The following is a 72,089-nucleotide window of genomic DNA, read 5'->3' on the forward strand; positions in this document are numbered from 1 at the left end:
AATTAGACAATGAGAAGATTACATGAACAACACTAATTTCAGTACCACTAGAAACATCATTCATAATTTTTCCAAAATATTTTACACATTCATAGTTTAGAAGTGGAAACATGTGTTACAAGTACAACATTTCAAGTTTGTCTTACCCAACTCAAAACCCACACTATGTTTGTGCAGCCGCTAAATGATACAAAAGAGTAATGTGATAATGCCAACGACAAGTTGCTAGCTATACCTCAAACACTACACATAAGGCACAAAAGACACAAGACCCAATGTGAAGTAGAGCTCACTAAGTCAACTAGAAGAGGGTGTACCGCTATCACTGGTCGATGATGCTTGTTGTAGAACCACCTGCATATATTAAAGATGCAGTGCCCTCGGCCATCTGCTCCACCAGACTTCCTTAAAAGACTGTTGTTAGTAGGAACTTCAAGCGTAACGCTCCTCATAGCCAAGCTTCTGCTACTAGAACCCTCATCTGCATATTGAATAGAGGAAGGGGGAACTATAGAAGGTAGAGTGGTAGAAGAAGTGAAAATAACAGGATTCATAGGACTCAAAGCAAGTAAGGGAGCAAAAGTAGGTAAAGAAGCAGGAAAAGAAGGAATGGGAACAGAGGAAGAAAGAGGAACTTCATCTAAAACTGGACCTAGTTCTCCACTTTCAAAACCACCAACTGGCTTAGGCCTTTGATTGGAGATATTGAGAAGAAGAAGATGGACAACCATAGCTGCTTAACTTTGATGAATGACATTGTTCATTCTACTTTGAAGGTATTCTTCCTTCACTTACTAACAAGTTTTTTTAAAAAAATTCTTATTTCTATGAATTGTCACTGCAGGCTAACCTCATTGGTACAGAATTGATGGGAAGAATTTCCCTTCTGGAAAAGAAAGCCCGTGAATTTGAAAGTCTATCCACGAGGCTGAGGAAATAGCCAGGGGAGCACAGCTAGAAGCAACCAATTGGAAAGAGCAGTTTGAGAATGCTCAGGGAACTATAGAAGAATTGCTAGAAAGTAGAAATCTCCTGGAGCAACAAAAGCGAGGTTTGACTTCTGAGCTAGTAGTTGCCAAGGCTTCTTCAAGCCAATTTGAGAAAGATAAGGAGCGCCTTGAGTGTTCATTTTCAGAACAACTATCAAATTGTAGTGAAGAGATCAGAGAACTTAATGTACTCTTGGCCAAGAAAGAAGAGTATGCAGGGGAGTTAGTGCAAAGCTTGACTCAAGCTCAAGCTGATTTAAAAATCTCTTCTGATAAGGTACGTACCTTAGAGAGTTCTCATGCCTCCCTTGAAGCATCCCTTGAATCCTTTTTAGCTGAAAATCAAGTGTTAAAGAATGATCTTGCTATGTGGGAAAGAGAGTATGAACTTCTTGAGGAGAATTTTAACATAGAGGTGAGTTGGGCTTTTCTAAACTCTCGTCATGATGCTTTAATGGAGGCCAGTCAAGAAAACTTTGATTTAAACTCAGAGTTGGCCAAAGTTTTAGAGACCATTGAGAGAACCCAACAACCACTTGACTTTTCTTCTCCGTCAATTGAAGCTCCCGTGGCTGAAGAACCTTTAAATGAAGAAGCCGTTGCTATGGCAGTTGAAGTTGAAAATGTTGCAATTCCTGCTTCAGAGGGTGACACTTCTATGACTCAGTCTGTGGAAGTTGAAGCTTCCGTGACTCTTGCTTCCCTCGTTGATTCTAACATTTCAAGCTCAATTGAAACCGTTCCTGTTGCTGCTTCTTTAGAAGTTTTCACCGTGCCTGTGGCTGAAAGTGAAATTAATATTGCAACTTCTGATGTGCTAACCCCTTCAATTGGATGATGGTTTTATCCCTTAGCTTTTAAGGGAATTTTTTGGTGAAAGTCCCCAGTTATCATAATGGGGCACTTGTATAAACTTTTATTGACTAAGTTTCTACTTAGTCTTTTTAATTATATTAAGAAGTTTTGTTAGTACTTCAATGTATTCTATTCTTGCCTTTTCCTTACTTATTTAGGACTTATAGAATAGTTTAGCATTTTTATCCTTTGAAAATGCTTTATGATTCTTCTCATGACTTATTAACATGAGGTTTATAAAAGAGGGCCCTTTTATTTTATCGACACTTAATGAAGAAGATGTCTCAACTTCACAATGGTGTTATAATACGATGAAAGAAATAGGAATACACATGTTTTGTATGAAACAACTGTGACAAGTTTTATTCATGAACTTTAACAAGTTTTTTTGACTATTACATGTATTAAAATCCATCTATGACTTTCTCATAATTGTTTTTCTTGTAACAGATTTTTACAGCAGTGAAATAAACAAGGTTTTTCTTCATAACCTGTTTTAGTACATAGCCTTTATGAGTTTAAGAGATGACTCTGTTGTTCTCATGGGAAAAACATTATGATGAATGTCTTGTGTTTGTTGAACACGATGATGAATGCTGAAGACTTCGTAACTTTTTCTCAACACTTGTCTCTTTGTGGCCGACTTTTGTTCGATATTCGTATCTGTTTATCTACACATATCTGTGTAGATAAACATTATGATGAATGTCTTGTGTTTGTTGAACACGATGATGAATGCTGAAGACTTCGTAACTTTTTCTCAACACATATCTCTTTGTGGCCGACTTTTGTTCGATATTCGTATCTGTTTATCTACACATATCTGTGTAGATAAACATTATGATGAATGTCTTGTGTTTGTTGAACACGATGATGAATGCTGAAGACTTCGTAACTTTTTCTCAACACTTGTCTCTTTGTGGCCAACTTTTGTTCGATATTCGTATTTGTTTATCTACACATATCTGTGTATAATATGTAGTCCCCCAAGTGTTTGAGCGGTGAAGTATAAAGCCTCAAGCATTTGTTTATTTCTTTCTATTTGGTCCTTTTCCTGAAATAGAAAAAGATACGGGACTCGGAGGTGTGATTATAGATGAAGACTGCCTAACTCGTGTGTATTTCCATTAGATTAATTGTAACCCTGGGCTAGGAATTTTAGAACACTCCATTTTGCCTTGCAGGTCGTGACTCATCATTTGGCACGAGTTAGTGTTTTTGCCTAGAATCTAAAATCGTTAGTAAAACTTTAATAATTCAAAAGAAAATTTTTTAACATGGCGATACCTGACCGTGGGTACTTTTTCAGAAGTAATACCTCTTTAAATGGACGGCATTCCAATGTGAGGGTAAAACTTTGCCGTCCATTGTCTCCAACTCGTATGCTCCTTTTCCCGCAATGTCACAAACTTTATATGGTCCTTCCCACGTTGGACTTAGCTTTCCTGAATTAGCAGCCTTTGTAGATTGGAACACCTTTTTAAGCACGAAGTCCCCAATTTTGAAAAATCTGAGGCGTGCTCTCCTATTGTAATATCGTTCAATTACTTGCTTTTGTGCTGCCATTCTTATCAATGCAGCTTCTCTTCTTCCTTCAAGTAAATCAAGGTTGACCCGCATCTCTTCATCATTAGATTCCTCCATTGCCCAAACGTACCGTGTGCTTGGTTCACCTATTTCAACTGGAATTAAGGCTTCCGCACCATAAACCATTGAAAATGGTGTTTCTCCAGTGCTTGTTTTTGTCGTTGTACGATAAGCCCATAATACTCCAGGTAATACCTCAGGCCAATTACCTTTTGAATCTTGTAACCTCTTCTTCAAGTTGTTGATAATGACTTTGTTAGTGGATTCCGCTTGTCCATTACCCACTGGATGGTATGGCGTAGACGTTATCCTTTTAATCTGCCAACTTTGAAGAAATTCTGTGATTTGAGCTCCTATGAATTGTGGTCCATTGTCACACACGATCTCCTTTGGTTGCTCCAAAGCGGCATATTATATTTCGCCATATGAAGTCTTTAACTTCCTTCTCTCGTACCTGTTTAAATGCTCCTGCTTCTACCCATTTAGTGAAATAATCTGTGAGTACAAGTAGAAACTTTACCTGACCTTTTGCTTGTGGAAGTGGACCTACGATATCCATTCCCCATTTCATAAAGGGCCACGGGGCTATAACAGGGTATAGTAACTCAGCTGGTCTATGCATATTGTTGCCATATCTTTGACATTTATCACATTTGGACACGAAACTGTTTGCCTCTTCTTCCATCTTAGGCCAATAATATCCTGCTCGAATCAATGTTCTTACCAGCGACCTTCCCCCTGCGTGATTTCCACAATGTCCTTCGTGCACTTCCCTCATCACATATTCTGTTTGAGAGGGTCCGAGACACCGTGCTAGTAGTCCACCGAACATCTTTCGATAAAGATTTCCTTGATAAAAACAATATCGAGTGGCTTTTTTGCGAAGCGCGTGAGCCTTCCCTTTGTCAATAGGCACGGTTCCGTGCTGTGAAAAAGCAATAATTTCGTTTCTCCAATCCCATGTTAGATGATTAAAATTTACCTCATTCTTATCAGGTTCGAGAACGGAATGAAATAAATGTATGACTGAAGCATTTGCGTCGTTTGCTACGTCAGCTGCAGATGCGAGATTAGCTAAAGCATCTGCCTCCACATTCTCATCTCTTGGGATCTGCATTACCTTCCAAGTTTGGAATTGCTTAATTAGTTTCCGTACCTTTTCGAGATATTCTTTCATTCGAGTTTCCCTGGCTATATAAGTCCCCAGCATTTGATTGACCACGAGTTGAGAATCACTCTTGATTATAATTTGTGTTATGCCGAGTTCTCTTGCCAATTCCAAACCTGCAATTACAGCTTCGTACTCTGCTTCATTGTTAGTTATAGAATGACATTTTATAGCTTGCTTAATAATTTCACCCGTAGGTGGTATGAGAACTATCCCCAGACCTGCTCCTTTTATATTGGATGATCCATTAGTGAATAAAACCCAAGTCCCTGGGTTTGCACCATTAAAAACTTGTAATTCTTTTTCTGCTTCTAAATGCATCCCCTGACTAAAATCAGCCACGAAATCAGCTAGTACTTGAGATTTTATAGCGGTCCTGGGTTGATAAATGATTTCGTATTCACTTAGTTCTATAGCCCATTTTGCTAATCTTCCTGACAGTTCGTGTTTATGCAAAATATTTCGAAGCGGAAAAGCAGTAACTACAATAATGGGATGACATTGAAAATAAGGTCTTAATTTTCTAGATGCCATGATCAAAGCTAATGCTAACTTTTCTAGCTGTGGGTATCGTGTCTCAGCATCTAATAAGGACTTACATAATAAATAGGAGATTGTTTACCTTGGTCCTCACGGACTAAAACAGCACTTACCGCAACTTCAGATACAACCAGATAGATGAGAAGCTTTTCTCCCACCTTTGGTTTTGCCAATAACGGTGGTTTTGACAAATAAACTTTCAAATTTCTAAGGGCTTGTTGACAATCTTCATTCCATTCAAAATGATCTTGCTTTTTGAGTGCAGAGAAAAACTTAAAACACTTTTCTGAGGATTTGAAAATAAATCTCCCCAAAGCTGCAATTCTTCCCGTTAATCTTTGAACTTCCTTTTTATTAGTAAGGATATTAAGGATTTCTTCTATTGCTTTGATCTGATAAGGATTTACCTCAATACTACGGTTAGAAACAAGAAAACCCAAAAACTTACCTGACGCAACTCCAAATGCACATTTTTCTGGGTTGAGTTTCATATTAAATTTTCGCAAAATTTCAAATGTAACAGATAGATGAGAAATATGATCATGAGACTGCTGGGTTTTGACGAGCATATCGTCTATATATACCTCCATTGTCTTTCCTAAATATTCTTGGAACATTTTGGTGACCAACCTTTGATAGGTTGCCCCAACATTTTTGAGACCAAAGGGCATTACTTTATAACAGTAAGTCCCCCTGTCTGTGATGAAAGAAGTTTTTTCTTCATCACTAGGGTCCATTTTAATTTGGTTGTACCCTGAATATGCATCTAAAAAACTTAAAAGTTCATGTCCTGCAGTTGCATCAATTAATTGATCTATATGTGGTAAAGGAAAAGAATCTTTTGGACAAGCTTTAAGGGCCATGACTAGCACCCGACCACACTTGCCGAGCACCAACGTACATTTCATCTAACCTTCATTATTATCTTTTAAGGCTGACGAGATCAATATAAATGGTAGACCTAGATCATGGACAACCAGCAATAAAATATGACGGCATGAACATACATAGCAGGGGATGACCAGACAATCAAGAAACTACGTATAAGATATGAGCTACCTCGCTACTATGAAAGACTATACAACAAAAACTAGCCGACAAGGCATACCAAACTATACATGAGACGACACCTGTCTATGAGCCTCTAACAGAACATAAGTGTTGCAACATAGCCGGAACAGGGCCCCGACATACCCATAATGTCTATAACAAAAATTGCATACCAAGACCAAGGCAAGTCCGGAGAAGGGATCTCGCCAATCACCGCTGAACTGGACAGTCTACTGTGGTGGGGGAGCTGCACCTGCCTGTCTATCAGGACCTGCAGCACGACATGCAGCGTCCACAAATAAAAGGACGTCAGTACGAATAAAGTACTGAGTATGTAAGGCAAGGAACCATAAATGCGATCAGTAATGTAAGCAAGGATAGAGAATATACAACATGTAACATCTTAGTACCTCTGAGGGCTACTTACATGAAATGCATGATACATATGTATAAATACATAAACCTTTAAAGCATTCGCCTCTGTGGGCATCATCATCATCATATCGTACCCGACCATAATAGGCTCGGTAGAATCGTACCCGGCCACGTGGAGCTCGGTAAAACCCAACTGATCAGTGGTTGCACAATAGGTGCCGTACCCGGCCAACTATAGTGTGGCTCGGTAGAGTAAAATAGATACATATATATAATGCATGCTCGACTCATGGAATCACATTCTAAACCTTTCGGAGTGACGTAAGGTCGGTATCCTCTGTACACGTTATTAGGACTAACTCTTCACTATGAACCTTATAAGAATCAGGAAGTACCAACAACATTGATAACATAAGAATAAGAGAAGCAACATTAACATCAATCGTTCCATAAGAGGGAAAACAATGTAAGTACTGCTAGCTTCTAAGAGTAGAGTATCTTGGAAGATCGTTCATTACATTATGTACAATCGGAGTCGTGCAAAAGAAGGAAAGGGATAGCCTCACATACCTTGTATATACTTCCCCAATCTCAAGCTATGCAATTGTCAAAACTCCTTAGTCTACAATAAGAGAAACGATACTATCGTTATCATTTAAGCGTCATAACTATTATGTATCGACCACAACCTATTTTACGATGAAACGGACAGCACCTCCCCTATATATATGACCTCACACCATTCAAAACAATCACCAAACAGCCCAAACAACATCAATAATAAACATATTGAGCCTCCCAAAATAGTCCACACACAGCCTAATCACTCCATACATACGACGACCACCGTAGTCGTGTCAAACAACCTGGAAATGTTACGAATAACTATCAGCCCATAACCATACATATATATGGTGTTTATCCACACCCTTTCTCCTCCAAAACTCCACAAGATAGTAGTAAAATATGCAGCCCAACAACAACACAAAACAGTCCACAAAACAATAACATTACTTCCAAGCCTTTCGATATATATTTCACAAGTTCTAGCTTCAATGGCTTAGCTGCAACTTGGATAATCTTAAATACATATAGAGTAAGAGGTTCCTTACCTTTATACAGAAATAACAACTCCAATTTGACCTTAAATTTCCATGAAATATCCCTCCAATGCTGCCACAACAACAAAAAAGCGAAACTAGCGATCAATTAGTGTTTTTCGGCACTAGAATCACTTTAGAAGGCTTGAAATCACCTAGGATTGATATTAAGAACATGAGGGAGTATTTACAGAACATAAACCCTTTAAAACAACCTCCCACACGAGCTGGAACGACACAAAAATGAGCAACAACAAGAAGAACAAGAGACTTACTAGCGCCACGGAATTCCCGACACTTGATTTGTGTTGTTTGCCCTTTTTTGGGTCTTGAATCTTGAGAGAACCTTGAGAGGATGTTCCTAGGGTTCTAAGGTCTGAAAATAGTGAAAAGAAATGACTTAAAACGGGTTGGAGTCATCCTATATAGGTCCAAATATCTTAAACCGACTTAGTGGGCCCCATAGAGAGGTGCTTGGCGCAGTCTCGCGAAAACGCGAATATCTCTCTACTCCGAGATCGTATCGATGAACGGTTTAATGCGTTGGAAACTAGACTCATAGATATTTAATTTGGTTGGTATATCACCCCGTAATTCCTTGTAAATTATGAGAAAAGATTAGAAACATTTGACCTAATGTTTAAGTAAAATTATGAACCTAAGTTGCGACAACTTTTGTCGACTTTTGTTTCATAACTCGTTTGACTTCAAGACTTATGATACGGATATTATATGATTAAAATACCTTAATAAATGACCTCTTGAGTGTATTAAGCACCGCTAGATTACCTGAAAATACGAGTTACAACATCCTTGATTCGTTTAACTTCTAATACTGGTTAATCACCCTTATACACTCTTGTATCACTTAAGACCAATAGGATTGACTTCTTATCATCTCAAAGATAATTCCTTCTTGGATTTATGTTAACTAATATATGGCATGAACTAACACATGTGGATATGGGTTGTAACACCCTCCCCCCCCCCCTTAGGAACATTCGTCCTCGAATGTAAGGGTTTATGGGGAGTTTAAATCATCATGGATTCCAATGGAAATTTCCGATCAATTTTCCCCTATAAAATGGTCACTAGCAAAACTTGCAAGTAATTAAGCCCAACATATGGCTTCACAAGGCTACACAAAGCATTATGCGTATTTACATTATCTACATATCACCATTTTGTATTAAGGAGGAGTATTCTCAAATTATTGCTTACCTCATAGAGCCGTTTCTTCTTCCAATGTATCCTGTCTTCCACCAGCATCCTTGTTATCTTCATTCTGGAATAAGTAAGGGTATTTAGACTTCATCTCCTCTTCTGCTTCCCATGTCATTTCTTCCATATTTTTGTTCCTCCACAATACTTTGACGGAAGCTACATCTTTTGTTCTCAGCTTGCGGACTTGCCGATCTAATATCGCCACTGGCACTTCTTCATATGATAGGTCCTCTGTAACTTGTACATCTTTGATAGGGATGACTCGAGAAGGGTCTCCAATACATTTTCTCAACATAGATACATGGAATACCGGGTGGACAAATTCCAATTCGGATGGCAATTCTAACTCATAAGCAACCTGTCCAATCCGTCGAAGAATTTTATACGGCCCGATATACCTTGGACTCAGCTTACCTTTCTTCCCAAAACTCATAATACCCTTCATTGGTGAGATCCTCAGGAAAACCCAATCACCAACCTCAAACTCTAGATCACGACGTCGGACATCAGAATAAGATTTTTGCCTGCTTTGTGCCGTCCTCAATCGCTCATGTATCACTTTCACCTTCTCAATAGCTTGGTGAATCAAATCTGGCCCATATAATTCTGTTTCACCGACTTCGAACCATCCAACTGGTGATCTACATCTCCTCCCGTATAGTGCCTCGTATGGGGCCATTTTAATACTGGAATGGTAGCTATTGTTATAGGCGAATTCTATGAGTGGAAGATGATCATCCCAATTCCCCTTAAAATCTAGAACACATGCTCGTAGCATATCTTCCAGTGTCTGAATGGTACGTTCAGCTTGTCCGTCAGTCTGCGGATGAAATGCAGTGCTGAGATTTACTTGTGTGCCTAAACCCTTCTGGAAAGACCTCCAAAAGTTAGCCGTAAATTGAGCTCCTCGGTCTGATATAATAGATATGGGCACACCATGAAGCCTAACAATCTCCTTGATATACAACTTTGCATAATCTTCAGCCGTGTAAGTTGTCTTCACTGGCAGAAAATGGGCACATTTTGTAAGTCGATCAATTATCACCCAGATGGAGTCAAACTTATGATAAGAGCGAGGTAATCCAATAATGAAGTCCATATTAATCACCTCCCACTTCCAGGTCGGAATCTCTATATTTTGAAGCAATCCACCGGGTTTCTGATGTTCTATCTTTACTTGTTGACAATTGGGACACTGGGCTACAAATTCTGCAATAGACTTCTTCATATTATCCCACCAATACTGCTCCTTGACATCATGATACATCTTTGTCGAGCCGGGATGGATGGAATATCGGGATTGATGAATCTCATTCATAATCTTCTCTCGCAACCCTGCCACATTAGGCACACACAATCGGCTCTGGTATCTCAGTGCCCCATCTTTTCCGATCCCAAAAGCCATACTTTTACACTGTTGAATGCTTTCTCTTAATCGTACTAAGATAGGATCTTCATATTGTCGTGCTTTTACCTCGGCTACCAAAGATGATTCTGATGTATTCTGTACAGTAACACCTCCGTCATCAGAGTCTAACAATCTGATTCTCATATTGGCTAGCTGATGAAGCTCTTTAATCAACCCCCATCTACCTGCCTCAATATGTACTAAGCTTCCCATTGATTTACGGCTGAGAGCGTCTGCCATAACATTGGCTTTACCGGGATGATACAATATCTCGACGTCGTAGTCTTTCAATAATTCAAGCCACCTACGCTGCCTCAAATTCAACTCTTTCTGCTTGAAGATGTATTGTAAACTCTTGTGATCTGTGTAGATGTCAACATGGACGCCGTATAAGTAGTGCCGCCATATCTTCAAAGCATATATTACTGCAGCCAATTCCAAATCATGGGTTGGATAATTCTTTTCATGCTTCTTCAATTGTCTTGATGCATAAGCAATCACATTCCCACGCTGCATCAATACGCACCCCAAACCTATACCTGAGGCATCACAATATACCACATAACCTTCTGTTCCTTCAGGAAGAGTGAGCACTGGTGCAGATGTCAATCGATTCTTCAACTCCTGAAAACTACGTTCACAAGTGTCAGACCACTGGAATTTGGTAGCTTTTTGTGTTAACTTAGTCAATGGTGATGATATAGAGGAAAATCCTTCTACAAACCGCCTATAATATCCTGCTAGCCCTAGGAAGTTGCGGACTTCTGATGGTGTTGTAGGTCTCGGCCAATTCTTTACTGCATCGATCTTCTGAGTGTCGACACTAATACCCTCATCAGATATCACATGGCCAAGGAATGCTACTGAGTTCAGCCAGAATTCACATTTGGAGAGCTTAGCATATAACTTACGATCCTAAAGCGTCTGTAATACTATCCGCAAGTGGCCCGCATGTTCCGCCTCCGAACGAGAATACACTAGAATGTCATCAATGAATACAATCACGAACACATCAAGATAGGGCCTGAATATAGTATTCATGAGATCCATAAAAGCTGCTGGGGCATTTGTTAGCCCGAACGACATCACCAAGAACTCAAAGTGCCCATATCTTGTCCGGAAGGCCGTCTTTGGAATATCCTTCTCCCTAACCCTCACCTGATGATACCCTGAACGTAAATCAATCTTAGAGAAATACTTGGCACCCTGGAGTTGGTCAAACAGGTCATCAATTCTTGGAAGTGGATACTTGTTCTTTATAGTAGACTTATTCAACTGTCGATAGTCGATACACATCCGTAACGACCCATCTTTCTTCCGCACGAATAGGACTGGTGCACCCCAAGGTGAAGTGCTAGGCCTAATAAAGCCCTTATCCAGCAAGTCCTTCAACTGCACCTTCAACTCTCGCAACTCTGCCGGGGCCATTCTGTATGGAGGAATAGAGATCGGTTGAGTGTCAGGCAACACATCAATGCTAAACTCAATCTCCCTTTCAGGAGGAAGGCCTGGGAGTTCATCTGGGAAAACATCTGGGAATTCGTTGACCACAGGGATTGATTGTAAAGTAGGCGGTTTCGCCTCCGCATCCCTAACGCGAACGAGATGATAAATGTAACCTTTTGAGATCATTTTCCTTGCCTTAAGATAGGAAATAAACCTACCTTTCGGTGTAGCAATGTTCCCTTTCCATTCAATGACGGGTTCACCCGGAAATTGGAACCTAACCATCTTCGTACGACAGTCAACATTTGCATAGCATGAGGCCAACCAGTCCATTCCCATTATCACATCAAAATCAACCATTTCTAACTCAAATAAATTTGCCGAGGTTTGACGACTACAAATCATCACAGTGCAACCTCTATATACCCTTCTAGCAATCACAGAATCTCCTATCGGAGTAGATACCGCGAGGGGTTTACTTATCAATTCAGGTTCAATGCCAAACTTATTAGCCACAAAGGGTGTAACATATGATAATGTAGATCCCGGATCAATCAGCGCATATACATCATAAGAAAACACAGATATAATACCTGTAACAACATCTGGAGACGACTCGAGATCCTGTCGACCTACTAGAGCATAGGTTCGATTTTGAGCACCACTCGAACTCGGCACTGCACCTCTACCCCTACCACGACCTGTCGACTGCTGAAAACCCCGTGCTGGAGGTCGAACTGATGAGGAAGAACCAGACACAGATCCAGTCGGCTGAGCCATACCATCACCTCCTCTATTAGGACAATCCCGCATCATATGGCCAGGCTGCCCGCACGAATAGCATGCATCAGAACCTCGACGACACAGTCCAAAGTGGGCCTTGCCGCACTGATCACAATGTGGTGTTGGGGGTCTCATCTGACTAGTATCCCTGTGATGTTGCGAGCCAGATGCCCGCGAACTCTGACCTGGACCAGAATAGGATCGATCATATCGAGGCCTCTGAAACTGTGGAGGAGCACTAGCTACAGGTGGCGCCGAACTCCTCGAAAACTGTGGCCTGATGCGGCCTCTGAAGTCATCAGAATACCCTGCAAATCTCGCCCTCTTATGCTGGCCTCTATCCTGCTCCCTAACTGCCCTCTGCTGGCGCTTACGATCCTCTAGGGTCTGGGCATAAGCTTGAATACGAGAAATATCCATGCCCTCCACCAAGGAGGCTGTCGTACACTCATTTATTAGATGTGGTCCCAACCCATTCACGAACATATGCACCCTATCACTCATCTCGGCCACCATATGGGGAGCATACCTTGCCAAAGAATCAAACTGCATACTATACTCTCGCACACTCATATTACCTTGTCTAAGGTTCAAGAACTTATCAGCTCTAGCTCGTCGTATCTCAACTGGCAAGTAGTGACGAAGAAATGCCTCAGAAAATTCCTTCCACACAGCTGGAGGAGGGTTCGGACCCCTGGATCTCTCCCAACTATCATACCAGAGAACCGCTAAATCCCGTAGCCGATAAGAAGCCAACTCTACTGCCTCTGTATCACTAACATGCATAACCCGAAGTGTACGATGAACCTGGTCAATAAAAGTCTGTGGGTCCTCCTTGGGGTCTGATCCGGTAAACACTGGAGGGTCTAAATTAATAAAATCACGAACTCTTGTACTAACTGGTTTCTCAGCAGCACCTGTATTCTGCCTCTGAGCCTGAGCAGCTACCAAGCTAGTCAATAACTGCAAAGCACTCCGCATATCCTGGTCTGGAGTGCCAGACGGAGGAACTGGAGGCGCTGGGTGCCTTCTAATATCCTCTGGAGGAGATGGAGTAGATGAGGTATGAGAGGGCATCTCACTTTGAGCCTCACTTTGTCCTACTCTGACTTGGGGCACCTGACTGGTACCCTCTCCCGCTGCTGTATCAAGCCGTCTACTAATCGTTTGCTTCCTAGTCGAAGGCATCACTGGAAAAAAACAAGGTGAATATTAGAGACGAACACTTACGACTCAACTCTACGCACGATCTAGATTCAGGAAGAAGGTAACAACCCTAGATGTCATGTAGCCTCCTGATTATAAATGTGGCGCGCTACACATCCATAATCAAGACTCTACTAGACACGGCTCATAGACAACCCCTAGGACAGACTTGCTCTGATACCAAGTTTGTCACGACCCAAACTGAAGGGCCATGACTAGCACCCGACCACACTTGCCGAGCACCAACGTACATTTCATCTAACCTTCATTATTATCTTTTAAGGCTGACGAGATCAATATAAATGGTAGACCTAGATCATGGACAACCAGCAATAAAATATGACGGCATGAACATACATAGCAGGGGATGACCAGACAATCAAGAAACTACGTATAAGATATGAGCTACCTCGCTACTATGAAAGACTATACAACAAAAACTAGCCGACAAGGCATACCAAACTATACATGAGACGACACCTGTCTATGAGCCTCTAACAGAACATAAGTGTTGCAACATAGCCGGAACAGGGCCCCGACATACCCATAATGTCTATAACAAAAATTGCATACCAAGACCAAGGCAAGTCCGGAGAAGGGATCTCGCCAATCACCGCTGAACTGGACAGTCTACTGTGGTGGGGGAGCTGCACCTGCCTGTCTATCAGGACCTGCAGCACGACATGCAGCGTCCACAAATAAAAGGACGTCAGTACGAATAAAGTACTGAGTATGTAAGGCAAGGAACCATAAATGCGATCAGTAATGTAAGCAAGGATAGAGAATATACAACCTGTAACATCTTAGTACCTCTGAGGGCTACTTACATGAAATGCATGATACATATGTATAAATACATAAACCTTTAAAGCATTCGCCTCTGTGGGCATCATCATCATCATATCGTACCCGACCATAATAGGCTCGGTAGAATCGTACCCGGCCACGTGGAGCTCGGTAAAACCCAACTGATTAGTGGTTGCACAATAGGTGCCGTACCCGGCCAACTATAGCGTGGCTCGGTAGAGTAAAATAGATACATATATATAATGCATGCTCGACTCATGGAATCACATTCTAAACCTTTCGGAGTGACGTAAGGTCGGTATCCTCTGTACACGTTATTAGGACTAACTCTTCACTATGAACCTTATAAGAATCAGGAAGTACCAACAACATTGATAACATAAGAATAAGAGAAGCAACATTAACATCAATCGTTCCATAAGAGGGAAAACAATGTAAGTACTGCTAGCTTCTAAGAGTAGAGTATCTTGGAAGATCGTTCATTACATTATGTACAATCGGAGTCGTGCAAAAGAAGGAAAGGGATAGCCTCACATACCTTGTATATACTGCCCCAATCTCAAGCTATGCAATTGTCAAAACTCCTTAGTCTACAATAAGAGAAACGATACTATCGTTATCATTTAAGCGTCATAACTATTATGTATCGACCACAACCTATTTTACGATGAAACGGACAGCACCTCCCCTATATATATGACCTCACACCATTCAAAACAATCACCAAACAGCCCAAACAACATCAATAATAAACATATTGAGCCTCCCAAAATAGTCCACACACAGCCTAATCACTCCATACATACGACGACCACCGTAGTCGTGTCAAACAACCTGGAAATGTTACGAATAACTATCAGCCCATAACCCTACATATATATGGTGTTTATCCACACCCTTCCTCCTCCAAAACTCCACAAGATAGTAGTAAAATACGCAGCCCAACAACAACGCAAAACAGTCCACAAAACAATAACATTACTTCCAAGCCTTTCGATATATATTTCACAAGTTCTAGCTTCAATGGCTTAGCTGCAACTTGGATAATCTTAAATACATATAGAGTAAGAGGTTCCTTACCTTTATACAGAAATAACAACTCCAATTTGACCTTAAATTTCCATGAAATATCCCTCCAATGCTGCCACAACAACAAAAAAGCGAAACTAGCGATCAATTAATGTTTTTCGGCACTAGAATCACTTTAGAAGGCTTGAAATCACCTAGGATTGATATTAAGAACATGAGGGAGTATTTACAGAACATAAACCCTTTAAAACAACCTCCCACACGAGCTGGAACGACACAAAAATGAGCAACAACAAGAAGAACAAGAGACTTACTAGCGCCACAGAATTCCCGACACTTGATTTGTGTTGTTTGCCCTTTTTTGGGTCTTGAATCTTGAGAGAACCTTGAGAGGATGTTCCTAGGGTTCTAAGGTCTGAAAATAGTGAAAAGAAATGACTTAAAACGGGTTGGAGTCATCCTATATAGGTCCAAATATCTTAAACCGACTTAGTGGGCCCCATAGAGAGGTGCTTGGCGCAGTCTCGCGAAAATGCGAATATCTCTCTACTCCAAGATCGTATCGATGAACGGTTTAATGCGTTGGAAACTAGACTCATAGATCTTTAATTTTGTTGGTATATCACCCCGTAATTCCTTGTAAATTATGAGAAAAGATTAGAAACATTTGACCTAATGTTTAAGTAAAATTATGAACCTAAGTTGCGACAACTTTTGTCGACTTTTGTTTCATAACTCGTTTGACTTCAAGACTTATGATACGGATATTATATGATTAAAATACCTTAATAAATGACCTCTTGAGTGTATTAAGCACCGCTAGATTACCTGAAAATACGAGTTACAACATCCTTGATTCGTTTAACTTCTAATACTGGTTAATCACCCTTATACACTCTTGTATCACTTAAGACCAATAGGATTGACTTCTTATCATCTCAAAGATAATTCCTTCTTGGATTTATGTTAACTAATATATGGCATGAACTAACACATGCGGATATGGGTTGTAACACCCTCCCCCCCTTAGGAACATTCGTCCTCGAATGTAAGGGTTTATGGGGAGTTTAAATCATCGTGGATTCCAATGGAAATTTCCTCGCGGATTGACCCAATTTTTAATAGCTTTTGGACCTCATCTTGAATCACCTGGTTTTTGAAAGCCCCTTGCTTTCTTTTCTTTTGATTTATTGGTGTAAAGGATAGGTCTTCCTTTAATTTGTGAGTCATCACATCCGGTGGTATCCCTGTCATGTCAGCATGGGACCAAGCAAAACAGTCCACGTTAGATTTTAGAAATTCAATTAACATACCTCGCATGTTTGAGTTTAAATTAGCTCCAACATAAACTTTCCGTTCAGGCCATTGCTCAAATAATATCACAGCCTCGAGTTCTTTGATGGTTGTTTTGATATTTTCATTCTCCTCAAGTTCTTGAATTGTATCAGGTCTCGAGTCTAAATCTGTTTACTCTCGCTCAGTTGAGGTTTGATTGCTGACACCTTCAACTGTTTCCTGTAATTGCTATTTTTCTTTGTTTACGGTGCTCGTATCTGTTACAGTGTTGATACTCCTCGTTGTTTGTTGATCCCCTCAAATTTGACAAATCCCCCACGGTGATGGAAATTTAATAACTTGATGTAGAGTTGACGGAACAGCATCCATATCATGGATCCAAGGCCTCCCCATGATCATATTGTAGGTCATTTCCATATCAACTACCTGAAATTTAGTTTCTTTAACAACACCTGCAGCAAAAGTTGTTAGAATTACCTCTCCTTTTGTTACCACACTTGAATTGTCGAAGCCTGACAAGGTATGCGCCTTGGGTATCATTTTGTCTTCAGCTTGCATTTCACGTAATACCCTTAGTAGTATAATATTTACGGAACTCCCTGGATCAATCAAAACTCGTTTTACATTAGTATCATGTACGAGTAAAGATATTACCAGTGCGTCATTATGGGGGGTGATCACTCCTTCGGTATCTGCATCATCAAATGAAATACTTTCATTTTCTAAAACCTGTCGTACCCGTTTCTTGTGTGTAATTGTTACTTTAGAAATCTTGTTGGAAGCTGTGTAGGTTATGCCGTGAATATCTTCTCCCCCACTTATCACATTCACTGCTCTCTTGGGTGAAGGAGGCTTTGGTGGCTCTTGCCTATTTTTCATATAGACTTGTTTACCTTTTTCACTAAATAACTCAGTGAGGTACCCTTGCTTCAATAGATGATCCACTTCACTCTGCAAGAATCTACATTCTGAAGTTTTGTGCCTATGATCATTGTGGAATTCGCACCAATGATCTGGATTGCGTCTATTTGGATTTGATCGCATCTCTTTTGGCCACCGCACCTTATCTCCCATACTTCTCAAAACAGCCACGAGCTCGGAGGTAGTGACATTAAAGTTATATCCGCCGAACCGTGCCTTTAATCTTCTGTCATCATCTCGTGACTCTTGTCTGTTCCAATCATTTCTGAATTTCGATGAAGAACCAGAGACCCTATTCCTCGATTTTTGATCATATTGCTGGCTATCTTGTTTTGACCGTGGGTCTTTTCCTACAGGTCCCATATATGGATCGTACCTGTTTTTACCTGATCTTTTTTCGGTTTCTGATCTTCTGGAACCACCCCTTTCTTCATGATGAAACTTAGGTACGGTATCTTCTTCAATTCGCAGCTTCGTACTATACCTGTTGTAAACATCATTCCACGTGGTTGCAGGGAATTCGCGAAGGCTTTCTTTGAGTCTTCTCGTGGCTTCAGAACTTTTGTCATTTAAATTACTTGCAAAAGCTATTGCAGCCCAGTTGTCAGGCACACGGGGTAAAGTTAGTCTTTCACGCTGGAATCTATCAACAAAGTCTCTGAGCAACTCTGAACCTCCCTGTTTGATTTTGAAAATATCTTCCATTCTTTTCTCAACCTTTTGTGCTCCCGAATGTGCTTTAATAAAAGAATCTGCAAGCTCAGCAAAAGAATTTATAGTATTTTCAGATAAAAGAGAATACCAGGTTAATGCACCCTTGGTGAGTATTTCTCCAAATTTCTTGACCAGTACTGATTCAATTTCTTGTTTGGTCAAGTCGTTGCCTTTTACGCCTGTTGTAAATGCAGTCACGTGGTCACGTGGGTCTGTAGTACCATCATATTTCGGGATGTCAGGCATTTTGAACTTTTTCGGAATTGGAAAGGGAGCAACACTTGGCTTCCAAGGTTGTTATGAGTATTTGTCCATGTCAACTCCTTTTATTACATGCGAAACTCCAGGGATTTGCTCAATACGTTCATTTTGTTCCTTAATCTGTTTCTGCAAGGTTAGTACTAAATTTTGCAAATAGGAACTATTTGAATTACCTAGTTCCCCTTCCTGTGGTTCACTGGTGATTCCTCCATTTCCAAAATTAACAAGACCAGAACGGGGATTCTCCAATGTATTATTATTAGGAGTTGGTGTGGGTGGTGCATCAGGCAATCGACTAACTAGAGCCTGAAGAGCTTTGCCGACCTGTGCATCAATTAGCTTTTGTAAAGCTTCATTTGTACCACCTTCAAAGTGTTCAGATTGTTCTTGTTGATCAGCACGAGATTCAGGAGTGCCTTCACGAGATTGACGTGGTGAATTTTGAGGGGAGGGAACCACTTCAATGTTATGTAAATCTCCTTGATTTTATTGGATTTGATTTTCAGGGTTTCCCAAAGTGTTTTCATTGTTATTGTTGGTGTTGTTGTTTGACATGGTGATAACAATGGACAAGATGTAGCTTAAAAGAAAAGATTATCAGATTCCCGGTAACGGAACCAATTTGTTTAACCAAAAAAAATCTGAGTCTTTGGTCAAAGCTAAAAAGAAATTCGGGTTACTAATAATCAGGAGACAAAAATAAAATATTTTTGTGAATGAAGGTAAAACAGTAAATAGTTTTGTATTTCAGTAAGATCTCAATAGTATTTCATGTCCTTACAGATGTTGAGTCTCTCCCCTTTTATAGTTGATTCTAGGAGAAGATATAATGTCTTTGTCTTAATGAGACAATTATGAGCAATAAATGATATTTAAAAGAAATGTTACACAATCATTTCTATTTAGTTCAGATTCTCTAACGTATTTGACATTTAATGCTGTATTTAAATTCTTTTACGTCATCAGATTCGTATCTTCAACTTCTTCTGATCTCTGATCTTTAAACGACTCGAATAGGTACGAGACTCGTACCTACTTTAGTAACGGTCCACACCTATGTTGCTTTCTTTTCCCCCTATCTGTTGTCGCCCGTGACTCTTGGCTATTTATTGCGTTTTGACCTTTTGACCAGTCCACGTGTCATGACACGTCATCTTCAATATTCAGACTCAGTTTTTTCCCAATACAATGTGGCATGACGTTATTGGCTCTTCCGCTTGACTTGGGGTACCACGTCATATGACACCAAAATGGGCCTCTAGGAAAATGATATCTTGGATTTATTAAAGTGGGATCGTCACTTTAGCCCAATTAAATGGGCTAGCCAAATGACTCTGGACTTATTTATTTAATCCATATGTATTGGACTTATATAATTAATTCAATTATATTAGACGATAATATTTATTTAGGCTAATATATTTTGAGTTTAAATTATAATCTAATTTCACGGACTTAAATCGAATAAAATTTAAATGCCTACGTAACCTTTTCCCTAATTCCTTTGCGCCATTTTACCTCAGAAAATATATAAACATATATAATAAGTAGTGTTGTGGAAGGGCCTTTATGTTTCGCATTAAAGCCTCATCTTTGCTCTCTACTGAGACCTGCAGAGTTCTTCCTTCCGTTTCCGACCTCTGCTCAGCGTCGCCGCGTAGCTCCGTGCCTCCGCACCTCATATTACTCAACTTCCGAAGAAAACTTGCTCCAGATTCATTTCCAGGTTTTCCGTCGATTTTCAATTGCTTCAATCTTACGAGTTTGAGATTCCGTTATTGCTTCCCTTCATCCGTATAGCCCGGACATAGAGAGAGTAATTTTTTTTATTTATAGTGGAAAATGTTTTCGAGATAATATTTCTCTTTAATTGTCCAAATGATTTCCTGGTTTATGGGCAGAAGTCATTTAAGTTTATAAGTACTCTTAACTATTACACCCATATCACTTGCTTTAATCAACATTTAAGGTGTTTTTCATGTTTTATGGTGTTTGGTTTACCTTAAATTGTAGAAAATATTTTCTTCGCCAGAAGGAGGAAGATGAATTTCTTCTCTTATGAATGCAAGAATATTCCTTTGAAAATATCTCAGCTCTTATTCCATAGATGTTACTTAGACTTCATTGTCAACTGGTAATAATTCTCAAATATATTGTCAAAACACTATCTTAATGCTTTATCTTGCACCTTGTATAATATATATTGACCCCAAATTTTCATACCAAAGGCACCCTCTCTGTATTAGCCTTTTCTTTGTTTACCAATTGTTTTCATTTACTAAGCTCTAGTAATATTGAATTTTGTGGATATTTCACAGTGTTCTGTTCATTTGAAATTAAGTCTACAATAATTTCATAGCTCATATTTCTTCATGTACTTGCAGTATATTGAATGGCAATCGTACCGTGTGGAAGTACATGGAGAGGTCAACCTCAGTTTCTAACAAAATTATCGGTTACTAGTAAATTTTCAGCATCTCCATTTTGGTGAGCCTGCTGTGGCAACTGAACTTCATCTGTATATGCATCTTCATTTTATGCTCCACAGTTTAGTAATATAACCTTTTTGACATCTCAAAATCTGCATAGGTTGTGAAGTCATTCATTTGCAGTGTGTTTGGTAGTGTTCGCATCATGGATTTAGACGCTTGCTGGATATTTTCTCTCATCCTTGGCATACCTATGTTAGTGTTCAAAACAGAAAAGAAAAAAAGAAGAAAAAGCAGACTTCCATGTAAGTTCTGAACACTTTGACTAGCTATTGAACCGATGTTGGCCTCCAACAGCATAATCAAATATGAAACTAGAACATCATTTCTCCACAAAAAGATGCAATCTTTAATAACAGGTTGCGTTAAAAATGAAAGCTGCCCCCCGGGGGGGGGGGGTTAAAAAGGTATTACTTAGTTGGTCTTTCATGCTCTTTTTGGAACATTATTGATGTCCATCGCTTACAGGGGTCATCTGGTTTGCAACTAGGTAAGTGAGGATAATACTATTATAATGCCATTGAATTTTGGCATTATAATAGTATTATCCTCACTTACCAGTTGCAAACCAGATGACCCCTGAGAATTTTGGTGATAGGATTGTGAATATTACAATAAATAGGATTGTGAGGGCAATTTCATATGCTTGTATCCTGACATTACGTTAAAACAAGGTTCAACATTACAGTTGGGATTAAAATTTTCAAGTGTAATCTGTATGATATCAGGTAATAAAAATTTACAACTAATATTATTGCAACCTAAATGAAAATATGAGGAGGCTGAATGTTCCGATAAGATTTACTTGCGGAGATGAAGCTGGACGTGATTAGCAAGCTGTATGCAACCCCCTTTTGTGGGGATTGTTTCGTCCTATAAGGGGTAGGTGCAATATGTGAAAATGTAGTCTGGAGGTTTTAATATGCCAAATAATATATTATAATACATGTTAGATAGTTCATGTATATATTGTTATATTTAGTGTCCCACATTGGAAGATATGTAGTATGTACTATGTAAGTATAAGTATAAATAGGGCTCAGTGTAAGACGATAGTTGAGACGCATCTTAAAATATTTTTCTGTGCTATTTCTCACGTGGTTTCAGAGCATTGATGAGAGAAGATGACTGCAAAAATACCATCGTCTTCTGGAAATAAAATTGCAGTCACCTTTTAATTTTCGGTGACCTATGTGGTTGTCCGCATCAATACCAGTTTCTATCTGTGTTTTGCGAAAATCAATACTACCACGAGGTGCGGGAAGCTCCGGCGAGCAAAGCCAGTTATCCCCTTCGGCTCCTGACCCTTTTCACGGCCTTATGTGCCGGCAACAATAGTCTCTCCGGCAGTGCGTCAAATCAACGCGCCAAGCGTATGACGAATTTTTCAACGATTTCAACCTCTGATCCTTGGTTCTTGAGATACGCCTAGTGATTCCAACCTAAACCTACCCATTTCAAGCAGTTTCGACAATCACTGATCTGGTCATATTTTCACTTCAACAACTTATCTCTGATTTCGGCAGCTTCTTTGGTCTTTCCATTTGATGTGGTATCTCCTGAACAATATACAGTCTTGAGATTTATTTTTAAGTCATTTGTCGTGCAACAACAGTTCATACAACTCTGCAGCCACTTTTTAGCAGCCTTGTGAATATTTGCTTAGAACAACTTTCATCCAATCATGTCTTTCGGATTTGGCGCTTTTAGTTCCAAATGTATGAGAGTTGGAATTCAAGTTTTATGATTACTTCTAAACCCTTAATGGGAAGTTCAAACTATCTAACTTGGACTTCCTTGATTTGGGTTGTGGTGCATTGATCAAGTTGTTCAAGATCACTTAACCAAAAAAGGATAGTGAGTGAGATGAAAATATCTAAACACAATGGGAGAAGGTTGATGCTAAATTTGTAGCAAGTTGATGCTCAATTGTGTAGTCTCCTGTGGCTCTCTATTGATTTTGAGTTGATGCCCTTGTTTCATCCATTTCAGAAATGTTATTCAGTTTTGGAAAAGACTCGCTCTTTATGCACTGATAACATCTTTTTTTTTATTTATAACCGTGGTGTCTGCCCAGCCTGCGCACACCAAAACACTAATGACATATCTCTTTTTATGATGTGATATCTTGGATGACAAACTTAAGAAGCAGGAATTAGATATATCTACTTACTTGGGAAAGGTATAGGCAGTCATGGAAGAATTTGAGAAGTTGATACCAGTTCTGCTAGTATCGAAAAACAACAAGAGCAATGATAGAAGATGTTTCTAGTTCTTACACTCGTGGTGAACAAAATTGACATTTTCTTTCATCTGAGTGTTGTAAGTCAGCTTATGGACTCTCCCTCTAGTCATTTGGATACAACTGTCTAAATTCTTTGGTATATAAAATCATCTACAGGCAAAGGACTACTGCTCGAGGATTGAGGCCATGAGCAGATTGTTGGATGCACAGATGATGATTGGGCAGGATCACCTTAAGATAGACGCTCAAGTCTAGATATTGTGTTTTAATAGGTGGTAATTTAGTGTCTTTGAAGAGCAAGAAATAGAATGTGATTGCTCTATCTAGTGCAGAAGTAGAATACCAAGCAATGGTTATGACAACTTGTGAGATAGTTTGGACCAAAAGTTACTTAAAGAATTGAAATTTGAAAAAATCAGTCAGATGGAACATGTGTGATAATCAAACTGCCCTTAATATTGCATCAAATTCGATGTTCCGTGAGAGGACTGAATACATTAAAGTTGACTATCACTTCGTCGAGAAAAGATATTCTTAAGAGATATTGTTACAAAGTTTGTAAATCAAATAATCAACTTGCAAATATTTTCACCAAGTCTCTCAAATGGTTATCATATTAGTTACATCTCTAACAAGCTCCGTACATATGATCAATAGTTCATACGCATATTAATAATATTTTTCCTGTGCTATTTCTCTCATACCGAGTTCCCACATCTGTGTTGGGATGGGAAATTGGTCTTTTTGTATGATCTTGGCAATTCTCATCTCATGAGCTAGCCTTAGGGTTGAGTTAGGCACAATATCTATTTCTGTATCATGGTATTAGAGCGAGTTCCCAATTCATTGTTTACCCGATGTTGGGCTCCCATCTTGCATTATTCACGCTCCAAATGTCCAGGCCTGATCGTGGAGGGGATGTTGAGTTCCAACATCGGTGTGAGGACGGGAAATTGGTCTCTTTTTATGGTTTTGGGCAATCCTTGCCTCATGAGCTAGCTTTTGAGGTTGACGTAGGTCCTGGTCCATTTCTTTGTCATCTACAATTTGGGTACCAAAAGCAAAGGAAACGGGTATCCAATTCAATCCAAAGAATAATACACAAAATAAACAGTAATATGTCGATTTCTTGCACATTCATTGGACAGAGATGCACATAGAGTTGCTCTCAGATTATGACATGAAGCATCATGTGTTGAAGAAGTGATTTCTTTATATGCATATAAGTATGTACTTTGGTATGTGGTCTTTAAATTGTTTGTGTATAACTTGCTAGTATAGGTTTGTGACATGAGGGGATAGTTGAATATTTGAAGTGCTACTTCTTGTTTAATGGTGGGTTGTTTATTTATTTCTTAATATCTTATGCTTTTTCTCTTAAAGAAGTTTCCAATACTGTCATGTTTTTTGCTCCGAGGGATAGCTCTTGTATTACCTACTCAGCATACCCATGGCATGCGCACACTTACAAACCCTTTTATTGTTGATGCAGTTCCTCAAGCAAGACAAGGGCATTGGCGTCACCAAGTTCCACACTTTTTTGTCAAGAATCCCTGCGTGGACTTTACAGCCCAGTGTTGCACAAGAATCAATGCCACCGGAGAGGGGCTCGTTTCATTGTTAGGGCAGATAGAGTAAGATAATATGTGATTCTATTTTTCTGTAATGGACTTTACTGTCATAATAGGCCCAAAATTTACTTCTGGTCGTCATTTTAAATGCATATGGATAGTGAAACATTTACATGTTTTGCAGGATTACTATGATGTCCTAGGTGTGTCTAGAAATGCAAGCAAATCAGAGATAAAAAGTGGTGGGTAAAGCCTTTTGTTCTTATTTATATTTTATGCTTTTGATTTCCAAGTCGAGATTCATTCTAGGTGAAATGCACAAAGACCCATCTTTGCCATTCTCTTTATTTGTCGAGAGTGTAAGCTCATGAATAACAACAACAAAAATAACAACATACCCAGTTTGATCCCACAAGTGGGGTCTGGGGAGGGTGGGGTGTACCGTGTACGTAGATCTTACATCTATCTTGTGCGAGGTAGAGAGGTTGTTTTGGATAGACCCTTGCTCAAGAGAAGTATTTTCAAAACAGGTTTGAGAACTATAAGAGTAAAAAAAGTTAAGATGAAAATACTTAAAAAATATTGACAACAAAAATATTTAAGATAACGAAGGTAAAAGAAACAATAGTAGTAATAAAATTGAATAATAATAATATAATAATAATAATAATGAGCAAATAAGGTGCTCTAAACTAGTACCATGCTTTCCTCCAGAAAAGAGAGAAATCACTATACTACCTACTAACCTTCTACCCTAAGCTTCGACCTCCATGCTCTCCTATCTAGGATCAAAGATTTATCATGTCATGTCTAATCACCTTTCCCCAATTCTTCCTCGGTCTACCTCTACCTCTCCTTAGACCTATCACTGCCAACTTCACGCACCTCTTCACTGGGGTATTTGTGCTCTTCCTCTTTGTTGAGTTGTGTCCCACATTGGTGGGTAATGGGTGTCTTCGTCTCCTTATATGGTTTTGGGCAATCCTCACCTCATAAGCTAGCTTTTGGGGTAGAGTTAGGCTCAAAGTCCACTCTTATCATGGTATTAGAAGCAGGTCCATCCCAATTTATTGTTACCGATGTTGGACCCCCATTTATATTGTCCACGCTCCAGTTTGCAAGCCTGAGTTGGGGGGGGGGTGTTGAGTTGTGTCCTACATTGGTGGGTATTGTGTGCCTTGGTCTCCTTATATGGTCTTAGGCAATCCTCACCTCATAAGCTAGCTTTTGGGTTTGAGTTAGGTGCAAGATCCATTCTTATCACTCTTCACATGTCCGAACTATCTCAACCTCGCTTCCTGCATCTTGTCCTCCATGGAGGCAACTCCCACCTTGTCCTGTATATCTTCGTTCCTAATCTTATCATGCCTAGTATGCCCGCACATCCATCTAAGCATCCTCATTTCCGCTACTTTCATTGTAACGTGTGAGTTCTTAACTGGCCAACACTCTGCTCATGAGTAGTGGTGCATAATTTACTGAATTTGAAGCTGATGGGGAACATTAGATACTTGTTATATGAATGTGTAATGTGATTATCTTGTTCCTTTAAAGGTACTTTTATCTTCTTGAATGGATTTCAAAACCTTCCCTCTCGAAGCTATCTCTCTTTTTTTTTGGGTAAAAAAATTGTTAAAATTTTAAATTTCACCTTGAAATAATAACAAAAGACTTTGACCTTATTGAGCTTTAAGTGATGATTACTTTGGATGACATGTAAGTGGAGAATTTGTATTATTAACCGAATAGGAACTTGAGTAGTCTCCTTTTTTCTTTGCTTGATAGGTAGGGGAACTTGAGTAGTCTCTGATGCAAAAACTATGAGAACAATGGGGAGTTTTAACATAAAACACAAAGAGTTCAGAGGAGATTGGAGTTGGATGGATCTTTCGCAGTTATGTTAAAACATGTTTATAAAAAATCTATTTTCCACTTAATTTTCCATACTACTTTTAATATGCGATTTTTACAAAGACAGTAAACAAAGATGAAGGCACTGGTTTTGATCCCCGGAATAACTGATGGGTGAATCAGAAGTGGATCACAATTGTACAGGGATATTGATTGACTAAGGAGTGTAAGAAGAAGGACGGACAAGCAGAAGAACCTGCTTTTAGTGCCTTGTTGAACTTTCTCTCTGGACATAGTTAAACATTAATGATTCTGTCCTTTGTGGAAAAAATTTCAGAGAGCTGTTCTCTGTTTGACGAATTTGTAACACGAGAAAACTCAAATCCATGTTTATGTTTTCCCACAACTGCTTCAATGAGCGCAATTGAACAGGGGTGTTGGCGTCAAGCAGAAGAAGGACAAGCAGAAGAACCTGCTTTGCTGAACTTTCTCTATGAACATTAGACAAAATACTAATGATTCTGTTGTTTTTTTTTTAATTTAAAAAAAAATTACATTTTTCAGAAAGCTGTCAGTATGGTAAATCTGTGACACAAGAAAAAAAAACAAATGCAAGTTTATTTTCCATAACTGCTCCCAGTTTTGGTACATTCTGGGGGAAGGTTTGCTTTTTGACCTTTTCTGAAAGAGTGAGTAAATTTTAATGTACAGAAAAAGAAAAAGAAAAAGAAAAACATAAAAATTTGAGCATTAGTGATGGTAGCCCTATCCTCTATACTTAATAAATGTTTCTTAATTTGTTCGTCAATATCAATTTTTTTCTTTCCCCATTGGTTTGGCTTGGCTTGGTAGTAGTTCTACCACCCCTGAACAGGCCATTTCCTATTTACTTTGCTTCACCATGAGCAACTTCAATTCCTTTTATTGCTTCCTTTGCATGAAGATAGACGAGCAATTATGTTAATATCCTTGGATGTGGCCTATCTACTACAATTTGCTGGTTTAGTTGTCCATGAAGATTGGCTATCACTTAAAACCTCACTAATTATAAATCACAATTCATTCTGTGTTAATAAAATGAGAAGTGTTGAAAATTTGTGTTGAGTTGCTGATTATTTAATTTTTCTTGTTTAGCTTATCGAAAACTTGCAAGGAGTTGCCATCCTGATGTGAACAAGTAAGTATTTCTCGAACTCTAAGATACTTTGCCGTTTATTTTGGTCTTGTTGCTGGAAGATGATATTGAATACTATGTATCTAGTTTAGTTGTTCTCTAGCTGCTTATTGAGAAAGAAAGAAAAAGCTTAGTTGTCTTTAGTTCAGTGATACTTTGAGCAATTATGTTTACTTCTCAAGACCGGATGATTAAGTACTTCAGATTTTAGTTTTACCTGTTGTTACTTGTGTAGAATCTATACTGTTTGTATTATTTCAAGTTTAAAAAAGGGTAGAAAAAAGATGAGAAAATGGAAGTAAATGTTTGGATACTAGAGGGAGCTGTATCAGGAATTACTGGGGTATAAGATGAACTGCTACATGGGTTTATAGAACGCATATCACCTGATCTTATATCGATTTATATTTTATTTGATATGTGACTAATGTAAAGGATCCTAGCAAATGAAAACTTCCAACCTTTACTTGCTGAATTTTATTAGAAACATTCAGGATAGATGGGGACACAGGAAAATTCAAAAGTCATAATCAGATGTATATTTTCTATGAAACTATGAATGGGAGGATTTTGATAGCTGTTTAAGTGTCAATAATTGAATCTTATAAGCTTAAGTTATATCTTGTTATATAAGTGTTCATTAGTTTTATTAGTATATGAGATTCTCATGAACACCCTTGCTTTCCTGTTTTTCAGAGAACCTGGAGCTGAACAGAAATTCAAAGAGATTAGTAATGCCTATGAGGTAGATTTTTTTCTTTTTTTCTTTCTTTTTTATTTTTTTTTTATTTTTAATGCTGTCCTTTCTCCCTACTTGATGAAACTGAAAGCACCATTTAGTTTTCATATAAAAGACATACTCGAAGTACTTATGCTGGCTGAATGTTCTGCAATAGGTTTTGTCGGATTATGAGAAACGTTCCATCTATGATAGGTATGGGGAGGCTGGACTTAAAGGTTCTGGCATGGGCATGGGGGTAAGTTTCCATCTTTATCAAACAAGTGACAAGCTGTTGTATATGCTATGCATAGATTTCTGACTACTTGTTGCTCATTGATAGGATTTTAGCAATCCCTTCGATTTGTTTGAATCATTATTCGATGGCATGGGTGGCATGGGTATGGGAGGAAGAGGTTCACGGAACAACGCAACTGAAGGCGAAGATCAGGTCTATAATTTGGTTTTGAATTTCAAAGAAGCTGTATTTGGGGTTGAGAAAGAGATTGAAATTGGTAGGCTTGAAAGCTGTGGTACCTGTGATGGATCAGGTGCAAAACCAGGGACTAAACCATCAACTTGTAATACTTGTGGTGGGCAAGGGCAGGTTGTCTCCTCAGCAAGGACTCCACTGGGTGTCTTCCAGCAGGTGATGACATGTTCTGCTTGCGGTGGGACTGGAGAGATATCTACTCCTTGCAACACATGTAGTGGGGATGGACGTGTGAGGAAATCGAAGCATATTAGCTTAAAAATCCCCCCTGGTGTAGATTCAGGTAGCCGGCTAAGGGTTCGGTCTGAAGGTAATGCAGGAAGGAGTTGTGGACCCCCAGGCGATCTTTTTGTTACACTAGAGGTTCTCCCAGATCCTGTATTAAAGCGAGATGACACCAATATTCTCTACACTTGCAAAGTTTCTTATATTGATGCAATTTTGGGGACAACAATGAAGGTGCCCACGGTAGATGGAATGGTTGATCTAAAGATTCCATCTGGTACCCAGCCAGGCACAACACTGGTAATGGCAAAAAAAGGTGTGCCTCTTCTGAACAAACCTAACATGAGGGGCGACCAGCTGGTGAGAGTGCAAGTTGAGATTCCGAAACGGGTGAGTGGTGAGGAGAGGAAGCTCATTGAAGAACTAGACAACTTTAAAAAGGCTAAGGCTACCAGCAGTAGGAAATAGCTGAAGGAGCTGCATCTTCCTCACTTTTGAATAAACTTATATACGGGGGTGTTTGGGTTTTGGGATATTCCCCTTTGTTTGCTCCAAAAAATAACAGACCACAATTTTACGATTGATCCCTCATCAATCTATATGTAGCATAGTTGTTGTATTAGGGAACACTTGAGGGTTGATTTATTAACGTGTACTATAGCTAGGGGTGGCAAACGGGTGGGTCGGGCGGATATGGGCAGGTCGAAAACGGGTAATGGGTTAACCGGCGGATAATTTGGATATCCATATTATCCAAAGCTTCTTGAATATGATCATTTTTGAGGTAATTTCTAGTCTTCCAAACTTTAGGAACTCCCAATTTGAAGCTTTAAAAATGTAAAAGTTAAACACAATAGTTATCTATTGATTATCCATTGTCTAAGTAAATAGCATGAACATTAAAAACAATGCTAACAACTTCAACCTATAAGGATACATGCACTCTCAACAGAAGCAAGATGAAATACCACATTAATACGGTATTACATTACACAATTCAACAGCCTAAACATGAAAATTGATTGCCAGAAAAAGAAGAAAAATGAGTTGGAAATAAAGAAGGGGAACATGCTGGCATAGCAGGACCACTGAAAGTTTGGGCACAACCCAACTAAACCCATTTATTTTTGGTAGTCCAAATCACCCCATAGTTTCAATCCAAAGTGACCCATGAATAGCAGTTTCCTTTTAAAGCTTCTAAAGGTGTGTTTGGTATGAAGAAAAATATTTTTCAGAGTGACTTTATCACTTATTTTCGGGAGAAATTAAAAAATAGCCAGATTTACAAATGGTCGTTCAAAAATAGCCCAATTTCAAAAGTAATCGAAATTTAGCCACTTTTCATGTAAAGATAAATCTGAGCGAAAAAACTGTTCAAAACTCGAAAAATACGCCAGTATATTATACTGGAGTTCCAAGATAAGTATGTTGGAACTCCAGCATAATATGATGGAGTTCCAGCATAACTACACTAGAACTCCAGCATAATATACTGGAGTTCTAACAAGTATAATTGTCCAGTATAATATACTGGAGTTTGGAGCATCGGTGCTCCAGTCTCCAGTATATTATACTGGAGTTAGCAAAGTATACCGGTCCAGCATAATATGTTGGAGTTCATACACAGGTGCACCGAACTCCAGTATATTATGCTGGACCGGTCTCTGTTGCAGCAAAATAGTGGCTATTTTTCATTGACTTCGTGAACGCTGGCTATTTTTGAATGACCAGTCCGAAAACTGGCTATACCGTGCTATTTTTACCTTATTTCCCCATATTTGGTTGGTGAGTGAAATTTATTTTCTAGTGTATTTTCTATGCTACTGTCCTCAACCCCCACCCAAATTTCTATATTTCCTGTATCACCCCCCCCCCAATACCCAACGTTTTCAGGATTTAATTTTCTTCAAGAATTCAGTTATTCTTTTAAAAATTCACACAAACCAAAGGAACTAATGTGCTGCTTTACTTTTCATGCAAGAACATTGAAATTTTAACTTCATAACTGGAAAAAAAATACTCTTTTTCTTGTTGAAACATAAAAAAATACTTTTTCTACAACATGAAAAGAAAGCACTCTTTGTTGAAATAAAAGAAAATACTTTTTTTACATCGTAAAAAGAAAATATCCATTTTGTTGAAATAAAAATGAAAATATTCTATCTACAATTCCAAAATAAAGTACTCCAAATAATATTTCTATTTAGGGTAGGGTGTGGGTTCTGGGTAGGTTAGGATTGGGGGGGGTGGGAAGAGGTTGGGGTTGACTGGGAAGTTCTAACTCTATTAAATTTTATTATTCTGATCTTTATTAGTATTATAAGATAAAGAACTATCAAATAAAGTTCTAAATTCAAAAAAGAGCAAAGAATTCTTTAGGCATGGATTGACATTTATTCCAAAACATAAGACAAGAAGTAATATGAAAAAAGGAAAAATAATGTTGTCATCATAAACCATTCCAGAATTATATTTACGAAAAATGAAAATAAAAGTTATTGTTATATATGTGAGAATATTTTATATATGCTTGTTTAAAAGTTGAGAATATTGCAAAAATTTGGCTCAATTTGGGCGGGTTTGGTTATAACTCATTGTTTAGCTCATTTTGATTCAGCCCATCTTAACCCAATTGAATTTTGAGCGGGGTTGGAAAATGATCCATTTAATGAGTCAACCCATCTTGACAAGCCCAAACAAGGCATTTGTCACCCCTACCTGAGATAATGCTTTACAAAAATAATGCAACCGATATTTGATATAAAGAGGTAAACAATTATATCAATCACACCCTTAATCATTTTAAATAGAAAGATTAGTGAAATCTAACCAACGTTAAAACCTTTTTAAAATAATTATATCAGTCCATAATCTTAATAAAAATCATACGAAATAATTTCAATTGTATCAAGTCATTGAAATTATTTTTGGCTCGTTAAGCCTAACTTAAAAATATCTTCTTTTACCTTTTATCGGGAGTCTATATCGACACCGACATAATAAATAATCACTAGGTGATCAACCAAGCTAAAAGTATTTGACCCTACTTATCCGGATGGCTTTCCGAAATGATGTCCGAGTCAATTTAACCTACCTTAAGTAATAATTATTTACCCTCACAATGGAAAACTTTATCCTACAAAACTCGGCATAGCCTTGGAATATGATGTCAGATAGTATATTGATGGCTTGATACAGCTAGTTGGGATTGATATAATGTATCTATAAAAGAATCATAACTTAGAGTGAGTTCCGGAAGTTGGAATTTGGTTCTAAGGATTTTAAGCTAAGTTAGAAGGAAAAATCTTCAGTTATGACTGTGTTATGGGTTTATATGGGTTGAGGTGACGTGACATCACCCATGGGTATATGCATGATGAGTTCTTACCGTGATTTGATGACTTCGAATGACTCTTGTCACGTTCATGGATGAACGTATGTTTAAGTGGGGGAGAATGAAACGATTTGACCGTTCGTTTGAGTTCTGGTATTTTGTCCTATAATTTAAGACTTCGAGTGGCTTCATATGGTGTATTATGACTTGTGTGCATGGTTGATTTTGATGTTAGCAAGGTTTAGGATTGATTTGATAGAATGATTCTCAAATTGGAAGCTTTAAGCTGGAAGAGTTGACCACGATTTGACTTTTGATTAAACGACCTCGGAATCGAAATTTAATGGTTTCAATAGGCTCTTATGATAATTTTGGACTTGAGCTTATGTTCAGATTTGAAATTGGACGTTCCTAGAAGGTTTTAGCTCTATTTGTCGAAAGTTGGCAATTTAAAAAATTAGAGAGTTTATAGGTTTGGCCGGTAGTTGACTTCAGTATTATCAGTCTCCTGTTATGATTTTGAAATATTGAATAGGTTTATTTGGTTTATCGGAACTTGTGTAAAAAATTTAGTTGTGATCCAGCATATCTAAGTATGCTTTTGACGTTTTCGGCGAAGGTAAAATGTTTAAAACTAAAGAGAATGATTTGATCTTCTATTCTTGGTTTTATGTTATTTGTGGTGCTTTTGAGCCTTTGGATAATGTATTTTTATTTATTGGTATTGATTGAATGGGTTCCGAGGGGATCAAGTGTATTTTGAGTCATTGGTCAAGAGACTAATTGAGTTAAGGATTTAGAGTTTGACCACGGTCAACATCGAGTCAAGACGACCTCTTTTCGGTGTTTTGAGTGCGCGAGCATGTTCATAGCATATTTTATGATTGCGTTGTATATATGATTTGTGTTCGGGAGGTTTCGGATGAGTTTCGGGTTCTAAAATTAAGATTTTGAAATTTCTGATTTTTCTGGTACAATAATTTCGAAAATACCAATTATGTCCCTGAGCTCGTCCATAAATTTCAGACTCCCTTCAAAACATCATATATCTCTCATTTTAAGGTCAGACGAGGTGATTCAAAAGGCTATCTTGGGTATAATTTTACAATGATTATGTTGTGCTTATCAAAGATGAGTTTCAGGATTATCTGCATATGATTCAGACAGGGACAATTGACGTATTTTTTAATTTTTTTATTTTGGGATTTAGTCACTTTTTTCATAAAATTTTGGAGCTCGAGAGACGATTTTTGAGGGTTTTTTTATCTACTTCATTGAGGTAAGTAAATCTAACTTGAATTTATGATTATAAAATAAATCTATCATTGACTTTGACTCTAAATCAAGGAACTTTAAAGAAGAAAAGGTGGTTTTTGGCTTATAAGATAAGAAATTGTATTTTAAATTTTTGAACATCGATTTGAACTCGAATTTAAAAAATAATCACATATTTGGACTTGACAACTTATGTGTTATCAAGATTTGGTATCGGTTTAAGATTTTGGGCATGTGGGCCTGGGTTGACTTTTGTTGACTCTTTGGGAATTCATCAAAGATCGAAACTTTATTGTTTGGGATTACTTCCTATAGCATTGTTTGACTTACTTGGATAATATTTGGCTTGGATTTGCATGATTGGAGGGCTAGAGAGAGGTTTCGATGCGATTTGAGGGTGAAACTAGTCGGATAAGGTAAGTGTCTTACCTAGCTTTGATTTGTGAAATTATTTCCTAATAAATGATATTGTTTGCTACATGCGGGGTTGGTGTATATGCGAGATGACGAGCGTATATGCATGTGATATGGGTATTCATGTTCGGGGGTGGATTCTAGGTTACTTGATGCCCTAATGGATTGTGTGTTTTTCTTGACTTATGCTTCTTGATATTATTATTATTATTATGCACGAATGGTGTTTTCGTGCTTCTTGACATTTTTATTATTGCATGAAGGGTGTTTTCGTACTTGGTAAGAAAGAGTGATATGATATTGGCACGAATGATGTTTTCGTGCAAGTGTGGTCAGAGTTCATGGTACAAAGGATATTTATGTGCATGTGGGGATGAGAGACATGCATTATATGGTGTTATCCTTCCCAACACATATACATTTATACCTTTTACCTAGGTTGTTATTGTTGAAACTATGCTTTCTATCTGATTTGTTGTTGTTACATCTATGCCTTCTATCTTGCTTGTTATTATTATCTACATGTCTTCTATCTTGTATGTTACTGTTATTCACGTGCCCTCTACCATGTTCGTTATTATCATCTACATGCCTCTACCTTGTTTGTTACTATAATTTACATGCCTTCTATTGTTTGTTGTTACATCTATGTATTCTACCTTGGTTATTATTCTTACATCTATGCCTTCTATTGTTTGTTGTTGTTACATCTATGTATTCTACCTTGGTTATTATTCTTACATCTATGCCTTCTGCCTTATTGTTTATATTAACTATATGTCTTTTACCTGGTTTGGTATTGTTATACATATAATTGGTGGGGATGAGATAAATGCCTGAAGGGTGTTACTGTGTCATTTGATTTGACACGCATACATATGCTTGGTAAGGATGAGATAAATGCACAAAGGGTGTTTTTGTGCCATTTGATTTGATATCTTGCACATATTTCTTTTATTATGTGGATTTATGGATATGGATTATATTGTCGTACAAACATTATTTCTTCCTCACGCACTTTCTTTATTGAGAAAGGTTTGGTTGTTATATTTGTGAAACATGCTCGTTATTTCTCTTATTTGATCATTTCATTATTACTTATCTTTTTCCTTGTTATTTCTCCTACTTATGAACTGCACAGACTATGTTAATGAGTATCTTTTGATTTAAAGAACAAGCCACTACTACACCAGATTAGTCAAAATACTTACTAAATATATGGAGTCAGTTGTACTCATACTACACTTATGTACCTTGTGTGCATATTTTGGAGCTATGCAGCTGTAGAGTTCGAGGGTGAGCATTGAAGACTTTAGCTTTCCAGCCATTAGCTTCTATCTTGTTCGTGACAACTTAGAATTGTAATTCTGTTATGTATTTTCAATCAAATATATTTCTTCTTGCTAACATTGTAAAATTTTAAATCTTAGTTACTCATGACTTGTGCTACCGGATCTTGGGGTAGATATACTTATACTTGTACTCTTACTTATGTATTTATTGATGATCTTCAATTTGGAATATGCTTTATGCTAGTTGGCTTACCTAACGAGTTTGATTATGTGCTATCACGACTTGGTAGAATTTTGGATCGTGACAAATTAAAATTTAATTCTTTACATTTTTAAAATGTATAAAATATTCTAAAGTCCGATAGAGGTCTTTGCACTGATTGCAAGGTCATCCCAAGTGAGAACCTCTCACCCCTTCATAGGCTCCTGGTCATGGATCTTGAGATCACGAGGAAAAAGAGGAAGAGGGCGATGTTGTCACGCCCCAAACTCGGGGAGCGCGATCGGTGCTCAATCGAGATAACCCAGTCGAGCAATCCTGTACAATACCTTCTACCCAAACTCACTCATGATTGAAGAGAATATATTTTCATTAGTTAAACAATAGAGAGATCATATAGACAATACCAATTCATTACCATTGATTGCTTCATTTAATAAGTCTCAAAATACACGTGTTTTCGTGGTTTGAAGTGGAACAAGTAATCAAAATACAACACAACTTGTTTGACTTTCCCAGTACCCATATACAAACCACACTAGGAACAAGTAATCAAAATACAACACAGCTTGTTTGACTTTCCCAGTACCCATATACAAACCACACTATGTCTACGGAGCCTCTACAAGATACGAAAAAGTATTATGATAGTGAGGGTAACAAAGATCCGGCTATACCTCAAAATACAATATACAAGGAACAAAAAGGTACATGACCCCGAAATGAAGTGGGGCTCACACCGTCTGTTGGGAAGAGGGTGTACCGCTATCACTGATCAACGCCACCTGCTATGGAACCACCTATATTGTCATGACCCAAAAGGTCATCTCTTGTTTTAGAAGTCAAATGTGTGTTCTGAGGCCTTAAAAACCTTCTTTTATTTTACCTCAATTTGTGTGCACAGTCCGGACGTGTTTCCGAAAAGCTTTTATGTGAAATTTAAGAAAAATATTGAATTTGGCCTTTAAAATTGATTAAAGTTAACTTCGGTCAATATTTTTGGTAAACGGACCCGGATCCATGATTTGACGGTCCCGTAGGGTCCGTAGTAAAATATGGGGCTTGGAAGTATGCCCGAAATTGAATTCCGAGGTCCCTAACCCGAGAAAAGAATTTTTTAAAGAAAATTATTTGCTGGAAAATATAAAGACTTTTAGAAATAAATTGGTGTGTGATCTTGATGGTATCTGTCCTGTATTTTGGTTTCGGAGCCCAGTACAGGTTTAAAATAATAAATAATTCAAATCTTTGAAATTTGGTAATAATCGGAGTTGATTTGGTATAAATCGGACCCATAGTTGAGAAAATGGAAATTTCAATGTTTGTAAGAATTTCATGAATTTTGGTGCTAAATTTATAGTTGTTGATGTTATTTTGATAATTTGATCACACGAGTAAGTCCGTATGATATTTTTAGACTTGCGTGCATGTTTGGTTTAGAGCCCCGAGGGCTGGGGTGAGTTTTGAATAGGCCATGGAGAGTTTTGGGACTTAGAAAAAAATTGGTTGTTGCATCTGGTATTGTTGCAGGCTCTGATCTCGCAATTTCGAGGCCAGCGAAGAAGACCAGGCCTGCCTTGTTCGCATTTGCGAACCTCCCTTCGTAGTTGCGAAGTCATCAGGGAGGGGTCAGTCATCGCAATTGCGACAAAATTCTCGCAATTGAGAGAGGAGCAGACATGTAGCAGGTTCGCGATTGCGAAGCCTGTCTCGTATTCGCGAGCTTAGCAACCTGTGGCAATTGCGACATCTGCACCTGATCAAAACATCTTTTAGACGGGATTTTAATTTCATTCTTTAAAATTTCAAAACCTAAACTCCTAAGAGGCATTTTTCTAGAGCAAGTTCTTCCTAGAATTATAGGTAAATGAATCTTAACTTTTTTTCTTCAATCGATTTCATCTTTTTACATGATTTCATCTCAAAATCTAGAATTTTTCATGGGAATTTGGGTATATTTGGGTAGAAATTAGAATTTTCAAAATTTGAGGATTTGGATCTCAAATTGAGGTCGGACTTCAAAACCAATTGCATATTTGGGTTCGTGGGTGAATGGGTAATCGGATTTTGGTTCGAACTTCCAGTTTTAACTATGCGAGCCCGGGGTCAATTTTTGATATTTTTGGGGGAAAACATTGAAAAATCTATATTCATGCATTAGAATTGGTTCATTTAGCATTTATTGATGTTATTAAGTAAATCATGGATAGATACAAGCGGATTGGAAGTGGAACCAAGAGGTAAAATGGTAATTGAGGCTTAATTTTATCCGTGGAATTGAGGTAAGTGTTTGGTCTAACCTTATGTTTACCTTGAAAATGGTATTTACAATTAGATTTGATTTTGTGGTTCTAAAAATACATGATTTATCTTTATGCTAGTTGTTAGGCAGTACATGCTAAGTGTGATATTAGAAAATAAGATAAGAGTTTGAAGGCAGTATATTAAGCAAACCGAGAGGCTGGGAATCAGGGCCTCGAGCTAGCCTATTCGGGGCCTCGAGGTCGAACTAAACGTTAGGTTGCGAATGGCTAATGAAGGACTAACAATTCTAAGAGCTTTGATCTGAGCTCTTTATGATCAATAATGGGCAATAAATGAAGAACAATTAATGGAACACAATAAATGTAAATAATAGAATCAAGGGAGAATGTGTTTAAGTTAGAGAGCAGAGAATATTCTTGTATTGAATGTTGTATATTGTCACCTGTGCAAAAAATAGCAAAGGTCCCCTTTATATAGAAGGGGAGAATCCCAACATAGTACATATGCATTTATTATAAAGAAATGTAGCTAGTACAACTACTTAGCAGTCTGGTACAAACTGGTACTATTCTTGTATGTGTTGTCAGCTTTGACTACATGCCTAGGAAACTTCCCGTTTATCCATGATAACTATCAATTTATGCTTCCCCGAAGTCGGACATAAAGAACCCTCGAGGTCGAAACCTCGAACTGTGCCCCCATGCCTTCGAGGTGAAGCTACGGAAAGATACAAAGATCGTAAAATCGAGCTCTCTGATTTTACTCGTATATAGATAGTCCCCACGTTTCTTAGAGTAAAATGAGAAGAAACGATCTCGAATTCCTGCTCCTTCGATACTTCCATCACGACGGTAGTCACGCCCTACCAAGGGATTGACATGACAAAATGAGATGTCTAAAGGTCGCGTCCACACAGCCCTTAAAAGCTTTTGAATTAATTACAGCGGTTGGCTGTCCTTTGGTCCGCTCCAACGTGCATGTTAGACCTCTATAAATACTTCTTCTTTCGCTCCTTATTTCCCACTGCATCATTAAGCCCTCAAAATAGTTCTTTTTACCTCTCTTTTGTGTTCTCTTCTGAAACGCAATTTTCAATTCTCCTCTGAAATCTTCCAACAAGAATGGTAAAAGCTTCCACCTCTGTTCCTTGCGATCGTCTAAGGGTAAAGCAACAGTGCCCCCTTACGTCGGGGAATGCATTCCAGAAGCCTTTGAAACGACCTCCGATTTTAAGACCGAAAAACCTTCTTCGAAGCCAGGACGATGCGAACTTGTGTCCCAATATGTTAGTTCAATAGCAGACGTCGAAAGGGTGAAGGCCGACTGCCGCTGGGGGGACGCGGTGCTCGTGGAGATTCCTTCTAGAGGGGAGGACATAACGACATACAAGGACGGCTTCCTCAATGTGTATACTTATCCGTTTTCCCTTGGCCCGGTAGAGCCATCCTCACCTTCAATAGACCCTGTGGTCCTCGACTTCTGTAAACGATATCGAGTGACTCTCGACCAAATTCATCCTTCGTTCTGGCGCTTTGTTTACATGACCAGATATTATGCGAATATGATTGAGGGGATTCCCTTCACTCTCGACCACCTGATCAGGATGTATAGTCCCCGACTCTTCCGTGAGGGCCTGATTAAGCTCCGTTGTTGGGCCTCGAGAGCTTTTTTCCTGTACCGATAAGGTTAGAAACGGAGGGTGGATGATCCATTTTGTCCGAGTTAGGACTTCGGACCTGATTCCAATGGAGAGGATGCCATTCCCTGAAAGGTGGAACATGAAACGTAAGTAGATATGCTGATTAAATATTCTCTTATTTCTTTTTGGTTACATCTCCCCATGAACTGACTTCCTCCGTTGATGCAGCCGTCACAGTGTATCCTAATGCGGTTAAGGACCTCTCGTGCTGGGTCAACCAGCTGGATTTGATTTACCCATACGTTGAACGCGTGTGGCACGATCTGTCCCAGGCTCGATGGGAAGCCAAGAACCATGGTGAGCCTCTACTTATGTTGTAATTGTATCTCATAAAAGAACTACTGCTAATAACGTCCTCACTCCCTGTGTTTATATTTTGCATTTGTGTGGGTTTGGGGGAGGTCCCCTTGATGAGGGAAGCACTGCTTGGTGAAGCGGATGCCCTGAAACCTGACGAAGAGAAGAAAAGATGAAAGAGGTCGTCAACTCATTCTCCGAAATCGAAGAAATCCAACTTTCTTCGATTGATCCAGTCATGATTATTGAAGTGGGTGATTCCCTTTTGGGATCAACTTTTTCTCCGAGGGAGGTGCAGGATGCCCAAAATAAAGAGTCTTCCGGCGTGAGGGTGTCCGTCAGAGATAAAAATGTGTTTTAGAGGCTTTTTGATGTGCCTGGGGAAAAGCCTGAGCTTGACGCCTCGCTTATTTTCAGTGAGATCGACAGGCTCTGTGAGCAGGTAATCTTTTTATAGATTCTGCTTGGTATCCCAATTTTTGTCTTGCTAAACCTGTTTCTTTCATGGTTCCAGGCCAATGTGCTTTACAATCAGACCTTCACCAAGTTTTAAACTGAGCTGACTCGTTACGAGAGTGAGCGCAAGAAGCTCACCTTGGAGGCCGATGAGCTCAGAGCTCTTTCTACCAAGAGGGAGGAGGAACTCCATGGACTTCGGGATTGTTTGGAGGCGGCATCCCAAGAAAGGACTCATCTCACTGAGCAGGTTATATAGTTCTTGCTTGGTTTTTGTCTACATGTTTATCCCACTTCAGTGTTTTGACACCTTTGGGTTGATTTTTGCAGCTTGAGAAGAAATATGTCCTAATGAAGGAGGAAATTCGAGCCAGGGACTCTGAAATTCTCGAACTCAAGCGGCACGTGAGTGAGATAGTCTCTGATAGAGATACCCTTCAGGGGGAGGTAGTCTCAGTCGGGCATCAACTTGATGACGCGAGGATAGAGAGTGATAAGTATAAGGGTCTTCATACTGAGTTGGTCGCTATGCTATCCGAGGTTAGGGCTGAAGCCGAGGCGTTCGTGTCTTCGTATAAAGAGGATGCGACTACTGCGAATGCTCTGGCCAAGAAGGTGTCCGAAGAGGCCAAGCTGTGATTGACCCGAGCTGTGAATCATGCTCCTTTAGAATCTCGGAGATGGGCTTTTGAGGATATATATGCGGTGGGCATCGATTTGTCTACCGAGATTGAGTGGGTGAAGACCCTAGAAGAGGAGGTTACGACCCTACTTTCCTCTGAAGACGAGTCGAGCAGTGACTCAGGAGATGATAAAGTTGGAGGCGAGATCCCCGAAGGGAAAAAGGCCGTTGAAAACCCGGGGGTTATGGTTGGTGCCGTTGAAAGCACAATTTCCGAGGGAGCCGTCGAAGGCATAGCCCCAGTAGTAGATTAGGGTTTTATTTGCTTTTTTGCCCTTGTAAGGGCTTCAAACATAGGCCTTGTAAATGCACCTTCGTGAACCTTCCAAAATATATGTAAAGGCTTTTTCGTTTTTCATCCTTTTTTGTTTTTCCTTTGCTTTATATTTTGTCGTTCGTCAATGATTAGCCAGATGAATTGGGCTTCGGTGTAAAACCCTTAGGTTTACAAATCGGCCTTGAGGCTTGTTGGGCTGGCTCGAAGGCTCTTACGCATTTGCCCTTAGGATTTTTAGTTAATTGTTTCGGGCTCAGTCTTCGTGTCGGATTTCAACTCGAGCTTATTGACCCTTAAGTTTTCAAAATTTAAGTTGGCTTTTAGGCTCTTACACGTTGGGTCGGTACAACCTCTAATGTAAGCTGGCGTCTGGGATCTTATGCGTTGGGTCCGTACGACCTTTTAATATAGGCTGGCGACAGTAGCTTTTACGCATTGGGTCGGTATGACCTCTAATATAGGCTTCCCTCGTTAAAGATTTTTTGAAGTTTTTGTGTTCGCCCGACTCTTTGACAGCTCGATAAGAGCCTTGATGTAGCGATAATAAGCACCTCATGAGGTTTCGCTCGATGGCTAAATTGTCTCGAAGCCTATTGTTTGGAGCTGATATGATCGAAGCTCTTTTTCTTATGCCGAGCGTAGCCTGATTAACCGGTTCTTTTTGAAGTATTTTCGAAGTAATTTGAAGGTCTGTGATTTTATAGAGACGGTCGGGCATCCCTGAGTCATGTGAGTTTGGCCGGAGCCTTGTGACCGTAGTCATTGCGTTTGGTCGTAGCCTTTCAGTCCCCGAGTGAAGTAGTTTCGCCATTTACATCGAGGGTATGCCTTTTTAGGGGTCTTACAAGTTCGAATGTATAACCTTAACTTTAAGATCGAGGTTTATGCCTTTTGTAAGGTCTTACAATTTTTAACATGCCTTACTTGAGGTCTTACAGTTTTGGTTACTTGGTACAAGTGTAACTCATGCCTTGCTTGAGGTATTACAGTTTTGTTGTTGCTTTATAGAGGTCTTATACTATTGATAATGCCTCGTGGAGGTCTTACATTTTATAGTATTGCCACATGGAGGGCTTTAGGGCTCGAGGTTGCCCGCTTGGGGTCTTACGGCCTTGAGTTTCTGATTGCTCGGCGGGACGACAATCCACGACAGTCCCCGAGACGTCGAAAGTTTTTGGGCTCTGGAGTTGTTCTTTGTAAACTTGGTGTTGCCTCATTATGGGCTTACAAGTTTGAAGTTTCCGACCCGGAGGTCATATGGCTTCGAGTTTTTGATGTCAGTCCCTGAGTGTCCGGGAGATTTTTTAGATCTAGGGTCGTTTCTTGTAAAAGTAGCATACTCCTTTGAAGCGCAAAGCATTTTGATGGAGGGAAAATATTTTTGATTACTTGGTACAAGTATACATGTTTTCGTCGTCAAGGGTTCAATTATTCTATGCGGGCACGGTTCATTTGACCGTTTGGCCCGATACATCATTCTCCTATCGAGACCTTTTTTGGCTCATCTTGATTTCTTCGAGAAGGTGTTCTTCTGGGGGATGCCCCCAGTGTTCGAGGTTGATCAAAGAGAAGCCTTTAATACTTGTTAAGTTCTCCTTAGGTAGCATATAGATGTTGCCTCGTTAAAAACCTTGCCGATAAAACCCTTCTTGGGATAAAATCCGATCGAAGGAAAAGAGTGCAACGCATGCTTTAAAACCCAAGGTATTTGCGTCGGGGGTGTTTCGGTGTCTTCCATCGGACACCTTAACAGTAGTAATGTTTGAGCATTGATATGTTCCAATTGCTTGGAAGTTGTTCGCCTTCCATGGTACCGAGCTTGTAGGACCCTTTGTTGATCACTCCGAGGATGCGGTACGGTCCTTCCCAGTTTTGGCCTAGCTTTCCATCATTAAGGTTTCGAGTATTTAGGGTGACTTTCCTCAGGACTAAGTCCCCGACTCTGAAATGACGGAGATTTGTTCTCCTATTATAGTACCTTTCGATCCTTTTGTTTTTGGGCGGCCATTTGGACCAGCGAAGCTTCTCGCTTTTCATCTAGTAGTTCGAGGGCCGCAGTCATGGCCTCGTTGTTTGAGCTCTCGGTGGTTTGTTGGAATTTGGTGCTTGGCTCTCCGACCTCTACACGTGTCAAAGCCTCGGTGCCATATACTAGAGAGAAAGGTGTTTCTCCTGTGCTTGATTTCGGAGTTGTTCGATATGCCCATAGCACTTCGGGCAATATTTCTCTCCATTTTCCCTTAGCACTTTCCAACTTCTTTTTTAAGTTTTGAATGATGGTCTTGTTTATAGATTTGGCCTGACCGTTTGCACACGGGTAGTAGGGTGTCGATAGGATTCTTTTGATTTTGTGATCCTCGAGGAATTGTGTTACTTTGCTTACGATGAACTGCTTCCCGTTATCACATGTTATCTCGGAAGGAATCCCGAATCGGCATATGATGTGGTCCCAGATGAAGTTAATGACCTCTTTTTCTCTTATCTTTTCGAAGGCCTGTGCTTCTACCCATTTTGAGAAATAGTCAGTCATAAATAAAATAAATCTAGCTTTACCTGGTGCCATTGGTAGGGGTCCGACGATTTCCATCCCCAACTTCATGAACGGCCACGACGACAAGACCGAATGCAGCTGTTCACCGGGTTTGTAAATCATCGGGGCAAATCTCTGGCATTTATCGCACTTACGGACGAATTCTTTGGTGTCCTTTTCCATGTTGTCCCTGTAGACACCTGATTTTTGACCCTCCCCGAGAATTTTCACATTTTTAGCGTCAATATGTGAAATTGGGTCTAATATAGCCATTTTAACTATTTTTACTTTATTTCGTTGCAAAAGAAAAAAATTACAAAAAATATATATATAAATTTTAGTTTATGTATTTCTCATAAACTTGAAAAAATACAAAAATTGTACTTTATTTTGGTACTTTATATAAATTCGAAAATTACAAAAAAATATAATTCTATTAATATTTTGTAGTCAATTTAATTTTGGAAAAATACAAAAAAAAATATTACTTTATATTTTGTCTTTATTAAAAAACGAAAATTACAAAAAAATAGTTTTATTAATATTTTGTAGCTATTTTGAATCTTGAAAAATATTTTTTAAAAAAAAGATATAGTTTTGTTTAAATATTAGTCTTATTTTTGGTAGTTATTTTGCTTGCATAGGACTAGTTAAGCAACGTCGTGTCCTTAATCGGGTCCGTGCAAAAGAATAATATTCGGGTTCAAACTACCCAGTTTTAGGCCTAATTTTGGGACTTAGCCCATAATAAACCGAGTCCATGACACATGGGGAACCCCACCACGCGTGGGGGACACAAGTCTCGAACCCCACCACGCGTGGGGCTCATTTTTCTGGGCAAAACCATTACAAATGCACGGTCAAAACACATTTGACAGGGGGGACTTTTGAAAATTTTGGAGGGGTTGGCACTGTTCCTCCGTCTTCTTCCTCAAGAAAGGGAACGAAAAACCCTAATACTCCAAAGGGCAAAAACCAGTCCAAAAACCCTCACCCAAAACCCTACTGCCCGTTACCAGCATACCACCCTACTCCTCCATCGTCGACCACTACCCACGACGACCCCCGTCGACAAACACCCAAAACCCTACTGCCCGTTACCAGCATACCACCCTACTCCTCCATCGTCGACCACTGTCCAAACGCCCTAACCATCAACAAAAACCACCTCCATCACAAACCAGTCGCACCCCCGTCGACAACCAGTCCACCAAACCTCCGACCAGCCTCACCAGTCGACGACCAAACGACCCACCATTGTTACCCATCCAGCAACGCCCCAGCTGACCCCTCGTCGTCAACCACCAGCCCCGTCGAGCAGCAGCTATCACTGTTGCTGCTGCGTCACCTTCCCGACTGTCCAAAACCAACGCCATAACCATCGTCACCACAGCACCTCCATAGCCCTCGACCCTACTGTCGCTACCTGCTACCCAGCTCGTCGTCCCTCCCTGTCGACCCAACAGTTCCCCAGTCTCATCGTCCCATATTATCACTCACCCCCGGACAGCGGCGAACACCATAGCTAGCCATAGCAACAAGCTTAACCCCGCTGCCCGTCGTCAAACACCACCAGTCGACAACCCATCAGCCCAGTTATCGTTGTTCTTTCACTGTCGTCGTGCAGTCCGTTGAGGTCGCCTTTGGTTCGTCGAGGTCCGGTACGTCGAGGTTGTTGTTCGAGGTTTTGTCGCAGGTCCAACGCATCGGACGATAATCTCAAGTAGGTCATCTCTACCCGTATCCCTCATGTTTGCTGTTTAGTAATATGTATATGTGTTTGTTGAAATACAACCCTAGTTCATGTGGATAGTACGCGAAATTGCGCGAGACATATATACATGATGATTGCGAATTGCTATTTTTGATAATTAACTCCGTATGGTATTGAAATTTGGCCGTGAATGTCTTTTCCGTTGTTTCGTTATTTTAAGTAGCTATTGGACATTTTGTTTCTTCATGTTTAAATTGTTGTTATCCAAATATTTGTCATGATAGGGGTTTGCACATATTCTGAAAGGTGTTAATTATTTAGTTTGTCTTAATAGTTGTTTATACATGCGGTAGTAATGTTAAAATTTTAGTAGCAATTTTAATTCCGCAGAAAAATACTCGCTTCATCAAATGAGTTCAATTTATAACCCATGATCTCGCGAAGTAGCTAAAAACGTAGTTATTTTAGTCTTGTCCTGTTTCTAAAAAAACAAATAAATAACTAAAAATGAGACGAGCCTCGACAAACAAAAAATCTAGAAGCTGCGGGGCCCTCTAAATGTATATGTATTAAACACTTAGATTCCGGGACGGGCCGATTAGCAAATTTCACGGCCCGACCCAAAATAACAATACGTTAGTTGCTTTAGGCGCGTCTTAATAATTTATTCTCCTTAATTCGGGTGCACATTTATGTGACCCAAATCCAAATCTCAACCGAGTCGAGATATGTCAATAACCACGGGTGCATTGATGTAACGTGGTTCGAGATATGTTTTCACGACGTTGCAAGTCCTATAAAAATAACAGTGAATGATAAAAGCGGTTAAAAGATAAAATTGGCACATAAGTTCACATTTGTATAAAATCAGATAATCAAGCCGAATATAACAGTTGAGCGACCGTGCTAGAACCACGGAACTCGGGAATGCCTAACACCTTCTCCCGGGTTAACAGAATTCCTTATCCGGATTTCTGGTACGCAGACTGTAATATGGAGTCATTCTTTTCCTCGATTCGGGATTAAAATTGGTGACTTGGGACACCCTAAATCTCCCAAGTGGCGACTCTGAAATAAATAAACCAATCCCGTTTCGATTGTCCTTTAATTGGAAAAAACTCCCTTGCGCCCTCGCGGGTGCAGAAAAAGGAGGTGTGACAGCTCTGGCGACTCCGCTGGGGATAAATGACCCAGAACCACTGGTTCAGGGTTAAGAATTCGAGCTTAAAATAATTGTTATTATTTGGTTTTATTTATTATCTGATTTTTTTACATGTTTGAGCCTAAGGTGCTAAATGTTGTTTTTACCGCTTTGATATTGTTTGGACTGTATATATAAACTGTGTCGAAACCCCTCTCTTCTCTCTCTTGAGGAGTGCACGCTGGTCGTGGTTTCTTTCTGTTAGTGTCATATACCAATATAGAACGAGGATTCGGTGGAGTTGCAAAATCGGATGGCCTTTTGGTTACCGGTACACAGCTCCCATCCTCGGCTCGAGTTGTCCGCTCGGGTAAGCCAGGTCTAGAACAAACACCTAGGCTTTAAAAACTTAGTATAACAAAGCCTCATGCCGGATCCCTAGTAGGAACGCTTATTTGCATCATGTGCATTTGACTTAGGGGACTCAACACAGGGGTTAGATCCGTCTAGGACTAGCAACCTGATATGAAAAGACCATCCTGATGCATCCTATTTGTTTTCCGTGCATTTATTTTGTCTCACTGACCGGTGTTTGAATATTATGAATATTTTGAAATTGAAAAAACGAAATAGCGGTTAGGGAATTGATTGTTTATTTTTGAAAAGAAAACAAATGCCCAAATACTGTCAAAACTCTGCCGAAATTTTGAGAAAATAAAAAAAAATGTCTTATTAGTTTGTTTTATTAAAAGCAAAGGGAAAAATAGAAGGAAAAAAATCGTTGTTCTATCTCGGTTGTTCAAAAAAAATAGAAAAAATAAACAAAATAGTTTGTTTTTTAAAAAATAGTTTGTTTTGAAAGCGGTTTTATTATTAATTGCAAATATATATATATAAAAATCCAAAAGTTTTTCTTTATTTCCAAAAATGTATATATATCTTTATTTGTTGCAAAAATATTTGTCTTGCAAAGTCTAGAAAAGTTCTTTTAGACTCCCAGTTTTCGAAACAAAAATCCAAAAATATTTTCCATTACTGATTTCTTTAGAAAGTTTTTTTATTATTATTATTATAAAAAAAACGCATATATATATATATAATAAAAAAAATCCGAAAATATTTTCCCTCTTCTTTAAATATTGAAAAGAAAATTCAAAAAAAAAAAAAAAAATTTAGAAAGCATTTCTTTTATTAAAGGTAAAATTCCAAAAAAAAATATTTTCTTTCTTCTTTAGAATAAGAGAAAATCAATCAAAAATCCAAGAAAAATATAATACTTCCTTTATTCTGTTAAAGTAGTTCTTTCACAAATTCAAAAAAAAAAATAATTAGTTTATTTACTTTATTCTTGATTGGCCCGAACTACGCGGGTTTGATTCTCACCGGATGTGAGATACGTAGGCAACCCTCATCGGGTCCAACCCCACCTTTTGCTAAAATAGCCAAAAATAAAAAAATTTAATCTTGTCATGAATAAGTCGGGTGGTGTCCAACCTCCCCTTTTGCTAAATAGCCAAAAACAAATAAAAAAGAAAAACATGTCAAAATTTTAATTTTGTCATAAAGAAGTCGGGTGACGCTGTTTTATCAAGACATAGCCGAATGTTCCCGAAAGGGACGCCGGAAGGCTGACTTTGCATAAACAGCCATCTTTGGGTCATTTTTTAAGATTTGGTCCAGTTGACCCACACAGCCTTAAAAATCTTCGTCCCCGAGACGTTGAAAGGCCGTGTTTGCAATATTGAGTTTTCTAATTTGGAAAACGATAAAAAGAGTCGTGAATGGGTCAGGTGATGCTGTTTTGTCATAAACAGCCGAATGTTCCCGAAAGGGACGCCGGAAGGCTGACTTTGCATAAACGGCCACCTTTTGGGTCATGTTTAGGATTTTTGGTCCAGTTGACCCACACAGCCTTAATAACCTTCGTCCCCGAGACGCTGAAGGGCCTTGTTTGCAACACCAAGTTTTTATTGTAATTTAAAAAAAAACAAAGAGTCAGCGGTCAGGTGAATACCGTTTGGATTTTAGCCAAAAATAAGTCGAGCCAGCTTCGGTAGGGTCTTAAACCGTTCTTGCCGAAATAGCCTTAGAGTATCTTTCAATTGTCAAAAGGCTATTTTCGTAAAAGAATGAGCAAGTTTGTAAAGTGTCATAAAATAATCCTCCCCGGCCTCAAAATTCATGTAAAATTTGAAATGGGCCACGTTTGCAAAAATAACCATTCGGTTGCACTTGTCAAACAGAGAAAGGAAGTTGGCCATTTATTTTGGAGTTTGTGAATCTTTTAATTAGAATATGTGGTTTGTTTGATTTTCGAGTTTGTAGGTCATCTTCAGTGTGGTTTTAATATGAAAATTGAAAAAAAATGTTTAGTATCGTTTATCTTTTATTGGCACGAACTACGCAAGGTCTGATTCATGGCGGGTCATGATACGTAGGCAATCTCCATAAGATTCAACCACCACTAAAATAAAATAAAAAATAATAAAAAAATATAATAATAAATAAATAAAAGAGAGTGTGTAAGATTTTCAGGGGGCACAATTGTCTAACTGCTTAGGTACATTGTATCTCTGATATATGATTGTCTGTCCAATGCCCTAACACTAACGTGATGGCTTCCCTTTGATGTGTCCATATATAGAAAGTGGTTGGTTGTGGTAACTCCTCCCTGCAAAGCAAAATCAAAGGACAATGGCTCAGAACCGCAGAACCGAGTGGGTCGGTACTGATGACCGACAACAATTGGTCGAACGGAACAACGGGTTGGTAGAAGAAGTGAGAATGCTGAGACAGCATGTGGCAGACATGTATCAGGCATGGATAACGGGAAAAGCACCACCCCCTCCACCGCCAAGTCTTTTGAACTCGGTCATTTCCCAAGCACCCAACACCATAATGGAAGATCCCCCATACTCTCCATCCCAACCCACTTATGGCAGCTTTCCCAGCTATCCGAGTAGCTCCATCACTCCTCAATGCTTCTTCGCTCCCCAACACCACTTCTTTCCCCGTGACCTCAAAAGCCATACCTTACTTCCCAGGGACCCGACTCCACGAAATGCTTACCCACCCATACAAGCCCATCAAAAGCCATCTGGATCAGGTTTCCGGCCCTGTCAACATGCAAGAATGAAGAGGTTGCTGAAACGAGGAAAGGCTCTCACCCCCATCGGGGTATCTTATGCCAGTCTGTTTGAAAGGCTAAGGCATGCTGGCTCGATTGAGCCACTCCCCGCATGTACTCTAAATCCACTTGCAAGGAGCTTTGATCCGGCAGCGCGATGCGCCTACCACTCCAATGTCATAGGGCACAACATTGAGAGTTGTCATAGTTGGAGAAGGGAAGTAGAGAAAATGATCCGAGAAGGGCGGGTTGTGATTAATAACAGTGACATGGAGCACTCGAACCCCTCGAGAACTTGCCGATGGAGGTTGATGAGGTTGAAGCTGGTAATGGTCTCGGCAGTATTGATGCAAAGCTTAGTGGCTAAAATGCCAATTTTGATAAAGTGGGAGGACGTTTCGTTCCTTGGCTAGCAAGAGAGAAGATTGTTGGTGGCTTATTTTGTTGTCATTCCTGTTGATCGGATTATTAGGATTGTAATTCGGATTTGTTTTGTGTCAATATCTTTCCGTTTTGTCATAGCGGTTTGTTTAAGTTTTGTCCAGGTTGTTTAGGATTTTATTCCGGTTTGTTTTGTTTTTTTTAACCGTTCCACCGGTAGTCTAATGCAAAATCCGGTCTTTTATTATTTCCAGTCATCCTTTTGTTTAGTCCTTTGTCATTTTTGTTCAGCGCCGATTCTAGTAACATGACATGCACACACACTTTGGGCCTAATCTTAAAAGTTAATCATAAAACCCCGAAAAGGTGATCAGACCATTTAAAGGAAATAAGGACAGTTGAGATTATTCAGAGCTCGAGTCATATGGAACTGGGGCAAGTAAAATATGAAGAAAAACCGTTAAAAGCAAGATTCGCCAAATTGGCATGAGGGTCGTTCATGATAATGAGAGTGTCGCCCAACGGTGCTTTAGAAAGGACCAATGAAAAAGCAAATGTTGAATATAATTGTCAAGTCCAGCACCATCGGAAGAGACTATAAATCTATTGTTTAATTGTGTTGTTTGCACTTGGCATGTTTTAAAGACTGGAATGACGAAGGCATTTTGTTCTGCTACCTAAACACTGTATCCTTCGTTAACCCCTTTTGATCCTTATTTATTTTTCCTTTCATACCCCTCATTCGGAATCAGTAGCAACGACTAGAAGATGCGAACATGGAAGATAAGAAAAAAAGAGAAAGAAAAGAAAACAACAAGACGAAAAAGGGAAAAGAGAAAAAAAGAAAAAAATGAAAAAAAACAAAAGAAAGTCAAATGAAAAGAGGAATTGGGAACTACGTTTGACCTGATTCCTCAAAGAGGATACGTAGGCGCTTCACGGCTCGGTCATAGTTTTGAAAAAAAAAACAATTAAAATATCCCCAAGCAAGAAACTGGGGCAAAAGTTGCGTTTGTTGTAAATAAATCTAATTCCGAAAGTTGTAATTAATAACCCAAAATTAATGCATTTTTTGAGCCTTTAATACCCTTTTTTCTAGCCCTATCCAAAACCCACATTACGGTCCAAAGAAAGACCTTCTGATCAGTCTTTAAAAAATGCCAAGTCAGACAAATGAAGAGTCTTACCGGTGAACATAACATTCTGTTCCACAGCAGAAAGGACTCTAATCTCCAACAGAAAGAGTCATCCCGGCAACACTCCAAATCCCCCCAGCTGGAGGGAGATATAAAACGAGAGAGTCTTATTGGTGAAAACCTTCACAGGCACCATAAGGCGATGAAAGCTGAGAGAAGAACCCAAAAATGAGAGAGACTTGATAGTGAAAGCCCTTCGGGCACTACAAGTCAAATAAGATTGAGAATCAGATGGGGAATCGCCAATTGAAGATCTTGAAAGATGATTGACGGTAGAGGATAGGCCACATACGCATGTCATGGCCATTAGAGTCGGTATCTGCGTTTGATAGATTTTTATTTATAGTTTCTTTTGTAAAAGAGTCATCGTTTCCTTTGTCTTTTATTTTGTTTCTCTTATCTTTCTCCTTTCATAGAAAAACCCCCAATAGAGTCTGTCTGGTCAGAACAAGTATGAAATGACTTCAAATATGCCATCAGCTTTTCAAGATGAGATCTGACTAGTACATCCAAATGGTATAGTCAGCAAGGAACAAGCGCGAGGCCAGTGTCAATAAAGATATCCCCAGCAAAAGGGAATTGACAAAAGGATTGACGAGCGTCAAGAGGGATATCCTTGCCAAAACCAAGGTTATAAACCTCAAAGACAAGGCCCGTGAACAAAGCAAGGAGAGCAGTGAGCATGATTTGGCGAAATCCATACTAGACTAAAGGGTCGGGGAAATGCCAGTTTTCAAGCTATGCCACAAAAGAAGAGGGATATCCCCAGCAGGAAGGGATTATCCCCAGCACATAATATCATCCCCAACAAGTCGTGGAGCACAGCGCAATGAAGGAGAAAGGGAAAGCCATCCCAATAGGAGTATCACAGCCAACCACCATGTTTTAAACTAACAAATTTTGTTTGATTTGAAACAGGTAAAGGAAATGGCATTGATGCAGAAACGAATGCCACAAGGGATATTATCAAACTGGGGCAGAAAATTTTCCTTCCATTTAGAAAATTTTCTGGAAGTCAGGTACCCCCAGCTGATAACATTTTACCCCCAACAGGTAAGTAAATAATTCCCCAACAGTGTTATCCCTAGCAGTTGCGAGGAGTCCAACACAAGGTTGGAAAGTCGGTATCCTCATCGGTTCCTTTCGGGGAAGGGCAAAACGACTCTCAAGGGAGGTAGTCTTCGAAGGAAGAAGATAAAAAAAAAAAGAGAATAAAAAAAAAGAAGAATAAAAGATAATAATGAAAAAAAAGGGTAAAAAATCATCCCCATCTAAATAATCCCCAACAGTTTCGAGGGAGTACAACACAGGTAAGTAAATAATTCAAAAAAAAAAAAAAGCGAAGGTTTCATTAATAGGAGACGCACTTCCTAGTTTGAAATCATTAGAGTTCTACCTATAGGAGATGCATTTCCTCCTAAGTTCGTTTTTAGTTTCACCCATAGGAGATGTATTTCCTCCTAAGTTTGAGTTTTACCCATAGGAGATGCATTTCCTCCTAAGATTGTTTTAGTTTCACCCCATAGGAGATGCATTTCCTCCTAAGGTTGTTTTAGTTTTACCCATAGGAGACGCATTTCCTCCTAAGATTGTTTTAGTTTCACCCCATAGGAGATGCATTTCCTCCTAAGGTTGTTTTAGTTTTACCCATAGGAGACGCATTTCCTCCTAGGTTTGTTTTAGTTTCACCCATAGGAGATGCATTTCCTCCTAAGTTTAAGTTTTACCCATAGGAGACGCATTTCCTCCTAAGTACACTTTTACCCATAGGAGACGCATTTCCTCCTAAGTTTGTTTTTACCCATAGGAGATGCATTTCCTCCTAAGTTTATGTTACCCATAGGAGATGCATTTCCTCCTAAGTTGTTGTTAAAAAAAAAAAAAAAAAAAAAAGCAAGACCTAGTCTGATGAACCTTCTCCTAGGATCAAAATCTTAGTCCGATGAATTTTTCTCCTAAGATAGAGACCTAGTCCGACGAACCTTCTCCTAGGATCAAAATCTTAGTCTGATGAATCTTTCTCCTAAGATACCAAAAAGAAAAGACCTAGTCTGATGAACCTTCTCCTAGGATCAAAATCTTAGTCCGATGAATTTTCTCCTAAGATAGAGACCTAGTCTGACGAACCTTCTCCTAGGATCAAAATCTTAGTCTGATGAATCTTTCTCCTAAGATACCAAAAAAACAAGACCTAGTCTGACGAACCTTCTCCTAGGATCAAAATCTTAGTCTGACGAATTTTTCTCCTAAGATAGAGACCTAGTCTGACGAACCTTCTCCTAGGATCAAAATCTTAGTCTGATGAATCTTTCTCCTAAGATAACCAAAAAAAAACAAAAAATGACCTAGTCTGACGAACCTTCTCCTAGGATCAAAATCTTAGTCCGATGAATTTTTCTCCTAATATAGAGACCTAGTCCGATGAACCTTCTCCTAGGATCAAAATCTTAGTCCGATGAATTTTTCTCCTAAGATAGAGACCTAGTCTGACGAACCTTCTCCTAGGATCAAAATCTTAGTCTGATGAATCTTTCTCCTAAGATACCAAAAAAAACAAGACCTAGTCTGATGAACCTTCTCCTAGGATCAAAATCTTAGTCCGATGAATTTTTCTCCTAAGATAGAGACCTAGTCTGACGAACCTTCTCCTAGGATCAAAATCTTAGTCTGATGAATTTTTCTCCTAAGATAGAGACCTAGTCTGACGAACCTTCTCCTAGGATCCAAATCTTAGTCTGATGAATCTTTCTCCTAAGATGCTAAAAAAAACGTTTTGAAAAAAAAGAGTCATTTTCCTAAATCCAGGCGCCCACCTGTATAATGAGAGGAATACATTCCAGTCTTTACTTTCAAGTGTTGAAATTGGGAGCCCGCCCAGATAACAGAGGCATACATTTCAGTCTTTACTTTTCAAGTGTTGAAATTGGGAGCCCGCCCATAATAACAGAGGAATACATTCAGTCTTTACTTTCAAGTGTTGAAATTGGGAGCCCGCCCATAATAACAGAGGAATACATTCAGTCTTTACTTTCAAGTGTTGAAATTGGGAGCCCGCCCATAATAACAGAGGAATACATTCAGTCTTTACTTTCAAGTGTTGAAATTGGGAGCCCGCCCATAATAACAGAGGAATACATTCAGTCTTTACTTTCAAGTGTTGAAATTGGGAGCCCGCCCATAATAACAGAGGAATACATTCAGTCTTTACTTTCAAGTGTTGAAATTGGGAGCCCGCCCATAATAACAGAGGAATACATTCAGTCTTTACTTTCAAGTGTTGAAATTGGGAGCCCGCCCATAGAACAGAGGCATACAACAGGAATCCCCAGCTCCGGGAAGCAGAAGGCAACAACAAAAATCCCCAGCATTCAACCAAGTTATAAATAGCAGAAGCTCGCCTCAAGAATGCGAGTCAACAGGCTGAGATGGTCAACAAAAGCTGGTCACAAAAACAAAAAAAAAAACAAGAAAAAAAAAGAGAGAAAAAATGAATGAATCCAAAGCATGGAAGTGGAGAAGAGATGTGATCTGCTCAAGAACTAGCGCCTACAACTAGCAAGTATCAAGGTTCAAATCCAAAGTCTGTATGAAACACCATTCAAGACTCAAGATCAAGTTTCAGAAGACTTAGAGATAGGAATCCTTGTAACTAGTAGCTGATAGGTTTAGTTAGTCTTTTTCAGTTATCATTTTTGATGTAATGACAGGACCACGGACCGGAACCTCGACGGAACGGAACCTCGATCGGCTCTTCACCTCGGTACACTCTACCATCTCTCCCATTTCCGAACTACACATGGCCTGATTCCTGTATAACCAAGGATATGTAGGCAGCTCAGATACCAGGGCTTGGTCACATTCCCTCCCTTTCCTTAGTGTAGTCCGTCCAAGTAATGGTCGGGTCAAAAACATGTCTAGTCGTTCTTTGTCGGAAAACTCTTGGTGTTTCCAGTCAAAGAGGGGCAGCTGTAGACACCTGATTTTTGACCCTCCCCGAGAATTTTCACATTTTTAGCGTCAATATGTGAAATTGGGTTTAATATAGCCATTTTAACTATTTTTACTTTATTTCGTTGCAAAAGGAAAAAATTACAAAAAATATATATATAAATTTTAGTTTATGTATTTCTCATAAACTTGAAAAAATACAAAAATTGTACTTTATTTTAGTACTTTATATAAATTCGAAAATTACAAAAAAAATATAATTCTATTAATGTTTTTTAGTCATTTTAATTTTGGAAAAATACAAAAAAAATAATATTACTTTATATTTTGTCTTTATTAAAAACGAAAATTACAAAAAAATAGTTTTATTAATATTTTGTAGCTATTTTATATCTTGAAAAATATTTAAAAAAAAAAAGATATAGTTTTGTTTAAATATTAGTCTTATTTTTGGTAGTTATTTTGCTTGCATAGGACTAGTTAAGCAACGTCGTGTCCTTAATCGGGTCCGGGAAAAAGAATAATATTCGGGTTCAAACTACCCAGTTTTAGGCCTAATTTTCGGACTTAGCCCATAATAAACCGAGTCCATGACACATGGGAAACCCCACCACGCGTGGGGGACACAAGTCTCGAACCCCACCACGCGTGGGGCTCATTTTTCTGGGCAAAACCATTACAAATGCACGGTCAAAACACATTTGACAGGGGGGACTTTTGAAAATTTTTGAGGGGTTGGCACTGTTCCTCCGTCTTCTTCCTCAAGAAAGGGAACGAAAAACCCTAATACTCCAAAGGGCAAAAACCAGTCCAAAAACCCTCACCCAAAACCTTACTGCCCATTACCAGCATACCACCCTACTCCTCCATCGTCGACCACTACCCACGACGACCCCCGTCGACAAACACCCAAAACCCTACTGCCCATTACCAGCATACCACCCTACTCCTCCATCGTCGACCACTGTCCAAACGCCCTAACCATCAACAAAAACCACCTCCATCACAAACCAGTCGCACCCCCGTCGACAACCAGTCCACCAAACCTCCGACCAGCCTCACCAGTCGACGACCAAACGACCCACCATTGTTACCCATCCAGCAATGCCCCAGCTGACCCCTCGTCGTCAACCACCAGCCCCGTCGAGCAGCAGCTGTCGCTGCTGCTGCTGCGTCACCTTCCCGACTGTCCAAAACCAACGCCATAACCATCGTCACCACAGCACCTCCATAGCCCTCGACCCTACTGTCGCTACCTGCTACCCAGCTCGTCGTCCCTCCCTGTCGACCCAACAGTTCCCCAGTCTCATCGTCCCATATTATCACTCACCCCCGGACAGCGGCGAACACTATAGCCAGCCATAGCAACAAGCTTAACCCCGCTGCCCGTCGTCAAACACAACCAGTCGACAACCCATCAGCCCAGTTATCGTTGTTCTTTCACTGTCGTCGTGCAGTCCATTGAGGTTGACTTTGGTTCGTCGAGGTTGTTGTTCGAGGTTTTGTCGCAGGTCCAACGCATCGGACGATAATCTCAAGTAGGTCATCTCTGCCCGTATCCCTCATGTTTGCTGTTTAGTAATATGTATATGTGTTTGTTGAAATACAACCCTAGTTCATGTGGATAAGTACGCGAAATTGCGCGAGACATATATACATGATGATTGCGAATTGCTATTTTTGATAATTAACTCCGTATGGTATTGAAATTTGGCCGTGAATGTCTTTTCCGTTGTTTCGTTATTTTAAGTAGCTATTGGACATTTTGTTTCTTCATGTTTAAATTGTTGTTATCCAAATATTTGTCATGATAGGGGTTTGCACATATTCTGAAAGGTGTTAATTATTTAGTTTGTCTTAATAGTTGTTTATACATGTGGTAGTAATGTTAAAATTTTAGTAGCAATTTTAATTCCGCAGAAAAATACTCGCTTCATCAAATGAGTTCAATTTATAACCCATGATCTCGCGAAGTAGCTAAAAACGTAGTTATTTTAGTCTTGTCCTGTTTCTAAAAAAACAAATAAATAACTAAAAATGAGACGAGCCTCGACAAACAAAAAATCTAGAAGCTGCGGGGCCCTCTAAATGTATATGTATTAAACACTTAGATTCCGATAGGGCCGATTAGCAAATTTCACGGCCCTACCCCAAAAATAATAATGCGCTAGTTGCTTTAGGCGCGACTTTAATAATGATATCTCCCTAAATTCGGGTGCACATTTATGTGACCCAAATCCAAATCTCAACCGAGTCGAGATATGTCAATAACCACGGGTGCATTGATGTAACGTGGTTCGAGATATGTTTTCACGACGTTGCAAGTCCTATAAAAATAACAGTGAATGATAAAAGCGGTTAAAAGATAAAATTGGCACATAAGTTCACATTTGTATAAAATCAGATAATCAAGCCGAATATAACAGTTGAGCGACCGTGCTAGAACCACGGAACTCGGGAATGCCTAACACCTTCTCCCGGGTTAACAGAATTCCTTATCCGGATTTCTGGTACGCAGACTGTAATATGGAGTCATTCTTTTCCTCGATTCGGGATTAAAATTGGTGACTTGGGACACCCTAAATCTCCCAAGTGGCGACTCTGAAATAAATAAACCAATCCCGTTTCGATTGTCCTTTAATTGGAAAAAACTCCCTTGTGCCCTCGCGGGTGCGGAAAAAGGAGGTGTGACAGTCCCAATAATAGCCTGCTCTGATCAGCTTTTGGACTAAAGCATCGGCACATGAGTGATTTTTGCAGGTGCCCTCGTGGATTTCTCGGAGCACATAATCTGTGTCCCCCGGCCCCAGACATACCGCTAGGGTCCTATCAAAGGTTCTTCTATATAGAGTTCTGTTTTTGTCGAGCAAGAATCGAGCTGTTTTGGTTTGCAGGTCCCTCGACTCTTTTGGATCCGTGGGTAGTTTCCCACTTTCCAAATAATTGATATATTTATTTCTCCAGTCCTATGTCATGCTAGTGGAGTTGATCTCGGCATGACCTTCCTCGATCATTGATTTTGATAGTTGAACAACAGTCCCGGGGAGTAGGTCATTTTCTTCGACAGATGATCCCAGGTTTGCGAGGGTATCGGCCTCGCTATTCTGCTCTCGAGGTATGTGGACTAGAGTCCATTCTTTGAAGTAGTGCAATGTGACTTGAATTTTGTCTAAATATCTTTGCATCCTGTCTTCTCTAACCTCAAAGCTCCAATTTACCTGATTTACTACTTAGAGGGAATCACATCTTGCTTCAGTGACTTCAGCTCTTATGCCTTTGGCCAATTCTAGACCTGCAATCATAGAATCATATTCGGCTTCGTTGTTAGTCAATCTTACAGTTTTTATAGATTGCCTGATTATGCCCCCCTTCAGAACTATGCCGAGCTCGGATCCTTTTACGTTCGAGGCGTCGTTAGTAAATAGGGTCCATACCCCAAAAGGTGTGCCTGTCTTTAGTAAAAGCTCTTTCTCTACCTCGGGCATGAAGGAGGGCAAAAAGTCGGCCACAAAATCTGCCAGAATTTGGGACTTAATAACCGTTCGGGGTTGATACTCGATATCATATCCCCCGTGTTTGATGGCCTATTTGGCCAATCGGCCCGATAATTTGGGCTTATACAATATGCTTCGGAAAGGATATATTATTAAAACACAAATATGATTGCACTAAAAATAAGGTTTCAGTTTTCGCGATGCGCTAATTAATGCAAGAGCTAATTTTTCTAGATGCGGATACCTAGTTTCGGCATCTCCCAGGGTCTGACTTACATAATAAACTGGGAATTGCGTACCTTGTTCTTCATGAACTAGCATACCACTTACCGCTATTTCGGATACGGCTAGGTATAAATACATCATCTCATCCTCCTTTGGGTTGTGGAGTAAAGGTGGGCTAGTCAGATATCGCTTCAACTCTTCTAAGGCACGTTGGCATTCCAGAGTCCATTCAAAGTTGTTTTTCATTTTGAGTAAGGAGAAGAAATGATGACTTCTTTCTGATGACCTCGATATGAATCGGCCCAAGGCTGCTATCCGCCCCGGTCAGCCGTTGCACGACCTTCAAATTGTTTACCACCGTGATTTCTTCGACGGCCTTGATTTTGTTGGGGTTGATCTCGATTCCCATGTTTGACACCATGAAGCCTAAGAATATATCCGAACCTACTCCGAAGGCACATTTCTCGGGATTGAGTTTCATGTTGTAGCTTCTGAAGATGTCAAATGTCTCCTGCAAATGAGTCAAATGGTCCTCTACGCGCAGGGACTTAACTAGCATGTCATCAATATAAACTTCCATGGATTTTCCTATTTGATGTTCGAACATTTTATTAACTAGGCATTGGTACGTGGCTCCCACATTTTTCAGCCCGAAGGGCATTACATTGAAACAGTATGTACCGTACTTCATGATAAACGAAGTCTTCTCTCTATCCCCGGGGTTCATCTTAATTTGATTATACCCCGAGTAGGCATCGAGAAAGGTGAGGGTTAATCGATCAAGCGGTCAATGTTAGGCAATGGGAATGAATCATTGGGGCACGCTTTATTTAAGTCTTTGTAATCTACACACATTCTTAACTTATTTCCCTTTCTGGGAACTACCACCACATTGGCCAGCCATTCGGGATATTTTACCTCCTTGATAGACCCTATTTTGAGGAGTTTTGTTACCTTGTCCTTAATGAATGTGTGTTTTATTTCGGACTGGGGTCTCCTTTTTTGCTTCACCAGTTTGAATCTGGGGTCGACACTTAGTCGATGGGTGGTTATTTCCAGTGGGATTCCTGTCATATCTAAATGGGACCAAGCAAAGCAATCGATGTTACTAATAAGAAATTGAATGAGTTTTTTCTTGAGTTCGGGGGTTAGTCTCGTTCCCAGGTATACCTTCCGATCTGGGAGATGCTTGATCAAAACAGCTTGCTATAGTTCTTCAATATTCAACTTCATTGCATCCGACTCTTTGGGGGCAAAGAAAGTTCGGGGAGCGAGGAAAACTTCCTCATCATCCTCAGGGGTCTGTTTACCTCCCAGCTCTTCTGAGGTAGAGTGTATAGAATTTGATGCCTCCCAGTGGACTGCGAACATTTCCTTTGCCGCATGTTGTTCTCCATATACTGTCTTTATGTCGTCCTTTGTCGGAAACTTCATCATCTGATGCAGAGTTGACGATACTACCCTCATGTTGTGTATCCACGGCCTACCAAGCAATGCGTTGAACCTCGTGTCACCTCTGATGACATGGAATTTGGCGTACTAGACAACATCAAACATATTAACTAGGAGGCTGATCTCCCCCTTCATTGTTTCGCCGGCCATGTTGAAGTCGTTGAGTAATTGGGAGGTAGGTATGGTCTGATCGAACAGTCCAAGCTGTTCTAACACCTTTGACCTAATCACGTTGGTCGAGCTACCTGGATCTAAGAGTACACATTTAATTTGAACGTTATTCAAGAGAAATGAAATTACCAGCACATCGTTATGTGGTCGAGTCAAGGTCTCAAAATCTTCCTCGCTGAATGCAAGGATGTCTTCGGATATGCAGCGCCGAATTAACCCTTCCGTTATAGCAGACACTTTTAGCCGCTTGATCATAGGTCCTTGGGGAATGTCGGTCCCCCCAATGATTATGCAAACAATGTGCTGAGGATTTCTCGTTCTGTTTCTCCTGCCTGTCTCTCTTTCTTCCTAGGTGGGATTTTTTCGAGTTTCCTGTTGATTTTCTTGGCATATATTCCCATTAATGTGGGAGCTGACATCAATGTGTTGGGCATTACGTGAGATCGTACCGACGAGGATCGGTTCCAGTGCACTCTCGGGGTTTTGTGGTGGTACACCAATACCTGGAACAGCTATACCATTCTTTACATGGTCCTTAGGACCGTTGTTTTCATGTGCATTCACGGAGTTAGGCATTTTTGACCTGAAATCAAAGATTCTTGGACTAGAAAAGTGTGAAGAATAATTTGTGTTATGCAGTAAACCAGCAAGAAAACAATCCCTATTATTTTTAGCCCCACGGTGGGCGCCAAACTGTTTACCTTAAAATGGTAATTATAATTAGATTTGATTTTGTGGTTCTAAAAATACGTAATTTATCTTTATGGTAGTTGATAGGCAGTAGATGCTAAGTGTGAGATTAGAAAATAAGATAAGAGTTTGAAGGCAATATATTAAGCAAACCGAGAGGATGAGAATCGGGGCCTCGAGTTGGCCTATTCGGGGCCTCGAGCCGGCCTATTCGGGGCCTAGAGGTCGAACTAAATGTTAGGATGCGACCGGCTCCCCGATTTTACCCGTACACACTTTAGGCTTTAGCTTGAGGGAATAGGAGTTGTGGTCTTATTTGCTACGTGTTAGTGTTGAGTACGACGTATAAGTGTGGGGACGGGTATCTATACGTTGGTATCAAGCATGCCCGTCAGTCTTATACCATGATTGTTGTGACTCTTCTTATGTACTGTCCATGCTTAAGTTGATGATTATCACTGTTGAACACGATTTATGATAATTTCTTGGGAATTGAACATTGTTGAGTATTGGCTCAAGTTGAGATTTATTTTGCGAAGTTAATTATTGAAACGAGATTGGTTATAGCTGATTCCCTTGCCGAGATGTTATTGTTTCCATTGTTGATTCCCTTGCCAGGATGTATTGTTTTTATTGTTTGGGTGAGGAAGAGTGTAAAGCACGAAGGGTGATGTCTTGCATGATATTATGAGTGAGTGTTAATGCACGAAGGGTGATGCCGTGCCGAAATTGTGAGTTTTAATGCGCGAAGGGTGATGTCGTTCCATGATTTGAGGGCTAATGTACGAAGGGTGATGCCGTGTCAATATTGTGAGAGTTTAATGCACGAAGGGTGATGTGTGCCAGGATTATGAGAGGTAATGCATGAAGGGTGATATCGTGCCGTTTCTATTGTTTCATATGGTGAGAACAAGAGTAAAAGCACGAAGAGTGATGTCGTGCACGTGTTACTATTTCATTATTCTTGTTGATACAAATATGGTGTTCATTATGCTTCTCTATTTGGTTTACTGTTAGAATCTGATATTCCCCGTAGCATGTCCCATTCCCATCTTTAACTGTTATTTCATGCTATTATTGTTCTGGTCGTATATGATTTAACTGCATAAATTTATATGGTTGTCGTGTCCTAGCCTCGTCACTACTTTGCCGAGGTTAGGCTCGACACTTACCAGTGCATGGGGTCGGTTGTACTAATACTGCACTCTGCACTTTGTGCAGATTTCGGTGCTAGAGCTTGTGAGTAGATTCGAGGTTGCTGCCTTCAGTCTAGGGAGACCAAGGTAGATCTATTGGCATTCGCAGAGCCTGAAGTTCCCCCCTTTTCCTCGCTTTAGTTTTCTGTTGTCTCTTCTATTTCGAGAACAGTTGTACTTCTTTAGATTTATATTTGTAGTTCATCTTAGTCGTTCGTGGATTGTGACACCAGATTCTATGGGTTAGTTATGTACTTGAGTTATGGCACTGTTATATTACTTCTGCATTTCCTAATTATTTTACTTAGCTAATATCTGATTCTGTTTGATTAATAATAATGGTAGTAAAACTGTAAATGTCGGCTTGCCTAGCTTTCACGAATAGGCTCCATCATGATTCCCGAAGGTGGGGAAATCCAGGTCGTGACAAGCTGGTATCAGAGCTCTAGGTTGTCTAGGTCTCACAATTCACGAACAAGCTAGGTAGTGTCTGAGGGATGGGTACGGAGATGTCTGTGCTTATCCCCAGAGGTTACAAAGTTTAGGAAAAACTTCACATCTATTCTTTCCTGTCATGCGACTTGATTTCTCAATGCTAATTGAACTTCCACTCTGTTCTTTCGCGGATGGCGAGGTCACATACCGCTTCGTCAGTTGACCAGTAGCCCGAGCCCCCACTGGCAACTCCTACGAGGGGTAGAGGCCAAGGTCGTGCTAGAGTCCGAGGCAGAGGCAGGGCGCAGCCTAGAGCTCGAGCAGCAGCACCACCACCAACAGAGCCTCAGGTAGAGTTTGAGGACGAAGTTTCGGCCCAGACAGTTCTAGCAGGGCCAGCTCAGATTCCAGAGGGGTTCATTGCCACCCCGGTTCTCTAGGATGATCTGGTCCGTCTAGTGGGCCTTATGGAGAGCGTCACTCATGCAGGCATATTCCCTGTAGCACCAACTGTCTCTCAAGCTGGAGGAGGAGCCCAGACTCCTGCTACTCGCACTTCGAAGCAGATGGCTCCCCTGTTTTAGACTCCATCTGCTCATCCAGTTGGGGTAGATTAGCCGGGTGTTGTAGCACAGACCGGTGATAGGCCAGCTATGTCTGCTGATGCCATGTGGAGGCTGGACAGGTTCACCAAGATTTTTACTACCACATATGGCGGTATATCTTCAAAGAATCCCTAGGACTATTTGGACAGCTGTCACGAGGTTCTACGGAACATGGGGATAGTGGAGACCAGTGGGGTTGCCTTTGCTGCTTTTCGTCTGTCAGGTTCAGCCAAGACTTGATAGAGGGATTATTGTTTAGCTAGACCAGCTGGGTCACCGACTTTGACTTGGGATCAGTTCTCTCAGCTATTTCTGGAGAAGTTTCTTTCTATCACTCAGAGGGAGGACTATTGGAGGCAGTTTGAGCGTCTCTAGGAGGGTTCTATGACCGTCACTCAGTACGACACCAGATTTATTGACTTGGCCCGTCATGCTCTTTTTATACTTCCGACCAAGAGAGAGAGGGTGAGGAGGTTTATTGAGGGACTAGCTCAGCCTATCCGATTGCAGACGGTTAAGGAGATAGGGAGTGAGATTTCTTTCCAGGTTGCAGCCAACGTGGCCAGGCGAGTTGATATGGTTCTATCACAGGGAAGTGGTCAGAGGTCTGACAAGAGGCCTCGTCATTCTGGCAAGTTCAGTGGCGCCTCGTCTGGAGGCAGGGATTCTTTTGGCAGAGGCCATCCTTCCAGGCTGTTTCATTCAGCACTTCAGACTTCTCACGGTGCTCCAGGTGGCTGTGGTTCTCATATGCAGTATTTTGATCATCTACCCTACAGTGCACCACCAGTTCCTATCATTGCACCTCCACTCCAGAGTTTTCAGGGTGGTTATTCAGGTTGCCAGGGTCAGTTTTAGGGTCAGCAGTACCAGCAGCTGGGAACTTGTTATACTTGTGGCGATCCGAGGCACATTGCTAGATTTTGCCCTCGAGCATTGAGCAATTCTTAGCAGCAGGGTTCTCGTGCCATGGTTCAGGCACCGGGTGTTCCATCGCCCGCTCAACCAGCTAGAGGTGGGGGTCAGGTAGCTAGAGGTGGAGGTAGAGGTGCTAGAGGTAGAGGTCAGGTCGCTAGAGGTGGAGGCCAGCCAGTAGGAGGCCGCCCCATAGATGTAGTTCAGGGTGGTAGGGCGCAGCCCCGATGTTATGCTATTCCAGCCAGGCCTGAGGCTGAGGGCTCCGATGCAGTTATCACAGGTACGGTTAGGGGTGTTCATGGTTCGGTTTGGATCGATTTTTCTATAAAAAGAAACCAAACCAAGTAAGTGAGTTTTTCAAATATTAGAACCAAACCAAACCAATTAACTCGATTTTTTCTCGATTCAATTTATGTCGGGTTTTGTCAGTTTTTCGGTTATTCGGTTTTTTCTTAAATATAAGACATACACTACCAACACATATTCCGGCGACCACATTTTAAATGTAACACTATCAAATCAATTGCCCTTTGAGAAATCTATTATTTACTAAAATATATTGATGATAATTGAATCAAATAGTGATGAATAATTAAAGGACTCAATTTAAAATATATTTATTTTAACATGAAATAGATTCTTACACTTAACAAAAGAAAACTACTAATCAAACTAGAATATAAAGGTAAAGAACTGTACTAAAAGTGCAAACGATTAACATTCACCATAAGGTTTTTGAAACTTTGTATAAAAATATACATATATATATATATATATATGTGTGTGTGTGTGTGTGTGTGTGTGTGTGTGTAATAATAAATTTAAAATAGTTACTCCTATAGTCGGTTTGGTTCGGTTTTTTTAGTTATTTTTTAATTAAAACCAAACCAAACCAAATTTGATCGATTTTTAAAATTCAAAACCAAAACCAAACCAAACCAAACCAAAAAGTATCGGTTTTTTTTGTCGGTTTGGTTTGGTTTTTGGTTTGGTTTGGTGGGTTTTTATGAACACCCTTAGGTACGGTCTCAGTTTGTAGTAGAGATGCTTAAGTTCTATTTGATCCAGGGTCTACATACTCCTATGTGTCATCTTATTTTGCCCCATATCTGGTTGTGTCTCGTGATTCTTTGAGTGCTCCCGTGTATGTGTCCACGCCAGTAAGTGATTCTATTATTGTAGACCGTGTCTATCGTTCATGTGTGGTTGTTATTGGGAGTCTTGAAACTAGTGTAGACCTCCTACTCCTCGATATGGTTGGCTTTGATGTTATTTTGGGGATGGATTGGTTATCACCTTATCACGCTATATTGGACTGTCATGCCAAGACCGTGACCTTAGCCTTGCCGAGTTTGCCTCGATTAGAGTGGAGAGGGGTGTTTGGCTTACCTGGCGTATGTTCGTGATTTTAATGCTGAGGTTCCTTCTATGGATTCTGTGCCAGTTGTTTGAGAGCTTCCAAAGGTTTTTCCTGCAGACCTGCCGGGGATGCCACCCGATAGGGATATTATATTTTGCATTGATTTGGCTCCGGACGCTCAGCCCATTTCTATTCCGCCATATCGTATGGCCCCGCCCGAGTTGAAAGAATTGAAGGAGCAGTTGCAAGATTTGCTTGATAAGGGCTTTATTAGACCTAGTGTCTCGCCCTGGGGTGCACCAGTATTGTTTGTTAAGAAGAAGGATGGATTGATGAGGATATATGTTGATTATCGGCAGTTGAACAAAGTCACCATACAAAAACAAGTATCCATTACCGAGGATTGATAATTTGTTTGATCAGCTTCAGGGTGCTACAGTGTTTTCGAAGATTGATTTGGGATCTGGCTACCATCAATTGAGGATTAGGGTATCTGATGTCCTTAAGAAAGTTTTCGCACTCGATACGGGCATTATGAGTTCTTAGTGGTGTCATTTGGGTTGACGAATGCCCCTGCAACTTTTATGGATTTGATGAACCGGGTGTTCAAGCCTTATCTGGATTCCTTTGTGATTGTCTTCATTGATGATATTTTGATCTACTCTCGCAGCCGAGAGGAGCATGATAAGCATCTTCGAGTTGTCCTTCAAACTTTGAGAGACAGTCAGTTGTCTGCTAAGTTTTTAAAGTGTGAGTTTTGGTTGAGTTCAGTTGCCTTCCTGGGTCAAGTTGTATCAACAGAGGGTATTTAGGTGGATCCGAAGAAGGTAGAGGTGGTTAAGTACTGGCCTAGACCCACATTAGCTGCAGAGATCTGGAGTTTCTTGGGTTTGGAGGTTATTACCATCGGTTTGTGGAGGGATTTTCATCTATAGCAGCCCCGATAACTAGGTTTACCCAGAAAGGTGTCCAGTTTAGGTGGTCGGACGAGTGTGAGGTGAGCTTTCAGAAGCTCAAGACATCTTTAACTACGATACCGATATTGGTTTTGCCCACATGTTTAGGGCCATATACAGTATATTGTGACGCATCTCGTATTGGACTTGGTACGGTGTTGATGCAGAATGGCAAGGTTATTGCATATGTTTCGTGATAGTTGAAGATTCACGAGAAGAATTATCTAGTTCATGATTTGGAGCTAGCAGCCATTATTCATGCGCCGAAGATTTGGAGGCATTATTTACATGGCATGTCATGTGAGGTGTTCACAGATCACAAGAGTCTACAGTATTTATTCAAGCAGAAGGAGCTAAATTTGAGGTAGAGAAGGTGGTTGGAGCTATTGAAAGACTATGATATCACCATCTTGTATCATCCGGGGAAGGCTAATATAGTGGCCAATGCTTTGAGTAGAAAGTCAGCCAGTATGGGCAGCCTTGCGTGTATTTAGGTCAGTGAGAGTCTGCTTGCTTTGGTTGTTCAGGCTTTATCCAATCAGTTCGTGAGGTTGGATGTTTCTGAGCCCATCCGTTTTTTAACTTGCACAGTCACTCGGTCTTCATTATTTAAGCATATCATGGATAGGCAGTATGAAGATCCTCACTTGCTAGTCCGTAGGGACATGGTGCGGCACGTGGTTGCCAAGTAGGTTGCAGTTGGATATGATGGAGTTTTGAAGATGCAGGGTCGAGTTTGTGTGTCTAATGTGGATGGGCTTCGTGAGTTGATTCAAGAGGAGGCCCATAGTTCCCCATATTCTATTCATCCGGGCGCCTCTAAGATGTATCAGGACTTGCGGCAACATTATTGGTGGAGGAGTATGAAGAAGGATATTGTTGCATATGTAACTCGGTGTTTGAATTGTCAACAGGTAAAGTACGAGCATCAAAGACCTGGTGGTTTGCTTCAGAAGATTGAGATTCCTAAGTGGAAGTGGGAGCGTATCACTATGGACTTCGTTGTTGGACTCCCACGGACTCAAAGGAAGTTTGATGCAGTATGGGTTATTGTTGATAGGCTGACCAAGTCAGCATATTTTATTTATGTAGCAATTTTCTATTCTTCAGAGAGGTTAGCTAAGATTTATATCCAAGAGATTGTTCATCTCCATGGTATGCCTGTGTCTATTATTTTTTACCGAGATACGTAGTTTACCTCGCATTTCTAGAGGGCAGTTCAGCGTGAGTTGGGTACATGGGTCGAGTTGAGCACAACATTTCATCCTCAGATGGACGGACAGTCCAAACGTACTATTCAGATTTTGGAGGATATGCTCCGAGCATGTGTTATTGACTTTGGAGGTTCGTGGGATCAGTTCTTGCCATTAGCGGAGTTTGCCTACAACAACAGCTATCAGTCGAGCATCCAGATGGCTCCCTATGAGTCATTATATGGTAGACGGTGTCGATTACCAGTTGGGTGGTTTGACCCGGGGGAGGCTCGGTTGTTAGGTACGAATTTGGTACAGGATGCCTTGAACAACGTTAAGATCATTCAGGATAGGCTTCGTACAGCTCAGTCCAGGCAAAAGAGTTATGCCCACGGTAAGGTTCGTGATGTGGCATTCATGGTCGGAGAGAGAGTGTTGCTTCGGGTGTCGCTCATAAAGGGCGTGATGAGATTTGGGAAGAAGGGCAAGCTAAGCCCTAGGTTCATCAAACCTTTTGAGATTCTTGATCGAGTGGGAGAGGTGGCTTACAAACATGCATTGCCACCGAGTTTATCAATTGTGCATTCAGTGTTTCATGTGTCCATGCTTCGGAAGTATCACAACGATCCATCCTACATGTTAGACTTCAGCACTGTCCAGTTGGACAAGGACTACACCTATAAGGAGGAGCTAGTAGCTATTCTAGACCGGTAGGTTCATCAATTGAGATCGAAGAATTTCCCTTCAGTTCGTGTACAGTGGAGAGGTCATCTTGTTGAGGCAGCGACCTGGGAGTCCGAGACCGATATACGGAACCGATATCCCTATCTTTTCACCGACTCAGGTACTTTCCTATGTCCGTTCGAGGACGAACGGTTGTTTTAGAGGTGGAGAATGTGATGATCTAAAAGGTCATCTCTTATTTTTGAAGTCAAATATGTGTTCTGAGGCCTTAAAACCTACTTTTGTTTCACCTCAATTTACGTGCACAGTCCGGGCGTGTTTTCGGAAAGCTTTTATGTGAAATTTAAGAAAAATATTAAATTTGGCCTTTAAAATTGATGAAAGTTGACTTCGGTCAATATTTTTTGTAAATAGACCCGGATCCGGACCCGTGATTTGACGGTCCCGTATGGTCTATAGTAAAATATGGGACTTGGGAGTATGCCCGGAATTGAATTCCGAGGTCCCTAGCCCGAGAAAAGAATTTTTTAAAGAAAATTATTTGCTGGAAAATATAAAGACTTTTAGAAATGAATTGGTGTGTGATCTTGATGGTATCGGGCTTGTATTTTGGTTCTAGAGCCCGGTACATGTTTAAAATAATAATTAAGTCGAATATGTAAAATTTGGTAAGAATCGGAGTTGATTTGGTATAAATCGGACCCATAGTTGAGAAAATAGAAATTTCAATGTTCTTAAGAATTTCATGAATTTTGGTGCTAAATTTATAGTTATTGATGTTATTTTGATGATTTGATCGCACGAGCAAGTCCGTATAATGTTTTTAGACTTGCGTGCATGTTTGGTTAGAGCCCCAAGGGCCCGGGTGAATTTTGGATAGGCCAGGGAGAGTTTTGGGACTTAAAAAAATTGGTTGTTGCATCTGGTATTGTTGCAGGCTCTAATCTCGCAATTGCGAGGTCAGCGAAGAAGACCAGGCCTGCTTTGTTTGCATTTGCGAACCTCCCTTTGCAATTGCGAAGTCATCAGGGAGGGGCCAATCATCGCAATTGCGACAAAATTCTCGCAATTGCGAGAGGAGCAGACATGCAGTAGGTTCGCAATTGCGAAGCTTGTCTCGCATTTCCGAGCTTCGCAATTGCGAAGCCTGTCTCGCATTTGCGTGCTTCGCAATTGCAAAGCTCCTGTCGTAATTGCGACATCTGCACCTGATCAAAATATCTTTTAGACGCGATTTTTACTTCATTCTTTAAAATTTCAAAACCTAAACTCATAAGGGCGATTTTTCTAGAGCAAGTTCTTCCCCAATTCATAGGTAAATGAATCTTAACTCTTTTTCTTCAATCGATTTTATCTTTTTACATGATTTCATCTCAAAATCTAAGGTTTTTCATGGGAAATTGGGTATTTTTGGGTAGAAATTAGGATTTTCAAAATTTGGGGATTTAGACCTCAAATTGAGGTCAGATTTCAAAACCAATTGCATATTTGGGTTCGTGGGTGAATGTTAATCGGATTTTGGTTCAAACTTCGAGTTTTGACTAAGCGGGCTCGGGGTCAATTTTTGACTTTTTGGGAAAAACATTGGGAAGTCTATATTCATGCATTAGAATTGGTTTATTTAGCATTTATTGATGTTATTAAGTAAATTATGGCTAGATACAAGCGGATTGGAAGTAGAACGAGAGGTAAAGTGGTAATTTAGGCTTGATTTTATCCGTGGAATTGAGGTAAGTGTTTGGTCTAACCTTAGCTTGAGGGAATAGGAGTTGTGGTCTTATTTGCTACGTGTTAGTGTTGAGTACGACGTATAAGTGTGGGGACGAGTATCTATACGTTGGTATCAAGCATGCCCGTCAGTCTTATACCATGATTGTTGTGACTCTTCTTATGTACTGTCCATGCTTAAGTTGATGATTATCACTGTTGAACACGATTTATGATAATTTCTTGGGAATTGACCATTGTTGAGTATTGGCTCAAGTTGAGATTTATTTTGCGAAGTTAACTATTGAAACGAGATTGATTATAGCTGATTCCCTTGCCGGGATGTTATTGTTTCCATTGTTGATTCCCTTGCCAGGATGTATTGTTTTTACTGTTTGGGTGAGGAAGAGTGTAAAGCACGAAGGGTGATATCTTGCATGATATTATGAGTGAGTGTTAATGCACGAAGGGTGATGTCGTGCCGATATTGTGAGTTTTAATGTGCGATGGGTGATGTCGTTCCATGATTTGAGGGCTAATGTACGAAGGGTGATGCCGTGTCGATATTGTGAGAGTTTAATGCACGAAGGGTGATGTGTGCCAGGATTATGAGAGGTAATGCATGAAGGGTGATGTCATGCCGTTTCTGTTGTTTCATATGGCGAGAACAAGAGTAAAAGCACGAAGGGTGATGTTGTGCACGTGTTATTATTTCATTATTCTTGTTGATACAAATATGGTGTTCATTATGCTTCTCTATTTGGTTTACTGTTAGAATCTGATATTCCCCGTAGCATGTCCCTTCCCATCTTTAACTGTTATTTCCTGCTATTATTGTTCTGTTCGTATATGATTTAACTGCATAGGTTTATATGGTTGTCGTATCCTAGCCTCGTCACTACTTCGTCGAGGTTAGGCTCGACACTTACTAGTACATGAGGTCGGTTTTACTGATACTGCACTTTGTGCAGATTTCGGTGCTGGACCTTATGAGTAGATTCGAGGTTGTTGCCTTCAGTCCAGGGAGACCAAGGTTTAGCGTTCGCAAAGCCTGAAGTCCCCCCTTTCCCCGCTTTAGTTTTCTGTTATCTCTTCTATTTCGAGAACAGTTGTACTTCTTTCAGACTTATATTTGTAGTTCATCTTAGTCGTTCGTGGATTGTGACACCAGATTCTATGGGGTAGTTATGTACTTGAGTTGTGGCACTATTATATTACCTGCATTTCCTA

At 39.9% G+C, this 72,089-nt stretch overlaps 1 protein-coding gene across 1 annotated transcript; it reads left to right on the forward strand.

Moving 5' to 3' along the window:
- Positions 1-746: 746 nt before the first annotated feature.
- On the forward strand, positions 747-30,170 carry LOC104228194 (chaperone protein dnaJ A7A, chloroplastic-like). The gene is made up of 9 exons (XM_070169153.1): positions 747-776; positions 916-1,803; positions 21,384-21,493; positions 24,986-25,127; positions 25,249-25,306; positions 28,050-28,092; positions 28,786-28,834; positions 28,986-29,066; positions 29,151-30,170. Exons 1-9 carry the CDS (start codon positions 747-749, stop codon positions 29,991-29,993), a joined length of 2,244 nt encoding a protein of 747 aa, XP_070025254.1. The 3' UTR covers positions 29,994-30,170.
- The last annotated feature ends 41,919 nt before the right edge of the window (positions 30,171-72,089 follow it).

Source organism: Nicotiana sylvestris, chromosome 3, assembly GCF_000393655.2.
Source record: "Nicotiana sylvestris chromosome 3, ASM39365v2, whole genome shotgun sequence".
In the NCBI taxonomy this organism is placed as follows: domain Eukaryota; kingdom Viridiplantae; phylum Streptophyta; class Magnoliopsida; order Solanales; family Solanaceae; genus Nicotiana; species Nicotiana sylvestris.

What these genes read in the sequence shown, in the direction of transcription:
- LOC104228194 (XM_070169153.1), top strand. Translation starts at nt 747, where the DNA reads ATGAATGACATTGTTCATTCTACTTTGAAG. An exon ending in TGCCATCCTGATGTGAACAA is followed by an intron (nt 28,093 to 28,785) that starts GTAAGTATTTCT and finishes CCTGTTTTTCAG; the next exon opens with AGAACCTGGAGCTGAACAGA. An exon ending in AGATTAGTAATGCCTATGAG is followed by an intron (nt 28,835 to 28,985) that starts GTAGATTTTTTT and finishes GTTCTGCAATAG; the next exon opens with GTTTTGTCGGATTATGAGAA.